This window comes from Gordionus sp. m RMFG-2023, chromosome 5, assembly GCF_954871325.1.
Source record: "Gordionus sp. m RMFG-2023 chromosome 5, tfGorSpeb1-WG-v2, whole genome shotgun sequence".
NCBI lineage: Eukaryota > Metazoa > Nematomorpha > Gordioida > Chordodea > Parachordodidae > Gordionus > Gordionus sp. m RMFG-2023.
Window position 1 is genome coordinate 23,393,753 of NC_088779.1, and position 54,748 is coordinate 23,448,500.

Consider the following 54,748-nt stretch of genomic DNA (forward strand, 5'->3'; position numbering starts at 1 on the left):
TAAAACTGATTGATTTGTTTCATAAATTTTGATTCGTTAAATTAATGAATGTAAGCACGTAAAGAGTCCTACATCCGCCCCAGAAATTTGTAGGAGTCGTTTCCAAAGAAAAAAAATATACTGAACCTCGAGATTTGGCTAATAGATGTCCAAACCTTTGTGTTTGATGTATGGAGATAAATCTTCAGGCTTGCGTAAATCTAGATAAAATATTGAGTTAAGCCGTTTTAAAAAAATCGGCTATCGAGCCGTTTTAACAACATTAGTTTATGGTAGTTTATAACAATATTTTAGATATTATATTATATCATCTCGGTATTTATATATTTTTTTTTATTCAAAAAATAGAATGGAAAATAAAGCTCACCCACCAAAAAAAATCGGACGCGTATTAAACAATACCCGTTAACAATTTTAAAAATATTTTGAAATTAAAACACTTTATTCACTTAAAATGGATGAGGTAAAATTTAGATGTTAATTAAAAATTACTAACATAAACGAATAATATGCGGAATTTGTTTTCCTTTGTAAATATTTAAATTTGAATATTATTTATATTATAATTTATTTTTATGTTATAAATTTATTGCCAGTTTTTTTTCCATCTTTTTTCTTTATTTTCTTTAAAATCTATTTTTTAAAAAACAAGTGATTTCGCCGAATGTTTTCCTTATTCATATAACTTACATTGTAAAATTTAAATGTGACAATATTGTGCTATAAATTTAATTTTTTTCAAAAAAAAGAAGTATTTTATATGTTGAGAAGGTCTCATTTATAATAAACGCGATATCTTTAAGCGTTGCGTTATTACAAAATTACGCCAATAGGTACGAACTTATTCATAAATATGGAGCTTTGTGATGATAACGCTATGATAAAATTTGGGAAAAAACATATGTTGCGATTGCCTTGATAAAAAGTATGAGACACAATAGTGAATTCGATAAAAAAAAGATATATGATTTTTCTTGAATATTATATAAAATAATTATCTCTGTTATAGCTTTATCTTAAATAGGTGTTTAAAACTGAATAAGCTGTAATAACGCAACGTTTGAACAAAACGTTTTTACTGTAAATGCGGCCTAAGGCCTAGTTGATAATACTTATCTCGTTTATAGTAAACGCGGATCATCGATGCAAAATTTTTAGTTACGTAACTTACATAACCAAGACAATAAATGACAGGCTTTTTATAAATACTCAGCGAAATGGTGACGTCGTGACAGTTGTTAACGTATATACCAAAAAAATATTATTGTCATGATGAATTAGCTGTGATTTGGTTAGCGATTAATTTCACACGGCTAGCGCAAATCACGCTTACTATAAATTCAGCGTAAGAGCTAATTTTTAAAAAAAGAAGAAATATTGTATAAAGTAATGTACCTAAGAAAATTCACTGAAGAAACTGAAGGGGAAACCGGAATGCGTTTTATTCGATAACGATGTCAAATTTGAAACAATGTTATTTAAATTATTAATAAATAAATAAAAAGGAATTTTTTTTCATTATAATGATAGCAATGGGGAGGGGGGGGGGTGCTAGTGTGTTGAGAGCTATAAAGTAAAACGAGGGGTTTGTGGTTCGATTTCCTAACGTAGCAAATTTTTTCGCGACCATTTCTGTACTACGAGGTTAAATTAATATGGCAGTTACCAGCCAGGTAATGAGTTGACCCTTAAAAAAGGGGGTTAAAAAAAATCTTGGTTAAATTTTTTTTTCTTTCTTAAGATTTGATGTAGTTATTCTATAAACGCAATCGGAATGGAGGAAGGGGATTTATTGTTGTTAAAAATTTTACGTTTATCTAGGCCAAGATTGTAAATAAATCATATGTTCCATCTAAAATATTGAATATGATTATATAAAAATTTAGCATTATATATCCGAGATCTTCAGACCTGGTCCGGGCCTTAAAATGTTACGATTTTTTAAATCGGGACAGAATATAAATTACACCATCCCGAATCGGAATTAAAAAAATAATATAATACAACCCGAGTCAACCCGATTTTTAAATAAAATATCTATCGCTCAGTTTAAAAAAATGGCGTCATGTTACATCTATCATTTCATTCACATCCCATATTTTCAATGTCCATTTTTAAATTATTTTCAAAATGATATTTAGAATGACCCAAAATTTAAAAATCCTGCCCAGGCCCTGATTAAAATTTCAAAAATATCGGGTTTAATTTAGAGATAAAACCTCGGCAAGGCAAAAAAATATATAAATAATTTGACAGGGAAATTTGAAGGAATTATTTAAATCTAGTTAAGGTTCTTTAAATTATACCATTCCCAGGTTTCTTGATATATTCTATGGTAGCTTTTAAAAATATCTTCTTTCTTTATGAACTTAATTGATCCTAAAACGTTCAGTAAGTTGCCTGATAAACCAAATGCGAAAACAAAACATAGACATCCTTTTAAAGCCTAAATTATATTTTTAAAAAAATTGATTATAAATGTGATACAAATAAAATTACAAATACTTTCTTTATTTCAGCTTGAATTTTTTAAAACCAAAAGAGAGACCTCTAAAGTTAAATTTCTTTGAGATTGTTATTACTTTAGCATAAACTTGAATCTTCATTTGCTAATGAAATATTAAAAGAAATGAGATCAAAATTTATAATTATGCTTTCCAAATCGAATGCATCGTTGTCTTAACAAACTGAATTCACATTATCACAAAACTGATAAAATATATTAATTAAAAACAAATTTAAAAACAAGGATTTATCTATAAGCTCTGTAATAGGGTTAGTTTTTAAAGCGAGCGCTCGCTCGGTCATCTCATTCGTTTTAAAAATATTTTCAACCCCACCCGTTCACCCGCTCAATGCTTTAAATATTTTAATCTGCCCACCCGTAGCATAGTCAGTCAGGGGCGGGAGGTTGGGTTAAGAACTCGCACTTTGAACACATCTTATAACATATAATTTAATGAAATCACGATTATAAAAAAAATATTTTTTTAAAAATATAACGCATAAAAGTAAACTATTAAAAAAAACGACAATATATGATTTTTCATTTTCTTAATTGTTTAAGTCAAGCATAAAATCTAGATTCAGGTTACATATTATGTTTTAAATAAAAATTTTAATCATTTTCAATTTAAAAACAATTTTTAATATAACAAAATATTAATGATTTGATGCTATATTTTTATTTTTTCTTAAGATTTGAGAAATCGTATTAAATGACGACCTTTCACCTCGATTATTATAAAACTAAATTTTAAAAGAATACTAAATGAAATATTTTTTTTTATTTCTTTCTTTAAAAGTTAACTAATTGTTAAAGAATAAAGATCAAATAGGAATATTATTTTATGTTTTTTTTGCCTCTTCTACTCTTTTTATTTTTCTTAAAATTTTTTTATTAATAAATATAAATAAAAGTAATGAATTTTTAGTGATGAAAAAATGATGAAAATTTCCTTTTTTAAAAATAAACGAAATATTTATTTAATTCAATAATAATAATAAATAATTATTTTGAAATAGGGAGTTATTCAGTGCACTCTATGCCCCCCCCCCACCTCCCGAACTAATGAAGCGAACTCCCTTATGGGGGTATCTCATTTCGTAACACCCCTCCCCCATTAATCATAATTTTTTTAAAACTAACTTTTAAATATTTTAAACGGTTCTGTTTCTTAGTCTAGTTTCGATTCAATTTCACACCATTTCGGCTGTCCATCAATAAAATGGTTAATGGATGGTGATAAATCGAATACTCTTCGTTCAATAATATCTAAAATATTATAATGAATATTAAACATAAATAAATATTGAATTTAATAAATAAAACCTATACTTAACTCTGAATTTGCTACCCTAAAAACGCATTCCGCCTCACCCATTTAGCGCGAATTAGTGACGAAGTATAGAAAAATGTATGTAAAATTATTATATTTTTATCATATTTTGTATATTTCGCTACTTATTTGAAGAAATTTGATAAAAATATTTAACGTTTTATCTTTAATTTTATTTTTTGATGTCATCAGTCCATATTTTCGGCTAATCAAAAAAAAACTGAATAAAAGTTCTCTGTTCTGAAGCTTTTACATTTTTTGGTTTTTTATACGAGTTTTTTCCAATATGTAGATCATTTTTAATTATTTAATTCTGCGAAAAGCATTATCAAAGGTCAGTTTAAATACCAGATGTATTATGGATGAAATAATATACTGATCTTTATATTAAATCTAAAAAAATTAAAATACATATATTGCTTTGATAATGATATGTTAATCATCTATTGACCCCCCCCCCCCTCTTTCCCATAAAAGATAAGTCAATATGTCGTTAATCAAGGTTTCTAGCATTAAATACCTTGTATTTTTCCGTTCAATTGTTATTTGAGTAAATATAGCTAATATAATATATTATAAAGGCATATAACTATATTTTTCTAAAATAAAGGCGATAAGTATAAAAATAGGATTTAGGAGAACAAAAGGATAAGAATTTTTAAAAAAAGATGTCATAAAAAAAATAATAAAGAGAAGCTAGGAAGGAGAAGGAAGAAAAGAAAGTATAAGGAGGAATGGACGAAATAAAACATAGAGCAAATGATCGTGGTAGCAAGTTTTTGCCGTAGGAAAAGAGATTCCTTAGTCTGATCAGTATTTTCGCCAATCCGTCTTTCCAACTCTTTCATTTAAAACATTAAATAGATTATTTATGTGGTTTTAGGATTTGATAAATACATCCTTCAGAAGGAAACCCGTAGTAAAAGTATGGATAAATTAGACAAGTGGATTATCAAATGTTTTTGTTTAGAATCAATGACGATACATTTGCATCGCATTTTTAATTATTCTTGCTAATAAATATCCTGTTTAGATAGTCATTTTATACAAACAATATTTAAAATATAGACCTGCTAAAATCCTTCTAATAAAGTTAATAAATTAAAGTCTAGGAAAAATAATATCAAATTCAAACAACATAAAAACCATAACCTGCATATTCAATATTAAAATTGAGTATTAATAGATATAAGCTTATGGGAGAACTGTACCAAACAATTTGTGGTATTATATTTACTATTCGCGAATAATTTTTATTCCAAATGCATTATAATACATTTCATTAAAATCCCAAAAATTTATATAATAACTCTTGTCTACTCAAATCTTTTTTTTTCACACTTTCTTCAAAAAATATTCGTGATAAAAAACTGATTATCATTTTAAACTAGACTTTTAAAAGTATATAAAAAATTAAATCGAGAATAAGTAGATCGATCACAACAGTTTTGAAATGACTTCAGAAAACCTAAATAAATAATAGCTAAAAGAATTTTAAATTTATTTTCTTAATAATAAAATTTTGTATTTTATAATTTTAAAATTATTCTACAAATTCGAATCTGAATGAATCGAATAATGATTATAAAATTAGGAATAAATTTTTTACAAATAATCAGAAATTATTTTAGGCGAATATAATTCGAATATTGGAGAAATATAAAGGTAACCTTATACTCACGAAACATATTTAATATGGGCCTTCTCAAAATCTTCAGGTTTATGCTCTGCTTTTGCTCCTAGTTGTTCGCGAGTTATATAAATCTACCATAATTTTAATATTATTATTCTTATCTTTATCTTTCATTTCATTTTATTATTTTATGTATCAATTAATTAAATAAAATCGGCATGTAACATAGTTACGAAGGGTAAACAGAAGCAATGAGAGCATTCTGCCACTTGCAATTTTTTTAAAAAAGATTATCACATAAAATTAAATAATTTTAAGTATTTTTATTAATATTATCTTCCCCAATTTTCTAGTAATTTCATTTTTATCAGTTAAAAGAAATAAATACTATTTTTACTATGTTAAAAAATATATGTTCGGTAGGCAAATTGAAACCATTTCATATTTTTTTTTAAAGAAAATCAAAAAATCATGCAAATTGGATAATTTGGTGCCATTTTTATAAATATATATACATAGGAGAACCAAATATAAAATTTCTTATTTATTGTTGTGTAGATTAGCAATTAAAAAAATGTGTGTTAGCCGTTGGGGGAAGATATAAAAAATGCGTATCTTTTAAATATGGAAATGGGGAAAAATTAAAAAAAACTTTATATAGTTATATTTTCTATATTTTAAATAATAGTTGGTTATGAAGATATTAATTATCAAAAAAGAAAGACTAATAACAACTTTACAAAATTTAAACAAGTAATGCTAACCTTAGTCCAACAATCGCAAATGCAGAGCAAATATTTTAACTTTTAAGATTACAAATTTATGTAAAGCCGGATGACTCAAATCAAAATTAATATATATCACTGATTTCAATTTAAAAAAAATTTAAAGTTCAACGAAGTATTTGTTGGACCAAATTTACAATTTGAACTCTTGAGCATTTCGCTAAAAAACAAATACGAACTACGTCACTTATATAAATCTTAATATTCTGTAATGACAAAATATACAAATTTAATAAATATGCTCAAATTATAATAAAATAAAAGTGTATACAGATTATACAAAAATGAAACTTTACAGTTATTAATGTTATCAAGAGAGGGGAAAATGAAAAAAATCCCTTCCATTCCAGGAAATTTGTCAAATCTATAAATATCATTTTAAGTCCCCCCCCCTCCCTCCCTCTCTTTCTCCCACCCTCCAAAAATAAAAATAAATACAATATGCTATAATAAACAAAATTGCAAAAAAATTTAAAAATGATATAAATATTACAAATTTTTGAGAAAAACTTTTATAGTTTTTATTTTTAGCCAATTTTGTTTTGCTAATTTTGACCTCTTATGGTAGGAGGAAGTAATATCTTTATTAGCTAAAAGAGTGTAAAAATACTTGCCCATGCCTAATGTTATCAAATAGCTCGTTTTGAGGCGATTTTTCAAAACGGCTAACTCAATATTTTAGACAGAAAAATATTGCATAAACCTTAAAATTTTGGTATAAACCTTTGTTCCTTCTATGAGCAGATTCTTCAGGCTTGCGTAATATTTTTCTGGATGAAATATTGAGTTAGCCGTTTTTAAAAATCGGCTTCTAACGACAACACTACCCACGTCTAATCCTTTTCAACAAAACAATGAATTTTTCTCCAAAAGTTTATCAAACATTAATTTCCTATGTGCCAGTATGATATAGAATCTCAGAGCCACACCGGTCTTTTTAATTATAAAATAATAATTTGTGGACATACTATATATAAAAATAAAACTTTTTAATACATTGCACGTCAGAATGATCATTTGAATACCGTTAATTATGGAAATCACTTTATTTTCGGGTAAATCAATTCAGTTTAAGAATAAAATTAAAAAACTATACTTAGACAAATTATGAAAGACCAACATTACGATATCCTCCTTTTACAGGAGACCCACCTTAAAGTAACTGAGGTAAGGAACCTATTAGATTACACCTTATATTGCAGCTCAAATGCAGAACACGTATGGGCTGGGGTGGCGATTATGATACATAATAAACTAATAAGACTCGTAAGCTTCAACCCAATTTCCAGCCGAATATGCTGCCTTACCCTAAACTTAGGATACAAAAAAGTCCATTTGTTTAATATATACGCGCCTCACAATGATAGCGTTTTCTATATGGAATTGGAGAATGTCTTAAAGGAACTACCGCATCGGGATGGCATCATTCTAGCAGGTGACTTCAATGCTTCGGTAGGTAAATCTAAGAACTCTTCCTGCCTTGGAAACGCCACATTAATACAAAGCACGAACCCTAAACGGTAAAAGGTTAATAGAAATCTGCGAGTTTTTCAACTTGAAAATTGGTAATACTTTCTTCAATCATCCAACTCATCACATCATGACTTACAAGAGCCCTTCCTTTGGCACTACCTCACAGATAGATTTCTTTATAATTTCCACTAAGATTTTCAAATGGGTGAAAGACATCAGGGTAATCAGTAAACTTAACCTTACACTTTTTACTGATCATTATCCACTGGGCTGTGAACTCAAAATTAACAGCAGTATCTTCCCAAACCACACTAGACAGAACAGTCTCACCACTGTGAAATACATAGCTAGAAAAGACTTGGCACAACTAAATGACTTAGAGGTGAAAGAAGAGTTCGTCTCTAAATTAATATCATGGAGAAACTCAGCAAATGGCATGATAAACCCAAATCTGACCTGGAAGGACATTAAGCAGAATGTATTAGGTAGTATAACATCATGCTTAAGACCACGCACCAAGCGCAGGAGAGTGGCTCACCCCTTCAACAATACAAATAATTAAGAATCTTACAACAAATATATCCCACCATTAATTCGCAAGACATCACAGGAGATACATTACCCACCGCATAAGAGCTGACAAAAGACTGTTTATTGCTAACTTATCGAATTCTATCCAATTCAATTTTGATAATAATAATATTTATAAGGCCTTCCAATCTCTAAAACTACTCACCACCTTTAAAACCAATCCTTTACCAAGACTACAATTAAACAACAACAAGATTATAACTGACCCTAAGGAACAATTAGACTTATGGATAGACCACTACATAAACCTCTACAAAACGAGATGGCCTAGACCTAGATGTGACTACCCCTTCCAATCACCCAATCGGAATTTGAACAAGTCTGATATAGTCGGTGCCATCAAACGTCTAAAAATGCATAAAGCTGCTGGAGCTGATGGAATTTTTGCAGAACTCTGGAAGATAGAGGTAGACCTAAGTGCCAGCTTACTACTTCCCCTCTTTAGGGAGATTTGGAATACGGGCAAGTTTTCTGACGAATGGATGACATCAATTATACTAAACTTCCCTAAAAATAAGTCCCCAAACTGCCTTAAAGATTACAGAGGTATTGCACTAATTCCAGTCACACTAAAAATGTTCACATACATCATATCAGTCAGAATTAAACCAATCATTAACAGATTCCTTTCTAATGGTATCACATCATACAGGAAGGGCAGAAATACTACGGAGTTGACCATGGCACTTAAGGTCATTCTGGAAAACAGCGTCTACATGGCAGAAAATTTGATGGAGGCAACCCCCTCCAAAATCTACCCATACCCACCTAAAAAAAATCCTGCGGCCTTCGGCCGCGAAATTTACAGACCTACGATGGTATAGTGATTTTATTTAAAAAATCTTATCTGCCACCATTTATAACCTTACAAGGGAAAAAAAATTTAAAAATTTGTAAGTGATAATGAACTTTTATTTAAATAATGCAATCTTTTCATAATTTGGTATTCACTTTATTTTCATAAAATATATATAAGTGAATTAAATGAGATAACATATTAATATTTCTATGAAAAAGATCTAAAATATTGTAAAAAATATAAGACGAATAAATTTAAAGAGGTATATTTAGCTTGATTCCACATAATTAAAAACATGTATTGTAAATAGAGCTATTATATAAAATATTAGAATAAAATGAATTATAGTATATTTTGCATTGAAATTATAAAATGTTAAATTAAATATACATTATTTAAAAGCCTATATATTCGCTGTGAAAAAGATACATTAATTATTTTATTAATAATTTGGATAACCTTATTGATGTTAAAGCAAATTGTGTTATAATATCATCAATTGTAAATTTTTCAAAAACATCAATTTCGCTGGATATTAACAGTAAATTTTCTAAAAATGGGTCCGAAATTTTATTCCGCATTCGAGTTTTGTTAATTTTTACTTTACTCATGGCTCCTTCGGCTGAACAGGAAGTTGTAGGAAGGGTTAATAAATATTTATATAATAAATTTAAATTTGAATAAGAATTTAATTGATTTAAAAGTCGGTATGGTAATATAAAAGAAAATTTTATCCATTTTTTTATTTTGGTCATGATTTCGCTGTTGATATTTTCTTTGGTAATTTGATCGTTTGCAATACCTTTAATTATATACAATTACAAATAAAATATCAATAAATTACTTTCATCAATATATAACGCGTCATTCTTTTTAACTTTTAAAAGATCTTCGCAAAAAATGATTGATTGAGACTCCAAATATAAAGAGCGAAAATCATTATATTCATCAACAATGTTTTGGACATCCAATTGATAAGTATTACAAATTTCGGATATTTGCCATCCTTCTATTTTTTCATTATCCATAATTCCAGCGGGAGTAAAAATGGATATCTGTGATAAAAAATTTAAACAATCATAATTAAATCGATCATTTAGGTGATTAATTATTGCATTTAGAACAGGGAAAAATATTTCAGTTCTATATATATAATAATAAATAATAATTTAAATTTTTTTAATTTATTCAACTTGTTTTTTTTTTGTTCAACATAATTATTGAATTCTGTTTGATCCAATTTGAATATTGATTTCATATTATACAAATCAGTTATTACATTATTCTTTTTCAAAAAACTATTAGATAAGGAATGTAATTTTAAAAATATATTGTCTCCATTAGCTATATTTTAAAATTATTTATAGAAATAGTAACTAATATTAACCTTTTAGTTTTTGTAATTTATTTTTTGTATGTTGTATTAATTTGGTTACCAAAGCCAAATCATTACCAACTGCCTGCATTTCAATACAAGCCTCATGTGTACATTTCAATATTTCTTTCAAAATAAAAAGACTTAATATAAAATTTTCATCTTTAATTCTTGATAATAACCCATCGGCAATGGAAGAGGTGCTTGGGTCATTAGAATCTTTTAATTCAACTAATGATGCTAAAATATGTTCATAAACATCTAAAAAGATTTCTACAGATTTGTAGGATGATGACCAATTTCTGAAAATATATAAGTTTCAAGTTTCATTAAAAATATTTTATTTACCTTGTTGTGTTTTTAATTCTTTTAAGAGATTTCTTGGACTTTCTCATTTGATATTTAACAAACACACCTTGACGTCTAACTCCATTCATAAAATTATATAACTCATCTAATATTCCCATTGCCTTTTTCATTTCAATTTTGCATCCACAAACATGAGCAACTACTAAATTTAGCCGATGTGCATGGCACCAAATATAGATGGCTTTTGGAGCCTCTTTCAATATTAAAGCCTGCATTCCTTTGTATACTCCTCTCATATTCCCTGCACCATCCATCTTTGTCCAACCAAATAATCAAGAGGAAGACCAAGATCATTAAACTTAGAAAAAACATGTTTCTTTATATTTTCCCCAGTGGTTTCTGATGTTGTAAAAACATGTATGATCCTTTCTACAGGATGTGGATGCAGATCATCTTCTATATACCGTACAAGCAAAGCTATGCATTCTTTTTTAGACACATCATATGTTCCATCTAATATGATGCTATAGGCACGATTCTCTTTAATTGTTTGAATAATGCTTTTTGTTATTTTTATCTTAATAATTTCAGTTATTTTTTTCACGTGGCCATATGACAGTAAATTTATATAAGGTCTCGAAATTTTATCTGATTTTTTTCTCCGCAATTTTTCGTTGTTATCCATGTATGCACGTAAAGTTGGAACCGTTTTTGCCATTAATTTTATGAGACACATAAAATTATCTTCATTCGAATTATAACCCCAAAAGGCTATATTACATTTTATAAGGTACATAATGGCATTGATAATATTATGAACTATATTACGATTTTCCATGATTATATCAAGCTTATTTGATAGCAAATGATCTTGAATGCGTTTATTTGCAAGCCAAGTCATGTTTGCATATTCACAATCTTTATGAAGAGAAGATGATTCGTGTCTCTCTAAGTCACGCTTTATGTTTTTCCAATTATTTACCCCATGTTGAGTCCAAAAAGTATTGGACTTAGGGCCACCAAACATAATACAATATAGACAAAAGACTTTGTCTAAAGTAGTGCTATAAGATAGCCAATTTCTGGGGTTGAGGGAACCATCTATATTAACCTTTCTATAATAGGTTATATTCATGCTCCTGTTTAAAAAGTAAAAAAAAATATATTGGTATAGAAATAATGGATGGGTAAAAATTAATGAAAATAAATATTATTTAAAACCTCTTGTTAGTAACAGGATATTGAAATTTATTTGTACATGGCTGACAAGGGCCTACAGCAATTATGAAATTTATCAAAATATTTGTCATCCTAAATAATATAAAGTGAAAAGGGTCATTTGGTTCCTTTTTTTTGTATAGCTGAATAAGACTTGGACTTTGAATATCCTCATAATTTATTCCCTTCAAAAGTCATTATATAAATTTTATTTAAATATAATGCCTCATGCAAAGTAAGTGCCTCACTAGAACCGGGGATTGGATGAGGAGATAATACAATTTGTGAATCTTCAATATTGGAGATTTGCTATAAATAAAGAGTATAATTTGTTTACTTATGAAAATCTATTTTTAATATAATTTCAGCCAAATGGTCATTTTATTCTTAGCTACATTATAATTAAGTTAATCAATAAATGTTGGAAATATTTAAATGTCCTAATTTATTTTCTTCAAAAGTTATCATATAATTCGTATTTAAATTAAATACCTCATCATGCAAAGTAAGCGCCTCACTGCTGGAAAAGGCCAGAATGCATAAATCCCCCATCTTTGCCCTGATGATTGATTTAAGTCAAACCTTTGACTCCATAATTCAGAATAAGATATGGCCCTTGCTGGAAAACATTGGAATAGATAAACATCTGATAGCGCTAATTAAGATAATTTACGACAATCATAGCGTAGTTCCTCAGCATTTAAATATGAAGTCGCAACCTTTTAAAGCAAATAGAGGCCTCAAACAAGGATGCATTTTTTCACCGATTATTTTTAATGTAATAACGAACGATATCCTAAATAAATCCTTTAAACAGGAATATGCACTCAACACACATTACAGTGAGCAACAACACCTCAATGATATGCACAACTCTTTAAACTTTCTATGTTATGCTGACGACGTATGTATTCTAGCCAACTCAGAATACAAATTAAGAAATATTTTATCATTATTTGTCAACAACTGTGATGGATTTGGTCTAAGAGTAAACTACACAAAAACCAAACTAATCACCTCAAATACTGATGCGAGTCACTTAAACCCCTTTAACTTTGAGGGTAATACGATAGAATTAGTGTCAGATTTTAAATACCTAGGAACCAGGATAACGTCATTAGGCCTCACCTTTTTAGATACGAAATCGAGAACGAATAATGCTAGACTCCGCTATCATCAACTGTCGAAATTATGGTCATCCAACCAAATATCAACTAATTTAAAAATAAGACTCTTCAAGTCCCTAATTGTACCCATTTTTACCTACGGCCTGGAGACTTGGCAAGACTCAAAAAGTAACATCAGCACAATTCAGACTTTTATAAACAAATGCCTTAGAAGAATCACCAAAACGTATTACCCATACAACACATCAAATACAACGCTCTGGAATAGATGCGACATCCTACCAATCAATCGTCTCATACCCATGAGGAGACTAGAATTACTAGGCCATAGCTTGAGACACTCGCAGGAAAATATGATATTCTCGTCCTTGAAATGGTGCCTTGACGGTAGGAGGAAAACCCCTAAATACTATTGGTTGGCGAAATGTCTGAAAGATATGGACCTGATTAACCTCTCGTTTGCAGATTTCATGGCACTTAGCAAAAACAAGAAACACATAAAGGAACATTTACAATACATGCTAAAATATGGCCTAAATTAATATCGCAACCGTTCTTCACCTGTACGATCTTGCAATAAATGGAATAAGTGTATTTGATAATGATAATAACCTGAACAACAACAACATAACTTAACTTCCTTCCTTCCTTTAATAACCCACGACCTTCCTTTCTGGACACACGATATCGGCGACGATAACGATAACAATTACGAAAATATTAGCTGTATAACAGGCAATGAGAAGATAAACTGGCTATAATAATAACGCAATAAATCGGACGAACCCAAATACCATTGGCACAGAACATACAAGATCTACAGGACATACAATATTTTTGGCACACCGAACAACAAACAAGGAAGAGACTCTTCATGCAAACTAAACATAAACTCTCAATACTTAACAAGATATAAGGGTTATTTGTTTGTTGCCTCACTAAATACCACTTAAGGACGCAGGTACATTTTTTATATGACATTATTTTTATTTTTTCCTTAACACTATTCTGCCGGAAACGGAACTAATACATCACCATTATTGTACTTCTTCCTTCTTCACTTTGCTAACAGGCTACATAGTGGTACCGTCCACTATAATAAAACGGGTAGACATCATGTATGGGATCTAATACTAGTGAAAATACATGATGCACGCTTCAACTCCTGGTGGGTGATTGGCGTGGTAATGAATGAATGAATTTAATTGATGTCTCTTGATCTTGCTCAATCTTTATATTCATCACATTTTATAGAAAATATATGGTCTGACAAACTCTCTTTAGACTCATATGAACCCACTAATTTGATATCCTTAAATAATATACAACGTTCTAATGGATATATAACCGAATATTATATAAAACCTCCAGTTAATTTATATATAAATTTTAAATATCCCATAGATCTTAATCAAATTGTCCTTGAACCTCAATCTGGTAAACAAAGAACCAAAGATTTTATAATATCTGCTTCACATATAGCATCTAAGAATGGGGGATTGGTACAAGGTGGCAATATGTCTAAAAACAATATAACTATAGATGAAAATAGTTTTTATTTTTTAGCTCAAACAAATATTAATCATTTTTCAAATATTACAGATAACTGTATAAAAAAATACATAGTATTTAAAAATAATAATTATGTTCCATTAGTTCAAACAAAAAACCTTGATAAACTAGATATATTATCTAATAGTGCAATCAGTTTAAATAATGAATCAATTGTTTTCCCTTTTAAAATTTACAATCAAAAAACATTAAATATATCTAGTTTAAAAATTTGTTTAAAGAGTGTTTATAATTCAAGCTCTGTTGTTTTGAAATCAATACAGATATATGGAAAGCCACATGATGTAAATACATTAAATTCTTTATTGGATAATTTTAAAATTTCAAAAATGGTTGCAAAAATTGATTATAAACCTAACCATGAAAAATTTGAATAATAATGATAATTATAAATCAAATACCTCTGTACATTCCAATTTTTTAGATTCTTTAACTTATGAGATTATGAAAGAACCTGTCATTTTACCATCAGGACATTATATTGATATCACTTCTTTAAATAAACTTATGAATGAACAAAAAAAATTTGGAAATTTTCCAATTGACCCTTTTACTGGAATACCATTTGACAATAATTATCTTCCATCTCTTAACAAAAAACTAAAAAGTGAAGTTGAGAAATATTGTTCAAAATTAAGTTCTACAAAAAAGATTACAAAATTTGATAATTTTATCAATAAATCATTACATCAAAGCAGTAACAATATAAACAGTATTGAAAATGATTTTTTAAATGTAAAAAATTTGGATCATGATAAACTAACTTATGCTCTGATACATAAAGATTTGTTTTTATGTAGTTTTTGTTACAATATTAATAAAAAAATATTGTATAATATAAATCCATGTGGGCATTTAATTTGCAAGGATTGTATCAAATCCAAATTTATCAACATTCATGACAAACATTTTCCAAAGAATAGAACTATAGAATCAACAGTCATAGATAATAACGTATATACATGTATTAGTGGATGCCTTACCAATTTATCTAAATTTAATATTAAACGTAAATTTAATCTGCCACAAATTTGAAAAAATGCATTTATATTTTTATTATATGAATGTTAAATTATTTATAAATGGAGATTATTTTAAATAAAAGAACACAATATAAAATTGACTGATTTTAAAAATTCATATGCCATTATCACCCATTTAATATTATATTATTATGATAATATCTGTCAAAGCAGCTCTTAAAGATAGCATGCTACAGTATAACATATTTTTTGAGTAAGAGTCAGTAATAGGCCTATTAAAAATAAATTAGAATTTACTATTTGATTATCTTATATTTCTGTGTTAATTTATCAAAATGGGTTTAAACTAATAAAGTAGTTTTTTTTTGAATAAGGTATGGCATATTCTAAGTCTACCAACTAAATAAATAATGAATAGCTTTGCATTACATTCTAGGTCTGAAAATCTAAAATAAAATATTCATTTTTATCTGAAATAAGCCTTCTCCACTCTTCCAGAGCTTTAAAAAGGTTTAAAATTTAACCAAAAAATAGATATGTAAGGTACTGCCTGATTTTTTTTATTTATAAATTGTCTGGCCATTATCTGTACAGATTTTCTGGCCCATTATAATTTATTGCCCAGGTTGGGGTTCTGGATAAGCCAGGTAGAAATTTATGGATATCTAATGGAGATTATAATATAGATAATATTTTAAAGAATATAATAGCACTTATAAACTGACACAGAAAGGTCAGTTTTTAAAATATTAGCCGGTTTTAATTTTTTCCCATCTTTATTTCAAGCTCGAATTTCTTAAATTTTGGTTATTTTAAAGTCCACCATGGGTTTTTAAAATTTGTTTCATAGAGAACTTTGACACTATTTTATAAGAGTCTTGAAAATTAAAATTGAAAATATAAGAAGCAAATGATTCATCCATACAACTTCTACACCCTCATAAGCAAATGGTGACATTAATCTCCCCTGCCCATACATCAAAAATATTTTCTCTTTTTTATACTAAAAGATTGGATTATTTTTTTTAAACTTAAATATGTATATATATATATATATATATATGTAAGTGTAGAAAAACAATAAAAGATATAAAATGATTTATCCCAGAGCTCTAAGAATGAATTTATTCATATACAATACGAATACATTGCCAGAAACGGTATATCAAAACACAAAACTACTTTCGAAAATTCCCAAAAAATGAGTTATTATAACTTCAATTCTAACGAAAATTTTTATTGAAAATAATCATTTATTACACCCTTAAAAAGTAACTAGTTTAAAAAGAATAATTAATTACAGTTACATCATGAATGAATGGTCATATTGAAAGTTATTTCATAAATTATTTATAAAACTTGGTATATTTTTTATTATACAAATTAATTTTGGCGATTTACAAATTTTTATTTAAAGGAATTTAAATGAAATAAAGAAATATTTGACGGCAAAACGGCTAACTCATATTTTAGCCAAAAAATATTAGACAAACCATGAAGCCCTTCTGCGATCTATGAGCAAAATCTCAAGACTAATATTTTTAAAATATTGGGTTATCCGTTTTTAAAAATCGACCCTTTAACAAAACTAATTGCAAATGAAAAAAAAATATTTATTAGCCCCGAAAAAAGAATACTAGATATAACACATAAAATTTAATTTCATAAAAGGCTTAATAAATTTCTATGTTGACTTTATTGATTAAAAAAAATATTATTTTCAAAGAGGAATAATCGTGTTTCTCCAAAAATAAGTTTCCTTTAGAATTAAACAAACTTTCTAAAGAAGTGCGATGTAAATGTGGCATTATATTTAATAAAAAACAATTTTAAATTTTAATCACATATAAAAATAATGACTGAGATATAAATACATATTTTAAAAAGTAACTTATCATATTTAAAAAAAATTACGAGTTGCGGCATTTAAAAAAGTGAACTAATTAAATTAAGAAATCAGTTACTTTTGTCACTATATTAAAATAAATGGTTTACTAGATATATTTTATTTTTCAAAAGTAACGAAATATTTTTTTTTAAAAATGTAACTGGAAAACATCACTACATATATTAAAATATTAGCAAAAATTCTTTTGAAAAAAAATTGTAAGCATACGTCATCGTTAAACATTTATTATTAAATTTTTTTAAATTGAAAGCGTATTAAAGTTATTGCAGTAAAAAAAGGCACATAAGGAAGAACGTCAATTGTAAAAGGTTAATCTTTTAAAAAAGAATAATTAAATAATCTATCTTTTAAAAAAGAATAATTAAATAATCTATTATAAATTTTAAAATAATTTATTTTAGAAAATAAAACATTATTCTTTGTAAATATATTAAATTTTTAAACTAGTGTTGTTAGCAATGACATATAAGAATTAAAGGATGGTTAGTTGGATATAACATAGGAAGAATTGGATATTGTGGTGATGAAATTTTAAAGATGATTTTGAAGAATTTTAGATTGATAACTTGATTCCTTTCGATCTCGATGATCAGGCAAATCTTTAATAAATTTTGCGCCAAACATAGGAAAAAATTGGCCTGAGTAACCAAAATAGCGCCCCCAGCTTATTTGCATTGATGTACACTTTTAATGAATGCATCATCAGTTTAGGTATTATTATATTTCATTGGTAGAAGACTCGATTTTTAACTGCTAAACCGATATTTTAACCAAAAATATTAAACAAGCCTGGAGATTTAACTCATCCCATAGTTTGCAGAATAGTTCGAAAATCTATTAAAGAAATCTCAAAACTTGCGTATAAATATTATTGGATTGGCCGTTTTTAATAATCGAGCCTTTAACAACACTTTTCAAACTATATACTCATGTCGTAATTTGGAAATCTCTCTATCTTAAAACGTTCATTGAGAGAGATTATTAAATTACAAAAATCTGATTTGATCCGGGAAATTTATTCCCATAACTGTAAAAACTAATTCTTAATTTACATTCATTATATTGGTTTTTCATAATTAATTGATTAGTACAACAAAATTTAATGGCAATAATTGTCTGAATCTCAGTTAAATCAGATTTTCCAAATTTATAAATCTCTCTCAATAAATGTTACAAAATTGGAAAATTCCAAATACCCATGGATTCCATATCCCAATAGGACATTTAAATCCCTCATGGGAGCTGAAGAGGGTAAAATTGAATTGTATTTTTTTTAAAACAAAAGGCTCTTCAAAAATAATTTTATAGTTGTTGAATTTTACGTCCTGGCGTATATTGGAAAAAATTTAATAAATCTAATTTGACATCGTTGAAAATACAAAGGAGATTCATAGATGCCATCAAGTATAAGTGTACATAAAGATCCCTTTGAAAAACAACTTGATGGCATCTATGAATGGCTGCACCAGTCCTATCACTAGAACTTTATTTAATCCTTTTCGAGTTTGTGCAGCAAATGATCCTTCGCTCTATCAAAAATGGAAAAAGTCCGATCAAAAAATAAAGGTTCAATCGAAAAGGGGAAAAATATCAAAGACTTATGAAAGTGTTCTATCGAAGAAAGTCAATAAAATAATTCGATCGGTAAAGGAAAAATCCAACACAAACATGAAAAAGGTTTTCAATCAAGAAAAGACCTGGAGGAAGAACTTTCAAGGTACATTTTCCAAAAATTGTATAAATTGTCCTACTTTCTTTTGGACTTGATTTCTGGGTAAAAAGAAAACCCTGATTGGCAGCTATTTTATTTGTTACTTATTTTTTATTCAAATGGCGTGAGGCTACGAATTGATAACATAATTTTTTTAAAAAATCAAAAATGTCCCACAATTCGATAAATTTTATTTAATCCAAAACCTTAATATCTCAAATTCGATCATATAATTGATTTCACTGTTCGGTAAATTTCTCAAAGAAATAAAAATAGATAAATCGTCTTGAAAATTGTAGTGTTCTATATGTATTTTTCAAAATTTCTCAGGAAGGCATTATAAAAATAAATTTTCATGCATTTTAGATAGGAGATCGCACCATAATAAGGCAAATAAAAGTTTACTCCAAATTATATTTTAACATTCGTATCGGATATATGGAAGAATGCATAATTGGAAGGATTGATTTATCTAAAAATATTTATTTTGTAAGAAAAAAGTGGACATAGAACTTTATAATACTCAGGTGGTGAAATTTCAAATTTGAATACTAAAAAAAAATATCTAGAAAAGTTAAGTCATCTTATCTTAAGTTATAATCTCCTTTCCAGGGAACTGTGTGTTCATTGAATTTATTTTCTTTTGATTTGATGATATTTAACTTAAATTTTTTTTAAAAAAAAAAATGTTTCATATGTTAAAAAAAATAAATATTTTATTTACAGTCAATAAACACAAAATATAAAAGCCCTACGATTGGTTAATTTTGAACAACACAATTAAAAAAATTTTTTCGGGTTCCTTAGAAGTTTAAGAGATAGATATATATATATTTCAGAGACCTGCAGACCTGGCCCTAAACCCGACCCGTGTTCAATTTTTTAATAATAAGTTTGAATCGAAGTCTAAATTTTTTTTAGATACTCGGGCCTGGCCTAAAATATTTTTTTAAAAAAATACTCGGGTCGGACCGTATATTTTAAATCACCATTATTAGAAATAAAAATTAAGAATAAATGTAATATATTTAAAAAATTCGGCCGACCCTGACAATATAAAACCTGGGCCGCGCCGAAAATTTTTTTAAAAAAAATAATCCTAGCCGGGCTGCGCCGTGAAAATAGTTCCTCGACAGGTCTCTGGATATATTTAAAGCAAGCGATAAAGAAAGAAGGAAGGAAGAAAAGAAAGAAATGGCCTACCTGGGTAAACCTAGAAAAATCACAAGTAAAAGGAGGAGAATTTGAAACCGGAAACCAGAATCTGAAACCCTCTTAAAATTTATAGGAACCTGAACCCATTTTAAAATCTCCAGGAACTAAATTGTTTTAAAATGTTGTATATCTAGAAAATGAATATGGGGAGATCGCGTACGATTGATCAGCTTGTTAATGTCATACCTTTTTTTATATAAAATTGCTGACGATTGATCAGCACTCTGGCGCTATTGCTTTATTTTTGCGTAGCGTAATATTTTATTTTACTATCCGTGATCGTGAATGCCCGGTAAAAAATATTAATCGACGTAGTAGTTTCTTATAAAAGCTATATTATTTATTATTACAATAAAATATGAAAAATATAAATATAATAAATGACTTATAAATACGCTAAAACATTATTTATACATTATACAAATTATTTCACATATCATTCCACAAGGAAAGCATCGTGAATTCCCAAATATCCGAAGAAAACCTCGGATTTTAAAATAATTTCTTATAATTTTGTAAATGACACGTTTTTGAGTATAATATCAATATTATTGTCCCCTTTGTTATCTAAAAAAGAGTTATCCGAGGTCTTGTATTTTATCGCCCGTTCTCTCAAATGATTAACGAAATCATGATCTGGTCTAATTGATTGATATAAAGCCTAAATTTTTAAAAATTATTGTATTAAGATATAATATTCAATATATAAAGTAGAGGTAGATGTGGGAGGGCAGGTGAATGTTTTTTGAAAGCCTCGTAAAATAATTTTCCATACAAGTTGTCCGACCGGGTCAGAATAATTTTTTAATGAATGAAAAATGAGATAAATAGAGCCAAATTCTAAGCTCAAAAAATTTGCAAAATTTCGGCCTCGGCCCTTAAAATTATTTTGAATTGTCAGACTCGCCTGACCTCTAATTAAAAAATAAATATTTAAGACTAAGATTCTGATAATAATCCATTATCGTTATTAAATAATTTTTAAAGAAAATGTGTAAAATAATTCAGATATTTGCAAAATAATTCTTAACCTTGAAGAAATTATATATAAGATTAGTTTTAATTTTTAACGTTGTTTTCATAATATTCTAAATAATAGAAAGAAAAAAGGAAAGAAATTATAATTTACTTTAAAAAATGGCTTCTTTTGTTTGAATATGACATACACAGCAAACAACGGTATTTGAATAAGCGTGAATATGGAAATGAATGCTCCTAACCAATTTCCCCATCTAGGATATACATAGTCTAGATATACCAAACCTGTCCATTGCGTCATGGAGTATATAAATATCGTCTTTAAGAATTATTAGTATTATAAGGTTAAATTTATGAAATTGTGTTTACCCATAAGAGAAGGGGACATAAAATACTCCAACTAATAATCCAAAACCATCTAAATGGTAATCTCCTTTGAAACATGGATTCAATGTCTCTTAAAAAATTTTTAATGCCTATATAAATGGGAAAAAAATCATGCAATATGTAGAAATTATATTAAAACCATAAATCCACATAATTCCGACAATTTCAAATGCTCCAATCAATACCAGAGAAATTTCAGAGGAAAAGAAATCCATTAATGTGATAACATATTGACCTCCCTAAAAGAGTATTCGTAAATTAAAAATATGAATGGTATTCTATATTTACTCGTGTCACACATGGTAAGCCCAATAAGAAACATATCACGCAAAATAAGAGTCTATTGAAAACTCTTCGCCTTGCTGGAAAAATTCGAGGCAACGCGTCTTGTAAGCCCGATATAAAAGCTTCCATTAGCGCGAATTCACTATTCAGCCCCAAATCATACAACATGACAAAAAATAAAACATTCCAAAGCTGGGGAACAGGAAGTTGTGATATGGCTTCAGGATACACTATGAAAGCGAGCCCTTGCCCTATTTAATGTAATAATGAATATAACATTTAAATTTGAAAATATACCGGAAGTAGTCACCTCTGACACAGGAACACCTAGTTTCTTGGACATGAATCCTAATACAGAAAATATGACAAGGCCCGAAAAGATGCTGGTAAAGGTGTCCAACAAGGAAATGAAAAGAGCATCCTTGTAGCATCTATTCCTGTAATTACCAAAGCTGGCAAAAGAAATCAAACAACCCCAGCCTATACCAGCTGAAAAGAAGGCCTGTCCAGCTGCGGCGCTCCATACCTTTATAATTGTATTTTAAAAATGGAACACAAAATAATATAAATATCGATATTTAGGGTAAAATTGCGTGGATTACCTTTATTTCCAATAACTTATCCCATCGAGGTGTCAAAAAATATAATATTCCCTCTTTGGCCCCGTCTAATGTCACGCCTCTCACGAAAAGGATAAAGAGTACAACATAGGGGAGAGACGTCGTTACGTAAGCGACCTTTTTTTAAAATATAAATAAATTTTTGTTTTAATTATAATATATATATTTTATGGAATAATATAACTTTTCCAAGGCTTTTTATCCCTTTAAAGATGCACGCGAAAATCAAGAGCCACGAAAAAAATAATAATCCCACTAAAGGCCACCTCAGACCCGCCATATCATGTAAGCCGGCTGATTCACCTATATCTAATACATAGTGGCTAAAGTATTTTTGAATCAATAAAAAAATATGTGTGTATAGATTATTACTGCCAAAATTCATCAGTTGGGCTTATTTTCGTAGCTGAAATTATTTGTCAATAAGCTATCTTGGTGCATTAATGTACCATTGCTGTAGGTAGAGTTTAACCATGATAAATTGTTATTCATGCTCACCATGGTAGCATTTCCCGAGCGGAAGCGTAAGGAAGCACAATTTGGGGTATTAAAAGACTTTTGTAAAAATAATAAATATATTTTTTTAAATAAAATGAAATATATGTATACATTGTCACAAGTCGTCCACAAAAGCGTTGTCCGAAAACTTGAGACGATATAAAATAATGCGTAAGCCATGATGATATTATAAAATATTGATATAACGAATAAGATAGCTATTTGGGCCCATCCTATACCTATATTTTTCAAAAATAAAGAAGCAATATTATAGTTTTTTTTTAAAAAAAAGGGAAGTTAAATTAGTTATACCTGTGAGCAGTGGACAGATGTTAAAACTAAGGGGCGGTCCGAAGCCAGTGAATTGACCTATCGACAACTCCATGAAATACATGGGAAGGCCGCACAATATCAACATCATAAAATAGGGGATTAAGAAAGCCCCTAATAAATCATAAATAAAATACAATTTATTCAAATATATACTCTAAAGGTCAATCTTTTCGTTTTAACAGTCATTTATTAGAAATCTAAAATAATATTTATTGTACAATTTTTTTTTAAATAAAGTTTCTCTCATTATCCTAAATATTTTAAAAACAATTATAACACACCAGCAAAATAAAAAAAATTATAAATTAAAGTGTATTAACTTGCTTAAAATTTTATCATATAAATCATCTAACCCCCGCCATTAGCGTAACATATGTAAGGAAATCTCCATATGTTTCCCAGGCCTACTGAGAATCCTATACATGACAACAAAAACTCGGCATGACTGGACCAACTGTCACGACTTGCACTGAGATCAGCTAACCCATCACCCTTGACAATACATTTTTCATCGCCGCGTTCTAATTCATAATCATTTTGGTTGGTTTCTTGGAATGTACCATCAAGGCTTGCTTCGCTAGCATCATTTGGATTAAACGGATATAAATCTTGGCTCACATGATTTTCTACCATAGTTATTATCGAAATCCAGCTGAAAAATGATACGTTTTACCTTTATAAGGGTTTAATATTAAAATTTTGATAATTTTTAACGGTATCAAACTTTAAATATCAAATAAAAAATAACATTTATATTTATGATTTGATTTAATTAATAAGAATCAGGATTATATAATCTTACTTTAAGTTTAATAAAAAAAAAAATTAGAAATAAAAATAAAGTAGTAGCTGTTGTAGTTTCCCTAATAAAATATTGAGTTAGCCGTTTTTAAAAATCGGCTCAAGCCGTTTAACAAAACTAGTTGTAGGTATAAGACAAAAAATAAATAAGTAGTGTAAACATTGTAAACTTAGCGTGAAAGAAGTTTTCTATGGAAGGCCCTCTACTTATTATCAATATATTAAATTAATCTAAAACTATGGTATAGGTTGATGATTTGTTTACAAAATTTTATATTGTCATGCCCCCCAACCAATGATATATATAACTAATGTTGACGATTTAAACAAAATATTATATTGACACACCTTCAAACCAAACAAAAACATTTAATTTTTTTGAAAAAATTCTATTTTTAGAGTTGTTGTTGACATTGTGTTTTATTGAAATTTTTAAGAGGGTTTGTCAACCCTATTATGCTAGGAACATATCAAAACGTTCCAGCGATAATGCCTAAAAGATAAGGCAGAAATTTAGTGTTTCGAAATAAATTTCTATAAAAAAAATTGTAGACATTTTAAACGTTTGCAAACTTTTAAAAAAAATTTATCGTTTGCTTACTGAAAGTTACATTAATTCCAAATTATTTCATATTTTAAAATAATAGATGATTAGTTAAATGTTTATTTTCTCAATCTTTCTGGTATGTTCTTAGGTCTTAAAGATTCATATAAAAATAAGCCAATCACAAAATAAAATTCTCAAATATAGTACTTTTGTGTTCCTTGATTGAATTCGTTTCTGAATTTATAAGGATTCAATGATCGATTATAAATAAAATTGTGATTTTATCAAAAAAAAATTTAGAATAAAAAATGGTAAATTCACACCTATTAAAATTAAATTCACGCATACTTAATTTTTTGGAATTTTTATTTATTTTTTTTGAATTATTGCCAAAATTAAAATAGCTCGTAGCTATAAGGTTAAAAAAATATTTGTTTATATAAAAATAAAACCTTTTTTTTAAACTGTATTATGAAATGTTACATCATTAGTCCCTCCATTTTACATAATTATTTTATTTTCCAACAGGATAGATAAATCGGTTAATATTATGCTTAATTTTGTATGTTAAATCTTGAGGCTTAAAATTCATATGAATTATTTAGACCTATTATAATGATCGTTGTTAAGATTTTCAGGGTAATTATATTTTGACACTTGTGTGTTAAACAACATACCCCATTCCCGTATCCTTCAATTCTACCATCTCCCTAATTCTTAGCTATCTGCTCGAGTAAGTTGGTTTCAGAAAATAAAGGGTCCTTAAAAACTGGTCTCACCGGAAATAGAAATTCGCTTCATTTGACACTATTCATATATCTCAAATTGATACGTCTCCATTTCTATAAATTATTTTAATTTTGACATACCATAAAGTAAACCTAAACAATCCTTCATTTTAATTTATTATGTTGGTAATATGTTGAAGATAATTATAATAAATTATGCCCAATATGTTCTTAACTTTAAATATAACTTAGTCGACATTAAAAACTGGCGTCATTAAGTTATTGTTTATTAGTCAAAATAAAATGTAAATTTGAAAATAAAAATTCTTTCCCTTAACTAAGCCTTTTAAAATTATTCACGGAAGTACTCAGCAAGGTTGACAGACCCCCGTCCATCTCTAACGGCTCGTATATTTTTAAAAATATTATGAACCAAAATTGATGAAATGTTGGATATTCATTCTAAGATAAATTTAACGAAGCTACTGAAAGATTTGAGATCATAATAAATAACCATTTTCAAGTAAAAATCATTTTAACACGCATTAAGCAATATAGACCTCAGTGAATATATCGAAGGGCTAGTAAATTACCCAAATTATCGATCAAATAGATGAGGTAGGTAAATTTATATTGCAAAAAATAAGAGTTACATAAAAAAAAAGCTTCCAGTAGATATTTTTATTAAATATTTTACAGGTAAAAATATTTAGAAAACCATGATCAATAGGACAATTTCATTTTAATGAATTTATGAGTCAAAAAAAAATCAAGTTTGATGGCATAGAATCAAATAATTCAATCACCTTTGCATTCATTGAATTCAATATTATTAGGTCTACGGCGTAATTGAGTAGCTCCATTTAAAGTTGCTTAAAAAGTTACTCTTTTAAATTTAGTGTTCCTCGAAAAAAATTAAAAATAAATTTAGGTGCTCAATTATAAAAAAACACCATGCAATTTTTTTTTTAAATTTAGGGATGCTCGAATGAAAAGTTAGAGCAAATTCAAGCTATTTGCTCCCTCCCTTTTTCTGACAACATGGTATTAGATTATACAAAATTTTTTTATAAAGAAAGAGAGAAATTTTATTTTTGTGAAAAAATATAATTATTTGTAAATGATTTTGCTATTTTAGATTATTAGATAAAGTATTATTAATTTACCCCCAAAGAAAAAAGAATATAATATTATAGAATTAGAAATGAAAAGTCATAATAGGGAAATATTTTTTTTTTCAAAAAAAATATATGAAATAAAACGATTCTTATGGTGGCAAGTAAGGATGTGAATTTCTCGGGAAACTATAATTGGGGGAAATTTCCCGGGAAATTTGGAAAAATACGGGAAAATAAGGAAACAACGGGAAATTTCCTTTAAAAAATTATTTTACAGGTCAATATTGATTTTTTTTTTCATGTTTTATTAAAAATATATAGACTAACAATATATTATTTAAAGAAGTATGATATAATTTTAATTATTTAATTTGTAATCTTCGTTTGAAGATGAAAACGATTCCAAATCTCTAAATCGAGCAATATGTCATATTTGTCTGGCAACATCTAAATCTGGGTACCAAGAAATTTTTACGGTCTATTTTATAAATTGTTCTATATAATTTCGTTGTAAGAGACCACCCTTTAATAAATAAATGCTTGAAGATCGTCGGATAAATTTTATTTGCCCGCTTCCACTCTTCTATTTGTGTAGATATGATTTTATAAAATGGTATAGCCATGCAATTTAAAAAACTTCATTATCAATAAGATTAAATCTCTTAACTCTATAAAAATATGAAGTTTTGCTACAAAATATTTTTATTTCTTAATAAACTTATAATTATTATAAATAAACTGCGCAAAGAGTTGGGTGAGATAGGCAATTTTAAGGTAACATTCCTATTTTTATCTATAAGTAGTTGTTTTTCCTCAAGTGTGTAAAAGAATGTTGAATTTTACATATTTGATGATAATTTGGGCCTTTGCTAATAAAATCTAAATTAGCAATATTTTATATGCTAGATCCCTTAAAAACCTTTAAGCCCACAAGATTCCGACCCAATGCATTCTATAATTGGATATTTAATTCTCACAAGTGTCCATGCTTCCTTCATTACTTTCATTATTTATTATACTGTTAATTTTTTTATTTCCTATTTCTACAATTACTTTAATTTACCAGATACATTCTCCCGTATGCATATTGGTCCCTGCTTCTTTCAATTAATTTATAAATGGGACTTGGGGTTGCCAATAAAATATAATACATTCCACTCTTATTTGTCTATCCATCATTAATAAAGGGTCAAATTTTTATTTTTATTTTCATTTTATCTTTTGGTTATTTTTATAATCCTTTCATATTCACTGTTTAGCAAATTTTTACTGAATAAATATCTTGAGAGCATTTTAAATGCTGTTTTTAAAGGTTAAAAAAATTTCTTCCAAATACCCGTTGCATTATGGGAAATGGACAATTTAACATTAAAATGGCTGATGTAAAATTATCGATATATTTCATTAAATTATTTTTTTCAGAAATTTATAGAAGAGAAAATAGGCATACCCTATCCTATATCTATTTAACCTTTAATCCTACTCTTTATCCTTATTTCAGTCATTATTAAATATTTTAAATATATTTCAGTTAATAAAAAAAAAATACCTTAGGATCACATTACTAGAGTTGAGCTATTGCTATTACTATAATATAAATGAACGTACATACAAAGAACAAAAACACAATTATGATAATGAACCAATAGGAAATAATATTTTTAAAATTTAATAAAAATCCTTATTTTGATCAAAAAACATAAAATAAAAATTGAAGAAGCTATGTGGGAAATTTTGAAGTTTCCCGGGATAAGTTTATCTTATTAGTAGCAAAAACGTAATTGTTAAAAAAAATGTAAATGCTTTTCATGTTTAAAAAATCAGCTTAATAAATACCACCCCCCCCCCCTTTCCTCAAAATAAAGGGTTCTAGTTGTTTCAGTGTAAAATCTCTGAACCAGATTCGGGTTCGGTATTCAGAAAAAATTTAATTTACATAAAATGGATACTAATATAAAAAACGATTCGAAAAAATGATTTTCACAAAAAATGTTTTTAATATTTAAATATGTTTTTTTATATATATTTTACTAGTTATTTTTTTTAATCGTGTTCAAATTTTTTCATAATTTAAAATAAAGGCTATGAAATAAATTTTTATGTGAAGATGTGGTGGAAGCTAAAATAAAAAATTACAAAATAAAGAAGCGTTCTAATAAGGAATTCAAAGGGAGAGAAAGCAATGCAAAAAAGGAGTGAGCCTACCATTTATGAGCAGAAAAGTATGAAACAAAATGATTTGGCTCTGAGGAAAGTATATTAACGTAACTGATTGACGATAAATATTCTGCGAGTCTTTAAAAGGGAGATGATTTGCAAAGGATATTTTGGAAAAATGAGAGAAATATTAATTTTTTTTTTACATTTGTTTTAGAATAAAACGAAGGAATAAAAGAGTTAAATTGGTTTATTGAAGAAATAATTTTTAATTAGTGAATGAAAATAAATTAATTTGGAACGTATTTTAAGTTAATTGAAGAGTGTGGTGGATAATAAAAAAAAAATATAAAATAATTAATGAATTCAAGGTTAAATATTTTTCTTGGTTTTTAAAAGAAAGAAAGAAAGAAAGAAAGAAAGAAAGAAAGAAAGAAAGAAAGAAAGAAAGGGAAACAGAAAAAGATGATTGTTTTAATTTGTAATGAGTAGAAATTTATAAGAAGGTGATTTTTTTTAAAACAAAAAATGAGTTAACAAATGTGCAGAAGTTGTGAATATTGGTGAATTGGTGGACAATTTAGCAGTGAAGTAAAAAATAAACCGAAAAAAAATGAGTTGATGGAACCAAATATATTTATGAGATGAAGATCGACTATCATATGCAATGAGTTTCTTTATAATCAAATAAAGGGCTAAAAAATGTTGGAATGCAAATAAACACTGATTGTGGTAATGGATAGATTAATTACTCGCGTGAAAGAAATTGCGGGAAGTAGAAAACTCAATGAAGATTACGGAGGTAAATCATTCACCTTGAGCCTGATAAAGAATATTCGATCATGATCGATGCAGCAATTTCCCATTCATCAGCGAAACTATTGAGAATTTGGGAAGGATTGACAACGACCATACGATCAGAGATATTTGAAGGAAGATAAATTGATGTATTTCTTGTTGAAATATTATGGAATTCTATATTATTTGGGAAAAAAATCGAATGGGATAACAAAATAAGTGGGAATTAATAATAAATTAGTGATAAAAACTTAAAATTTATGGAAGACGGAATATTTGACATGATTGAGAATAGCCACAATGAATTTGATGTCTGTATTTATATTTCGAAGTTACAAGTAGGGAAAATTCGCGATATTTTGCTATAAAATTTTATTAGGAGGTAATTTTCTAGCCCAAAGACGCATAGGGAATTCATAACAAGAACGAATCCAACGGTGTCCTCTTATGGAGCGACACATTGATTGACTCTTATGGGGGCGTTTAAGTAATATCTTCGGCATAAAACATATAGACGGCTATGGATATAGTTATACCAAACACTTTGCAAATATAAAAATGAGGCAACTCACTGAAGCTACTGAGTGCAAACCTTAGAACCTTGGATTAAGGAACGATAATTATGGAAGTCCGAAGAAGCAGGTTACCGTATCAGGAGATTTAAGCGCAGACAAAGCTACCGAAGGGTGGAAAAACATAACGGATATTTGGAGGAACGTATAGAAAAATAAGTGATACTTTCATATTATAGGTGGAGATATTTTAGTTACTTGAAGTGGGGGGGGGGGTGTTATAGGATTATCTTAAGGATTAATCTTGCTTTGTATTTGCATAAAATATATAATTTTTTAAAAATTATTTTGTTTAATATTTATAAAGTCGCCATCGCGTGATTTCTTTGCCCCCAAAAAAAATATAAAAAGGAATGAAATTATATAATTTTGCTTTTAAATAGTTTTGTTTTATTTTTTTATATAGATATATATTTTATTGGCCAATAAAATTAGCAATTTATATAAGAAAATTTTATATTAGTCGTAGAGTTGTGTGAAGAAATTGTATGAGTTATGATATAGCTTTGGGGATTTATTTTATCCATATTTTCACAAAAATGAGTAAAGTTTCACTCTTTTTTGAATTTTGTTCAGTGGCTTCGAGGGAAAACGTCGGAAATTTTATTTTAGCCCTCCCAACTAGTGTTGTTAAATGACCCGTTTTAAGTCAGATTTTTAAAAACGGCTAACTCAATATTTCATCCAAAATAATATTACGCAAGCCTGAAGATTTTATTTGTAGAAGGAACAACAAAGGTTTGGACATCTATTAGCGAAATCTTGAGGCTTAGGCAATATTTTTCTGGCTAAAATATTGAGTTAGACGTTTTTAAAAATCGGCTCAAAACGAGCCGTTTAACAACACTACTCCCCGACCCGAAGTTTTTAATTGAAAAATAGAAAATTGTATAAAATAAAATAAAAATTCTTAAATTGCTTTATTCTATTTTAAATCATCATTTCATTCTCCGAGCTCAAATTTTTAAAATGATTTAAGCTTAAAGAGAAATTAAAGCACGATCACAATCTAATTTAAAAAAAATATTCTTAGGCAGGGATCAATTAATAATAATACCTAGACTGACTATGCATTCATTAAAGTGTACATCAATAAAAACAGCTGGGGAGGCCATTTTGGTTGCCCATATTATTATTAAAAATTTTAAACGAGAGGAATTACCTCGATTCATCCAGCGAGATAATAAAGTTATGAATTTAATAGTCGTTTTTAGCATGAAAATAATTACTATATGGGTTACCAAAATGGAGGGTCCAGCTGACTTGCATTTACCGACACTTTCAAATGCATTATTATGAATGCATCGTCAATCTAGGTATTATTATATATCATTGGCCAGGATACGCTGTAGGGTGAAAATTCTATCTTATTCCCGATTGAAAGATGGGTTGAGAATGGTAGCTATTATATGTTATGGACGTAACCATATAAATTAATTTTTTTTTATTGATTTATCGAAATTCATTATTCGTTAAAAAAATTAAGGTTACGTTTAATCACAGGTAATCCAAAAGAAGGCTTCTACCTTCGACAGAGAATATCAACTGAAATCTGTCGTTCTAACTGCATATCCATACATGGCTCATTAAGCCCCGTCGATCATATGTAATTAAATGTTTAATTACTATTTTATTTAATATTGTTTTTATATAAATTTTATTTTACAAATAGTTAAAAATATAGTGTACGGATATCATTTTTATTACTCATTAATATAAGTCATAACAATAAATTTATTTGCTAATATTTCAACCAATATTTATGGATATTACATAATAATTTTTTTTATGATGAATTATAGTTCGATTATTACAATTTGTGAAATTTGGGGAAATCTAAAAATCTAAGTTTAAATTTTCTCCTAATTATTTTTCGAGATTGAGATAGAAATGATTTATTAATTTGATTCGATCAGTTTCTGGGTATTTGAGGAAAAAGTTAAGCCCGGTCAAAAGCTCGATGTCTTTGATTTTGGCGTAGTTTTTCTTTATATACAATTCAACGGTCTAAATAAATTTTTTTATTTAAATAATAAAAAAACAATTATGATGGTGTAAAGCATTATCTATAATTTTTATGCCATTTATACCTCACAATTTTCTGTTTCTTTGGTATGTGGTATTACGAAGCTATTAATTACTACGTTTCTGGCTTGGCATTGACCAACTGACCCATCTTTACAATATAGAGTCATGACGAAAAAGTGTGATGGGATCAATATGCGTTTTCCATCGACATAACTATTATATTTGGTTATGTTATATTCATTTAAAGCGATATGGCTTCTATTCCCCCCCCCCTTTTTCTTATATAATCAATTCTCAATTAATTATCATATAAAATACGAAATTCAAAAGATTTCCAGAAAACCCATATAAAGATATATTATATGATGTATATTATCGTTTTTACCTAGGTACGCTAGCTATATTATCTCTCAAACTATCACCGTTGTGATCAAAAATGGGCCCGACTATAACGATAGCGTTTCTTTTGATGGCAACATCGGTCATCGCGCTCATAACGCCACTCCAAATATTGTTGTAAAAATCTTCATACACGTATACTACATTACTCATGATATTCGATGAGTCGCCACCTTAATATTGTCATATTTTTCGAAAATGAGGTTATATGGATGGGAAATATTAGGGGTGGGCGCGGTCCGAAAAATGGAAATTCTTGAAAAGGCCAAGAAGAAGTTGCCATGTCCTGAAATGTTTTTCATGAAGGAAAAACGATATAAATTTGTATAATTTTAAGTTTTTTAAAAAAGTCGGATGAGGCCAACCTCTAAATATACTATATATGAATCAAATAATTATTCTACAATATAAAAATTGTTCATTTAATTTAAATATGTATATAAATTGAAGTTTCTCGAGTTTCGATTCGTGATCAAAAAATGTATTAAAGCTTTGTCCTAAATATTTTGAAAAAAACCCCAAAATTTATAAATTTTCGCAAATTCATAAAATTATGAAACATGCCCGAAATCTTCAATTATTTTTTTCACAAAAAACACAAAAAAAAACGAGAATAAAATAAGAAAAATAACAAACTTTAATATTACTTGCTAGTTTTTTCATAAAAATTACTCAAAATAAATAAATTATTGAAATTTTTTATTTGAATTTATTTAATTTCTATTGTTTTTGTTAAGAAAAATAAATTTTTGTAAATGACGAATTTATTTTTACATAAATAATAGCTTATGTTATATAAATTTATTTATTTATATTTTTTATTTAGGACACACACAGCATAAGGAAAGAATAATAAAATGACTTAATTTGGTAATTAAATTTGCATTATCAATACCATTATAAAGCTTCAGAGGAATCAAATTTGAATTTGATCTATCCTTTAAGTTTGATTGAAGACTGCACGACGAAGACTGAAGATCAGAAGATAATCTATTATCCATGCTGATGCATTTTCCAGATGTCTAAGTAAATTAGATATATAATATAATTATATGTTATAGTCAATTCGCGTATTTTATAAAAAGGACTCAAAAATTCATTATCAAATTGTATCGAAATGTATAAGATAAATATTCTTAGGGATGTAAATCATAACGGTTCGTTCCGATTTCGTGGTTAAAAAATTATGAATTATAGTTGCTATTTTAAAAAATTATTAACTTATTAATTTTTCCTTCAAATTCTTCCCTATAGTGATATATTGTATACATTTTAAGAAAAGAGAAGGGAGTAGGGGTATGTGGGGGGGGGGTTTTTATTAGCTTAAGACGATATTTATGAGAACAGGAAATTTACGATGGAGAGAGTACCCCCTTCTCTGGTTATGCGCCTGAATGACAAATGATTAAATTTTATTCAAAAAATGATCCCAATAATTCAAAAATTCGATCGAATAATTCAAATATTCGATCAAATTATTCAAATATTTAATAAAATTATTTGAAAATTAGAATTCGAATACAACTAATTAGTCGAATAAATGAATAATTCGAATAATTCGTCGAATAGACAAATTCGAATTATTTGTTTTATTCGAAATGAATAGAATATTTGATTCGTTTTTGAATAGGCTTAATGTAAAGTAATGAAAAATATGGCAAAAATTTATCCACTTTATCGCGTAAATTTAGCGTGTTTTGTAAATTTTAACAAAAATATAATTTTGATTCTCTAAAATCATACAATTCTATAAGACATCACACATACTAAACCAATAAACCTCCCTCCTCCCCTTCAAAATTTTTACTCTTTACACCTTTTATATTTTACCCCCTTTCCCCCATTTATCATCCTCCTAACAAATCAAAATTAAAACATCCCCTTCCCCCATTTTATTCAAGACAACAAAGTGGTCACAACTACCACACCACCCCTCAAATTTTCACGACGACTTTACGCCAAACCTCCCCCCCCCCCCCCACCCCGAGAAAAACGGTTAATAATGATTATTGAAAAAATAATATTAAAACCTGTTTATTTCCATCTATATAAATGATATGGAGATACATAAATTGATATATTTTTTATTTTTGAGATATATTTTTTATTTTTGAGATACATTCAATGACATGTAATAATACCTAGAGCTAGACTGATGATGCATTCATTATAAAAGTTTACATCAATGTAAACGGCTGGGGATGCCATTTTGATTACCCATAACATTATTAAAAATTTGTCTGACGCAAACTTTATTAGAGAACTGACTGATCATCGAGATAATAAGGAAGCATCAATTTAATAGTAGTTTTTAACATGAGAATAATTACTATATGGGTTACCAAAATGGCGTGTCCAGCTGATTTGCATTCAATGACGCTTTCAAATGTATTATTGTGAATGCATCGTCAGTCTAGATGATATAATATGTAATTGGATATATTTCGATAACTTCAATTTTTCTTTTTTCTTTTGTCAATCATTTTATTTTATGACAAACTTTTTCAAAAATATAGAGAAATAAAAAGGAAGTATAACCCTGCATTAACTGTTAGCGCGTATTCGCGGCATAATATACAAAATATGATATAACAATCTTTAATATACTTTGAGAAAAAAAATATCAAAACCTGTTTATTGTATTTTTGTTTGGGCAAATAAGAGGCGAATAAGGGGTAGTTATTATCTTGATCGTACCCTATGATGTAATCATTTTCGGGTAAAATGGACACCGTGGCTAAATTTGATTTCGGAATTTCAAAAGCGGCATTGGTCTTGAGCGATTGTATATTACTGGGAGGGGAAGAATCTGCCCTCGTATTGCCTCCGTACGATGCCTTTATAATTTTATGCGTGAACGATAAATATAAACTTTCATTTATAGGATTTAAATTGTATAGTGGAGTTCGAGTCTCGAGTATACTACAAGAAATTTCTTTTAAATTGTTTATATCGATCTTAAAATTTTTTTGCTATAATATAAAATGATATAATGCATTGGTTGGTATGAGATTTGTTTGACTCCCTAGAAAATAATAAATCAATAAAATTATTTCTTTTAAAAATAAGGTGAGAAAACCTTGTAAACATAAATAATCGAGCTAACAATAAGAGAGTTTAAAAAACAAACAGAAAATATTCTAATAAAGTTCCTTGAAATCCCGATGTCATAATTTATATTTAAACCTGACAACATTTACTGTCCCCTTTGAAAGCTGTTTTAAATCCACTGGGAGCCATAGTTCCGGCAACGCCAGACAAACTGTCATCGTCTTCGGATCCAAGCGCATCTTTCAAGCCTTCAGTTGGTTTTTTCTGTTAAAATTAGAATTGAATACGTTTTTGTATTATTACGCACTCTATGCCTATATTATACTTGCAATAACTTTGGATTTGAATAAAGGCGACATTATTATGAACAAATTATCATTAAATTGTATACCTTGTGATAAGTTTAAATTTGAGTGTGAAATATTTCTTATTCAATATTTTATTGGCTGTTTTTAAATATACAAGGGCTGTGCCGGTACTAAAATTTTTTTTAAAAAATAATACCCGAGCCTGGCGGTGCAAATGGTATTTCTACACAGGTCTCCTGATATATATTATATCAGGGATAAGGGATAGTATATCACAATTTATTTTATTTAAAAAAAAAACCTTTTCCCGTTCTTTTTCAGCCTTTTTATCGGCTTCCACGTCGATCAATTTCGTGTCGGCGGTTCCGTAATAATCATCCTCCGCTGGGTATTTGCTACCAACATCATCATCTTCAGTGGCCCTCTTCTTATAATAAATAGATCTTTTAATCTTTTTACTGTAATCATCGGAATCCGTTTCATAACCCTCGTCCTTGTAATTGTTTTCTCCATCGCCCTCCTTCACGCCAGATCGTAATCCGTAGTATTTAACGGGCTGCAAATTGGGCGGTATAGGATTGTGAGGAATGGTTAAGGCGTCTGCTAATAATCCATAAGTTCCGTTATTGGGGGCTGGAGTGATACCAAGTAAGGCTAGAAAAAAAGAAAAAAGAAGTATATATTGAAAATCTAAGCATATTTTTAAAAATTCACATTAATTTTATATTATTTAGCTAATATGTTTTTTTTTAAAAAAAATTTCTTTTAAAATTAGAGTCATTACATTTCGAAAAAATATACCTGTCATCAAATTATATAGCTCGATGCTTTGAAACGGCAATATTTTGGATTTCTTTTTAAAGTGTGCTCCATAAGCCATAAATAAGCCCTATAAATATCAGTGATTTAACAAATAAATAGATTTAAATTATTAACATAATATCACGAATACATAATGTATAACTAAAAAAATATTATTTCCAATAAAGACCTTGTAAAAAGTCAAAAAAATTTATAAATTAATTAAAATGTCACGTAAAAACTTAAACCTTTATATAATAGATTTACTCAATTCAATCTATCTTATAGGTCGGCAAAAGGATTTTACCAGTTAAGTTAGGCCCAAAACTTTAAAATGATATTGATTTTTCTGGCCCATTGCCCATTTAATCATTTTTTTCGTCTATTTTACCAGACGTATAGCCATAAATCATGGAGAAGAAAGAGGGGGGGGGGAATAATTTTTATTAAAAAAATTGCCCATTTAATCATTTTTTTCGTCTATTTTACCAGACGTATAGCCATAAATCATGGAGAAGAGAGAGGGGGGGGAATAATTTTTATTAAAAAAATTCTAAAATTTGTTTTTAATTATTGAACATCTAAAATTTCGTAAATTTGTGACTATAAAATATTGACAAATTGCTAATATCTAAACAATAGATTCTAAATATATGTACAAAAATACTATTATAAAATATTAAAGGTGTACAACCGGCATATAACTTCGAATATGTAGTTTCGGCTAAAACCCAGCTTAGCCATTTTTAGGGCTAAAAATGGAGTCCTTACCCAAACCACTAATCACTTATAAAATAAATGCTTGCTAAAAAATTTGTACAAAAATATCAATCATTAAATTATAAGAATCACTTAGAACTTTATTTAAAAATTAATATATATATATATATTAAAAATTTACATATAAATCAATATCAAAAAAGAACTTGAAAAATATTTAAAAAAAAGAACAAATATTGGAAACTCAAGGCGGCTTGCCCAAATGAGCAGGATGATGTAGCTATGATGGGGACAAAGTGGTTATCACCCATCAGGTAAGAATATTTTTGATATTTTAATGACTCAGCCTGGAGAAAAGGGTCATTATTGTATATTAATAGAAGGTCCAAGGTGGTCTATGCAAGTAAAATTACAGACCAAGAGTTTGCCAGCCAGATACGGGGAATATAGTTTTGCCGTCAGAACATTTTTTATCTCTACTGAAGGTGGGTTAAAGAATGCACAGAGATTTGCATTATTGAGAAATAGTGGCAATAAGTGTTAATTTGTTGTGTCAATCAATTTTCGATAATATTATATATAGATTAATTACGCTAAAATATTTTTAACAAATATTGCACATAAACCGACAACATATTAACAAAAAAAATATGTGAAATATTCTTCGTGACTGAGCTAATTTTTTTTGATAATTTTATCAATATTTGGGTGTCAATCTATTTTCGGAGATATCGTTACCTATGTAAGTTTTCATTCTTAAAGAATAAAATTTCTTTCTTTTGTACAAGTGATAAGGAATATAATGGTCAAAATATATAATAATTATAATATATTTATTAGGAAAATATTCTTAGATAATTGGACTGTTTGATGAATCAATAAGATTTATATGATTTCAACCAAATCAATATATTTTTTGAAAGAGATTGCATAAAACACTAGTATAATTAAATAATTTACTGATACTAATGCAAAGAAAATATCTCAACTATCGATTCCATTAAGACGTCTTCTTCTGAAAATAAGTCTTTTTCAGGTCCATCTGACAATTCATTAAGAGCACTTATAAATGTTTCTCTAACCTCAAAAAATCAGGTTGATAACGAAAACTTTAAAATAAATATTTTAATTATCTGCATTTTTTGGCTCCGGTGACCCGCTGGCTACGCGCTTGCATCACACACTGTATAATTTTTCAACTTAAATAAAAACCATATTTATGACTTTTAAGTTTTAAATTATACATTATTATGTATAAACATATTTTACAATTAGGTGTAGTAAATATATTTTACAATTAGATATAATAAATTAGGGAAAAAATGGAGGACGCGTAAGGCATCTATTTGAGATAAAGGATATCAATAGTTATCCTAAAGGTTAATCATGCGTGCCTCATCAACCCCAATCTCTGCAGATGATTACATTTTTGTCTTATTAAATTTACTAATATTTCGTTATTAATAAGTTGACGCTTACTTAATCATTTATAACTTGGAATATCTGAAATAATAGATATGGAATTATTATAACAAGTATATAAATATTAAATAGTAATAATAAAAAAATCAATTTTAAAATCTAACCTTTCAAATAAATCATGATGAGATTAATGTTCAAGCTTAGCTCTGAATCCTAACTTACAAATCAATAAATCCAAAAAAAAATTATTATTAAAATTTATTCAGGAGGAAAAATAATAATTATAAAAAAAGTCATATATATATATAACTAAACTTGCATGGTTTTTAAACCATCATCGTATCCGTGGCTACCTTTAAATTCTTCGCATGGAGGTGGCCTATTGCTGTATCTATTTTGTGATAGTTTAAAAAAAATGGTATAATATAATATTGAAACCTTAATAAAATCATGATTGAAGGTCACTCTTTTTGGGCATGTTAAGGGAGAGAGTTTTATAGGAGAAAAAGATACCAGCACGGACACACCTGATTCCAAATCAGTGATGAGTCTGAATACAATCTTAGCCCATAGAATTCGGGTCGGCTGGACATTCTCTCAGACTTGGGCGGATCGGGCCTGAAATTTAAATTTTATATCGGACCCCATATCAATATTTTAAATTATTTTGTTTTACTTGATGTTTTTATATAAATATTATTTCAAGAATAAATACAAATTATATATTTTTTTAAAATTTTCCTTCGTTGTTTAAATTTTTTTTTTCCGCTTTCGTTTCTTTTTCAACAGACCAATAAAAAAAAATGTCGGATCAAAAAAATAAAATAAAAAAATACTTTAATTTGGATCAGTCAGACTAAAAATTTTTAAATTTTTCCATAGAAGGTCAGATAGAGAGCGCTAGTAAAAAGCAATAAATATTGGCTAAAATCCACCTTATCTAAATTCTCAATTACCCTAAACTTGTAGCAATTTGAAAAGACCTGTAAGTGATGAATTTCTTCAGTGATTTTGAAAACAAACAAAAATAAACAACTCTAAAATCAAAATGTCTAAATTCTTATGTCCAGACGTGGAAAAATTAACTAAAACGGCCTCCATATTTTATCTTTTAGTTATTTAATTTAAATAATGAAAATCCATTTCATTTTTAAAATAAAATTTGCGTAAAAGTGCCAATTGATAAGGAGAATGAATTTTTTTCCAGAGAGATTGAATGGCTGGGAATCGGCTCATATTCACTTTAAATAAGTAGATCGGAGAGGAGATAGTTTTTATTGAAAGTTTCAAGTTATCTTAAAATGTAGGTCTATATATTATTAATATTCGGAAATATTTTACAATTCATTCCTACAAAATATATTACCTAAACATATTACGCCCTTCCTTCATTTTGATGACTAAATCACCGATCCGATCATTATTACTGTAATGATGGCGTCTTGGAAAATCTTTTTTTTTAAAAACATCGTAAGATTTTGCTTGAGATTTAGGGCATCTTACCTTTTCGAACAATTGTTCCGGCGTATCTATTTATTTTTTTTGGAGATGATAAATTACTTTTGTGTTTTACTATTGATTTACCCGTAATGTTTTAATTCATTCGAGATTTAAAAATGTGAATTTCCGGTACTTTCCGATTTTAATATTCGAAATATTCCGTGAAGCTGGAAAGTTTTTAAAACCACGTTTTAGTATAATACTAATATAAAATTAGATAACCAGAACGAAATCGAGTTTCTGTTTAGTTCTTGTTAGAACCTTAGCCCGAAATTCTGATTTACAGCGTTTTCCATTCCAAAGAAAAGTTGTTTTTATATAAATTGTCGAGAAAATTTTAAAGTTTATAAATATTTTTTTTACAATTCCATAAAAAAAAAATCTCTTTTAAATCATTGAATTGACTTCTTGCAATCGTTTAAATTTTTTAAAATTATACTTATAAAATATTAATAAATATACATTTTGATTTGAATTTTTCGATCATCACACTGGGCCCGGCCAAAAATGACACGTGCCCAAGATCGGCAATTTTATCAAGATACACCAATCCACTGCAAGGACTTGAAGTTCCACCTTGTAATGCAAAAAAAAAGAAAGAAATAAGATATCATTAAGATAAGTAAATGAATAAAATGTTGTTAAACGAACCGATTTTTAAAAACGGCTAACTCAATATTTTATTAATTAATAAAATATTGCCTCGAGATTTTCCTAATAGAAGTCCAAACCTTTGCATTATCTATGAGTAAAATCTCTAGGCTTACGTAATATTATTCTGAGAGTATTGAATTACCCGTTTTTAAAAGATTGGCTCCAATCGAGCAGTTTAACAATATAATGCATAATTTCTTTTAAAAGTGTATAAAACGAAAATGATATAATCAGAAATCTTTAATTGCATAAGCAAAAAATCTTCGAAAGATCAAAATATTTTTCTTAAAAAATTCGTAATTACGCTAAATCACAAAAAAGATTTAAAATTTAAAAAAAAAATAGTTTGCGTTTGAGTATACTCAAAAATAAAATCTAAAAACAATCTTCAGAAATCAAAAATCATTAAATTTTAGAGCATTTCAAACTCTGAATGCAATACACTATATAAAATAGTTTACCATGATCTGACACTATAATAATATTAACGCATTCAATCAGGTTAGCTTTGCTTAAGGTATTGAACAAATAACGTATACTAGTTCCAACTTTGCTTATAGCCGTATCAACCTAAAAATTTTTTTTGCCCCCCATTAAAACAATAATTAAGGAGAATAAAGTTTCATAATTTGTCGGCTGAGTATCATAGTGTTCTATATAGTTGTTAAGGGTCGTTTTTTTTCAAAATGGTCCGATTAAGATTTTAGCTAAAATAATATTATGTAAGCATAGAGATTTGGTGAATAGATGTCCAAGCATTTCTCCAACTATGAACAAAATTCTTAGGTTTACAAAATGTTATCTTGGTTATAATCTTAATCTGGCCTTTTAATAACACTAGTTCTATACTTAACAGAAAAAGGATGATTCTAAATTATATTTTAAAACTTTTATCGTGAATAATATAATGTGTCGAAGGATTAATTTATCAAAATAAACGCAGCTTTGCAATAAAAGTGGATATAATATTCAGCTGACGAATAATATCATGATTAACTTCGTTTGAATTCGGTCCGAATTTGTGAATAGAATGATCGGGCTCGTTAAAATAGAGACTCATAAATCCGGGTCTTTTACCCTCTGGGAGTTTTAACCATTTAAATATTTGCTCGATGTTATTTTTATAATTTGTCCTATTTTTCAATTTAAAAATAAATAAATAAAATGGATTAAATCGAATAATGATATAAGATAGAAAAGCGATAAATAACCTTCCAGGTCTGGAAAACTCACTAGGCCCAATACCTAAAAAACGAAAAATAAAATAAATGTCATTTAGGAGAAATAGAAATTTATCTGGGGAAAAATATATTGGTTAAGAAATAATTATGAAATTTTTTAGAGAGGATGAAAATGGTAATCATTTCTCACAAACTTTCCGTTTATCGTGAAATTTATTTTTTAAAAAAAATAATGATACTAAGAACAAATTTAGCGTTTTGGTGTAATAGAGACCTAAGATGTAGTAAAATTAATTTATTTCGGCCAGAGTGGGTCCGAAGTCCGGCGTTTATATTTTCTAGGTCTAGGGGAGTCGTTCATTGCCCTACTAATATAAATCATATTAAGAAATATATTTTAAATTATTAATTTTATTCTCTATTTTAATGTTATGCATCAAATTTAAATAGTCAGCAAATTGTAATATTCAATCCAAAGACATTAACTACTTACCTAGAATGACCATTCATTTATTAAAGTGTATATACATTGAAAGTTGCAGTCAATTTCATTGGCGGCAATAGACTTCATTGAAAGGCATTTTGTTCTATGCCTTTTAAATTTCGTCTAAATTCAATGGCGGATATATGTTACACTTTTTTATGCATTTTAAATTTAAATTTATTAAAGGAATACATTGTCAGTCAAGTCATGTAATTGGATTTAATTAGGCAAAAATGATAGGAAATATAACATAAATATTTTCCGGGTTAAATGGCGAGGCTTATATTATTTTATTGATGATAATTTTAACGCATGCCCAGGTCATGGGCCGGCCCGGTAGGAATTTGATGTATGTAAAATATATGTACAGCACGGCATCAGACTAGTTTTCGTTTAACCAACCGAATTCGGCCAAGATATTTTAAAAATGGTATGTAATTACAAAAAAAATAATATATATATATATTTATAAACCATCAAAATTTATTTGCGATCCAGGCCAGTGTTTAACAGCAAAATCGATGCCATTCTTTTTGGCGGTTATCCATATCTTAATAAAAAAATGTTTATTAATATTATTATTATCATTATACATGCTATCAATTTTATATGAATAATTAAGTTTAATTAAAATTCAAATGATCGTCATCCGAATAATTATATGATCAAAAAAAAACTCACTGGTTCTCCACCCCATTTAATTCGATTATGCGTTTCGTTCTTACTGTGATAAAACTCGGTGCCCGACGATGGATCTTTAAAATGATTTTCGACAATTCCATGGCTTTCCGGGTATAATCCCTTTCATTTTATGTTAATTTTTATGTAGATGAAATTAGTATCTAATTAATTAACTTTGTTATTATACTATGTTAACGGCAAAGTATGTCTTAGGTAGAAATTTATGAAAGTGGTAAAATACGCAAGATGGAATATATTTCCGGCGAAAGATTATTCAAATCTTATTTTAAAAAACGCGCGAAAAATAGCACTATCATTATATAAGGGCGTTTTTTTTTCTTTCAAATTTTAAAAAAAATCTAATTTTGCCTAAAATATATTTTTGTTCCATTACCGGTGTATAAATACCTATCTAAAAAATATCGACAATTTAATCATAAAATTTCGAGTGATTTTTCATTAATACAATAATTGTTTGATTAAGCAAATTACTAAGAGACAAAACAAAACATGTATTATACTTACCGTTACTATCGTATAAAGATTTGGAAAGGTCTTGGTTGGATAGACTGGTCTCATATATTCACTCATGACTCCCTTGGAACCTATATAGGCTAAATCTTTGGCAGCAGCCTTTTTGAGGTAAATGGGATGAAATCCATCCAAATTTATTAAGATCAAAGGCGCTTTCGTAAAACTTAATTTAAAAATAAGTTCGATTAATTACAAATAATATTATATCCATATGTATAGTGTAATAATACCCTTTTTTCTGACAAACAGGTGAGAGTCCAGGGGGTGAGGCTTTCGAGACAATGGCAATAATTGAAAATAAGCACAGGTTGTAGAGAAACATCACATTGAGGTTTCTTATATAGAGAGATAAAAAAAAACTTTGGTACTAACAGCTCTAATGTGAACCCGATATGAATTTTAAGTCAATAAAATTATTGTGTTTTTAAATTGGTTAGAGATTTAAATAAACAGTTAAAGCAAATTGTTAGAACTCTATCTTTAATAGGCGCATCCAGGATTTAAGGCGGAAGCTTCTGGATGGCTTCCGTCTCATATAATTTTCATCAGAAGTCTCTAGGCCCGCCATCAAATTTTTTTCTTGAGAAGATAAGAAATGTCAAATTTTTTAAAAATATTATCAATTAAAAAAGAATTGAGGGGAGGGGGTCATTGAATCATTATTATTTTTTAAAACCAAATTTTTATCAACTGTTTTTTTTAAAATTATAAATATTAATATAATAATATAGTACTGCGGATCTTAACTTGATACAAACAAGTTGCAACAATTTTCAATAAGTTACGGGCGAAATCTATTTTAATTTTTTTTAAGCATAAAACTGAAATGTTTCTCTAGCGATAAAATCAGATTTGATTGTAATTTATTCTGAATTCTCTGGGATATGTCAAAAAAAACATTTGGGCTGGAGATATACATGAGCCGTTACATCATCCAGCCCCTTTAGCGCAAAATTTTCAATTTTCTCAAGACTGAAATGTCCTTATAGAGATAAGAATTCAGGGTTGATTGTACTTTATTTTGAATCTGCATGCTGGGCTATGAGAACCAGAGTAAAATAGACTTTAGTTTAACTCTTGAAATAGAAAAATAAAAATCCGGCCAGAAAAACGGCAGATGGCCGGCTGTAAAAATTATCAAAAACAGTCCAATTGTTATTGTTCAGACCAGAAAATGTAAGGAAAGAATGCTTTTCAACTTAGAGATCGGCATGGCCCAGCCTTGATCGACGCCATAAAATATCTATTGAACAAGATGCCCGGATCTGCGATATTTGTTTTCGCCTACCTCTAAGCTCTATATTGTGAAATTAGCACCGGCCTTTAAATAATAAATATTATTGCAACAAGTTGACCTGGCAAAATAAAATAACACGATAATTCATTAACAGTTATTTTCCACTTTCATTATAAGGCAATCGTTGGATGTGATAGCTTTACATAATTAATTCTATTTCGTTAAATTATTGATTATTAGAAACTAAAGGGGACTGACCTTCATCTATTAATAAATTTCCTTTTATATGTTAATCATTAACACTAACATAAAAATCTTCCGTTTTTGATCTTTTGTAACTTTCTTACCAAAAATTGACATTGTAATTAATATTTATAAGGTTTATGTATAAAAAAATATAGGTTGTTATAATGATTTCAAGGTTATAACGAAAATATTATTTGTTATTTTTTTTTTGATAAATTATGTATCAGAAGGTTTGAAGTATTATAGTTTTATTTGATCAACTTTTGATCTATAACTTTTGTTTTGTTTCACATATTTTCTTTTCCTATGATATTCATTTCTAGTTCTATGTATGCTTTCCTTATAAGGAACAGTATGCATCGAACTAGAAATTTCATATTCAAAGTTTTTTTTTGCATAGAAAATGTGTTACATAATAAAATTTGAACCGATCAAACTTTACTTGATTTTTTTAAATATAATTTGTCTACAACATTCTGTCATAATTTTTTAATAGATACTTTCACATTAATTTAATACAATAAGAGTTTTCGTGCATTACAAATAAAAACATTATAAATGACTTATGCCTTTTTTTTCTACATACACTCTTGTAAATATTAATTACAAGTATTTAGGGTTTGTTGATAGGCAATTTGAAATATATTTTTTTATAATCGTATTTTTGCATATAATTAATATTTTTTTGTCAAGATGAATATTATAAAAGTGATATTTATAAACAAGTAATTGTACAAAAAATAACCCTTCCCTAGTTTCTAATAATGGTGATTAGAACAAGATTTAATGTTATATAAATGATTAGCACATGCCTTATAATGAAAGATGAAAGAATAACTTACAAATAAACAAATCAAAATCAACGAAAAGAGTAGGGGTTGAACATTACATGCCAAATGATTGTATCTAAAGAATTGTTTAATTGCACGTTTAGAACTTATCGGTTACGCTATGTTATAGAAATATCGTTAGATCCGGTGCATCTTATCACTTAAGACCTCTAACATGTTGATCATAGTTTATATCATAGCAAATCTAATAAAAATCAAACAGGCTTTGAATACAAATACTGCGTCAGAACGATAAAATTCGATTGCTTTTGAAAATTGAAACAGCATGATGTATGATGGGTATCTAGCCAGATCTTCGTATTGTGCAAGGTCAAGATTTGGTAATAATAAGGCCACTTTACTACTGCATTCTCATGGCCCAGAGATTCAACATAAAGTATAATCAACCTTGATTTAATATTTGAACGTGGATGTTATCAGATTGAAAAGCTGTGAATTCTTGATCTGAATTATTCATTCTGGATGCTTTAACGGCTTGAGGCATATGAACAGATATGGCAACGTAGAGCTGAAAAATGAATAAAGTGATCGATTCATGTTATAAAATCGTTTAAAGATATGCCCAATAGGTTCTAAATCTCCTTTATAATTTATAAATGAATGTTTATTGATTATCTGAAGGACAAAATAAGAAAATAGCGGAAACAGAAGATATCAACGGAAATCAATTCATTACTGACTTAATGGGCATATGCAAAATAGGTTAATGAATTCTAATTCCATTCTCTCTATACAGATTCATAAAAGATTCATATATTCTCTCTAAGCATAAAAGATTCTCTCTAAGAGAAAAGATGTTATAATGAAATAAATTAAATTCATGTTAAAATTAGTATTAAAATTAAGTTAACGTTTTAATTTGAAAAAACTCTTTTTGCATTATATTTTAATATTAAATTTGAATTGTGTTTTATCTTTTATTGTACATACGCTTTATAATTTGAATAGTTATTTTAGTTTGATATATTATATACATATAAAAGCAGATAAAATTTAAAAACAGTATTTCAATTCTAATTCTATGTAGTTTAATTTCAAATAAAAATTCAATTTCTTGTTCAATTGGTAATAAATATAACAGAGATCATCACGCTTTGTTAAAATTTAACAAGAAGTCAGGACCAGCCTATCAAATCAAAAGGTTCGCCACGGCCGGTTAAAAATTTTTTTCCGAATTTTTCGGTCATCACATACTTATCTCCCAATCAGCCTAAAATGTTATTGAGGAGTAAAAAAATTGCAAAGGGGAGATTATTTTTTAATATTTTAATGTTTCTAAAGTCAAACTTAAATAAAAGATTATAATGGAATTTAGACGATGAACTCTTTGGAATTTTTTTTCGGGGGGGGGGCATGCCGGAATAGAAATGGGTTATGAATAATCATGAAATTGCGTTTGTTCCGAATCTTATTAAATTCCTGATTGGTTGATGGCACGCACTATAATATATGTAATCTTCTGCCCGCTCTATTTTTGTGCTGCCTAGGGAAAGCGCCTATAGGGACGGTCCTGACTCGAAAACAACACATTTATAATCAAAGGGGTAGCCAACAATATTTATAAAAACTTGCAAATTAATTTTTAAATATTCTTTTTGCGAGGCAATCATACTTATTTTATATTAATATATTTTGTTCAATGAAAATTATAAAGATAAGATAAGATGACATTTAGAAAAGATTTGCCCTAAGTGATTCATTATATAATTAATCCTCTCTTCTTTTAAAATTCGTTTAAAAATGTTTTTAAAAACTTACAAATTAATTTTTTTAAATATTCTTTGGCGAGGCAATCATAATTTTATATTAATATATTTTGTTCAATGAAAACCATAAATGAGATAAGATTATGGTATTTAAAAAAGATTTGACCTAAAGCACAATTCTTCTCTTATTCACATAATTTTTACCTCTCAGATATTTAAATATTCTGATAGCATTTTACTTAGGTTGTTAGAACTTTTTTTAAAAACAAATTTCAATTAAAATTTGTGGTAAATTAAATTGAAGGATGACCTTCTCTAAAGTGAAAAATCAGAAAAAAATATATGTATATAAAATAAAATGTATTTCATACTTATTTTATATTAATATTTTGTTCAATGTAAACCATAATTATTATGGTATTTAAAAAAGATTTGCACTGAGGCACATTTCTTCTGTTATTTCTCTCAAATATTTAAATATTCTGATAGCTTTTTACTTAGGTTGTTTTTTTGATATTCATTTAAAATTTGTGGTAAATTAAATTGAAGGATGGCAAATTCTAAAGTGAAAACTTATTTGTGTTGTTTTAAAGAAAAACTCATCTGAACAAATATTTTACAAAAACGAATTCTTTGTGTTAAAAAAATATTTTTAAAATTATTTACCTTTTACAATATGAATATAATATATATTTTTAAAAAAAATATAAAAAATCGTTGAAATTTTATTTTTTAAATAAATAAAGAAACAAACAAAAATATTTATTTATTTTAGCGGAAAAACATATGCTTTTACTAAAAAAAATTTTTTTATCATTTATTATTTATGTATTAAGTGGAATGATTTTATAGAGTTTTAAGCCAAAGTTTATTGGTATATTAAAAAAATCCTATTCATACAAAATTAACCTTACCATGCGGGTTTAATTAGAGACCCACAAACGTACTAATCGCTTGTTTTGGGCCGGGATTCTCAAACTTTTGGCCCGCTTCTGTTATTTTAAAAAATTCGACTCGGCCCGTGTTTAAAAATCTTTGATCAGGGTTTAAAATATAATTGCCGATTCGGCATTTATTGACGGTTCTTTTTTCAGCTAATATGAAATCATTTAACAGAGACCTTCATGGGCTTTAATTTTTCGACCAAGCCCTGCCCAGCAGTAAAATTTCTTTTAGACCGGCTCATATCTAATATTTATAAAAATTTCCAAGTACATAATAAGTTTCAAAAATTATTTAAGCCCGGCCCTAACTCATATCCAAAAATTTAATTTATTGTTTTAATAAAAATAAGAGAAATTTAATATCATTAGAAGAAAAAATAGCAATATTTCTCTAGGTTATGTTTTAAATAAACCAATTTTAAATTTAATATTTAGACCCAAGCCCATTAATAAAATTCAAAAACTCAAGCTCGGCGCACCGTATATGGGCTTGCGAGCCGCAGACCGGCCCGACCCATGAAGGTTTCAGCATTTAATAAAAGAAAATTTAAAATAATATTCTTTATTCTAAAGTGAAGATTATTTTTATATTTGCTGCTTATTTTGGCAAAATATATATTATTTTGTTTGTAAATGTGATGGAGATGGACTAAAAATAATATTAATCTCAAAAACTAATTTATTTACCTATAATATACAGTAGCAATGGCGCAGCCAAGCTATATTGAGGGTGAGGAGGTGGGTGGGAGGGGTTTATGAAATTTTTTAGGGCCTTAACCCACATTTGCTCAGCCTTGGCCGGGTCTATGAATGATGATTATAGAATGGTTGAAAAATTGGAAGCTTTCATTCTAAAATCTATGATGTCAATGTTTCATGCTTTACCAACGCCTATGAGTGCTTTAACAAGCATAATAGCTAGTATAAAGGTACACATTATTAGTAACACATTTTTGGCCACTCTTATGATTACAGAGAGAATGAAAGCATTTATTCTAAAATTTTATCACTGATCAATACCTAGTTGTCTATATTATTTTAATCCGTTTGGTATACAATTATATCATGTTTATAAAGTTTAATTTATTTTCGTGTTTTAGTATTAAATATTTATTTTACATATATTAAGTTACGTAATCTTTTAAATAAACAGGTTTTTGATTTATACGTATTGGTCTAGAATTTGGTATTACTTTATCTTTATTTATGGTGTTTTTATTTAAGTCCACTCTTCCCTACTTAAAAGTTTAAAGTTAGTATCCTCTTTTTCTTAACTGGTCTAAATGTTTTCTTATAATACCTTTTACCTTCATCTGTTTTAACTTGCTCACTTTCTTTGTGCATGACCATGCCTTTCTACTTTTGTCATCACCTTGTATTTTATACCAAACAAAATTTTCATTAAAGGTTCTATTACGTGATAGTTATGTTATCTCGATCTTATTTTTCCTCTAACGGTTTTAAGTCTCATTTAATTCTAATGTCGCGATTAAACATTCTTTTGGAAGGTGTAACTCCTGTTATATCATTTCGTGTGATTCTATAATTGAATAAAAATTTGTCAAGTGAAACATCTCAATCTTTATATTTCTTTTCATGTGCATTTTAAACGTTCTCACCATACGTTCCACCTGGCCATTAAACTGCTGGTGGTATGCGGGCGTAAGTACATGCTTGATACCATAATCGTTGCTAAATTTCTCAAAATCATTACTTGTGTTGTTATCATTATCAGTAACTATAGTTTCAGGCATTACGAATAGCTAAATGGCTTTAAAAATATTTTTAATGTAATATTTCGGTTGTAATAATTTTGATAATTGGAAATTATTCCAGATATATGACTGAATTCGTCAAGCTGGATTTCCTTAAATTTAGCAGCGGTGAAATTGCAGAATTTCTTTGACACCAGCAAGATCTCCAATGGAGAAAAGGCCGCGTTGTTTCTCCGAAGTCTTCCAGATGACGAATTCAATAACATTGGAGCAATTTGCACTGAGGCAGACTTCCAGGACCCAATCGCTCTGCTTGGCAAATTCAAGCTACAACATCCGCCAAAGACTGAGAACGCCAAACTCTCATTATTTTATGCTGCCACTCATAGCAAGGACGAGACGTTCTCGGCTTGGGTCACACGCGTAGCAAGACTCAATAAAGGATGCAAATTCAATGGCATTCAGCGCATTATTGAGAAAGTGAGAGTTGCTTCGATTTCCAAAGATGTCAGGAAAGCGGTCAGAAGCTCTATGACTATAGAAGAAATTTACATAGGTCTAGAGGAAGACATCACGGAGCCAAATGACATCAAGGGCGTGATGAAAGTTGAAGCCACTATAGACTGAATCACCTGGAATACAAGAGGTTAATCATATTGTCAGAGTAAAAAATAGCTACGTAACCACAAAACCCATTCAGTACTCTCATGCACATGGTAAATCTCTTATCAAGCAACTCCAATTCATCAATGACAATCGCCACGGACAACATTTCGATGAACGTTACGATGTACGTTGCGACTACTGCAGCGACAAACGATTGGATGAACATTACAGGATACGCTACGATAATGGCCGCGACAAACGATTCGAGGGATGGCACGGCAACTTCCACGACAATCGTTTAGATCAAAGCGACGATAATTGTCACTATAACCGCAACCGTTTTGACAATCGCAACGATAACTACTATGACGATCGATACAACAATAGCGGGTACAACGTCAATGGCAATCGCCACGACTATCATTGTGACCATCATCAAAGCCCTGATCGACGGGATGACTGCTATAGAGGTGATAACCGAACCAACTATTCCCGTCGTGGTCAGCACAGACACAACCCTCAAAATATTAATGGTTTTCCGAAATATTCTTCGAGGCCCAACCAGTACAAAAATGACAATAATACTTACAACAGATCTTCTGATTACAAAGATCGTGATTGTCAATTGAATACGAACCATGCTATGAACATCGAAGTAAACGATGATGACGACGACCTAAACACAGACCTTAAAGAATATAATCTTCAGAATCTTGAAGTGCACAATCTGGTGGCCTACGACACCTATGATGCGTACAACGTGATGGTGAGCATCAACAACATACCCACGTTGATGCAAGTTGACACCGGCACGATGTACACGAAACATACTGTAGGCATAACCATGATACGTTAGACGGATATGAAACTCACTGGTTATGAAGGCAGCGCCATCAAGATATTAAGTCTTGCCAATGTGAACGTTACGTATGAAGGAAACTCACATACACTGGAGGCCATGTAGTGGATTGTGATAAGGTTCCCCTGCTAGGACGGATGTGGCTCCACGCCTTCAACAACATATTAAAAACGTTCTTAGCGTAGAGAATGATCTCGAGAAGGTAATTTTGACAACAAAAAAAGACCTCGAATCAACTTACTCCTACAAACCCAAAATAGTCAGACAAGAGAAAGTTCACTTGAAGCCCGATGCTGTGCCTAAGATCATACCTTCAAGGAGAATTCCGTGTGCCATGATCAATGCAACGACTTAGAAATTGGTTGGCTGGCTGAAGGACAACATAAACCTTGCTCGAAAGAACTCTAGATGTCCGATACCATGCAAAAGCGACCGATTTGGAAATTAGCTAAGGGCTGCTTTTACCTTACCAAGCCATCGTTCGGTTTGAAAAGAAGACTGCACCATGAACATGGGTGGCGTATTGCTTGGCGATCATGAATTATACCTTTCGGTGAAAATTTTATATTAACATTTTTTTTATATCATTTTAATGTTAAATTTTTTTATATCAATTTGTATTTCACATAATTGGAAGATATAAAAAGAAAAATTGTTTTTGGTTAATAAAAAAATGTAATTTAAAATAAAAATAAAATGATAATAAAATTCTGTCTTATTCTGTTTAATTATTCTGTCTAAATACATTATGGTAATAATAAATAAACGAGGATCTTATTCTTTCTTACAGCTTAGTTGCCGAAACCTATGGTTTTTACATCTTTTTAGGATTGTCATGATATATTACAGTCGTCACAACTTTTTACTTCCATTTCATACCAGACCACCACATGTGAACTTTGTCTAAGGATTTGATTTATCCTGCTTCCAAATGACCTTCGTGTAATTCCTGGATTTTAATCGTTCTAGACTTCAAACATTACTTCAAAAAGGATAGGTTTATATACTTTCATTGATAATATTTTATTTTAGCTATAAAATCAGTTAATGCTGCACTATGCGATTTAATGAAAGATTCAATAACGAATAGATGAAATTTTATCAAACATCATTTGCTACCACAAAGGAAATGACGGAAAAGATATTCGTTAATTATAATATTAAGGATATCTGTGAATTTTACCATAGGAAAGTTTTTGGAAAAAAAGTGTTTCGAAATATTTATATTATGACTAAAACAAATGATCTATAGGTTGAATAATATAAAGATTTGTCAGATTCTGAGAATTGTAGATTTATTTTATTAAAATATTTATATTATTAATACCTTATTTAGTTTCTTCTTATGATTATTATGATTCTGAGACTTATGATTAAGACTAGAAAAATTATTCGTTTATTATACTTTATCGTTTGCTCTTAAAATTTTCTGATTTCCCTATTTATCAATTTTATTAAATATTTATTAACCATTCCTTATGTTCTAAAATAATTAACTGTTTTTTTGGAGTGGGGGGGGGGGTATTTTTTGGGGGTGGGGGTATTCTGCTTCCATCGCTCATAAATTTTTGGGGCCACTGCTGGTATTTAAAAAAAATTTTTTTTAGACCATACCTAGGTAGTTAAGAAAATTAAATTCTATGCCCGGGTATATTTTAAAAATAATATGGCCCATGGTGTCCAGGTCTCTGATATGTATATTTTTTAAATCAAGATTATTAAAATATGCTTAATAATATTAATATAATTTAGGCAAAAAATTATAATGGAATATGATGTTAGCTGCAGTAGTTAGGAGTGTTTTTTACGCCTTTGATTGCCTGTTTTGGTGATATTCTTTTATAATACATACCGATTGGTGGCCATTATATAATATTTACAAAAATATATCTGAAGGATTGCTCTGATAATACTTTTTGAATTATTGAATAATTTTCATTGAATATTGAATAAGGGATACTTACTTTTTTATAATTTCACATTATGAATGATTAAAAAAAAATTGTTTTTTTGATTTATCTTGATTTAGTGTGACCCGACTCATTTGCCAAAAACATATTTAACTAATATATTAAAAATTATTAAGACGAAAAAAGTTAGTATAGTGACACAATTTTTTAAGAAATATTATATATTATTGTTAATTAAAAATACTAAGCATAAATTTATTAGGACTAATAACTAATACACAATTTTAAATTAATGTGAATTATAAAAAAATTATAATATATAAACTGGCATTGAAAAACTATAAAATAAATGTGAATTATAAAGTATAAAGTGAATATAACCACGATATGAATCACTTAAATGACCCAAAATTAAAATTTGAATTTTTTGAGCCTTTAAAATATATAAAGTATTAAAAATATAAATGTTGGAAATATAAATTAACACACTAAAAGTTTCTTAGGAATAATTGTATTTTGTATGTTTTGAACTAATTTTTAATTATCTATC

At 28.3% G+C, this 54,748-nt stretch overlaps 3 protein-coding genes and 1 long non-coding RNA gene across 5 annotated transcripts; all 4 read right to left on the minus strand.

The window, feature by feature from the left end:
- Window positions 1-9,397: 9,397 nt before the first annotated feature.
- On the minus strand, window positions 9,398-11,526 carry LOC135929808 (zinc finger MYM-type protein 1-like). Of its 2 annotated transcripts, XR_010572641.1 has the most exons (5): window positions 10,844-11,526; window positions 10,508-10,797; window positions 10,314-10,464; window positions 9,965-10,175; window positions 9,398-9,922 (listed from the first exon to the last, which is right to left on the minus strand). XR_010572641.1 is itself a non-coding variant. In XM_065466530.1 (4 exons), the coding sequence occupies exons 1-4, from the start codon at window positions 11,116-11,118 to the stop codon at window positions 10,130-10,132; spliced, it is 762 nt and encodes a 253-aa protein (XP_065322602.1). In that variant the 5' UTR covers window positions 11,119-11,526; the 3' UTR covers window positions 9,398-10,129. The 2 variants fall into 2 exon arrangements, 1 of the variants encoding a protein (XP_065322602.1); XM_065466530.1 differs by having other exon boundaries at window positions 9,398-10,175.
- Window positions 11,527-11,649: 123 nt separating this feature from the next.
- On the minus strand, window positions 11,650-12,541 carry LOC135929913 (uncharacterized). Its single transcript, XR_010572665.1, has 3 exons — window positions 12,515-12,541; window positions 12,026-12,331; window positions 11,650-11,943 (listed from the first exon to the last, which is right to left on the minus strand). It is a non-coding gene; the product is annotated as an uncharacterized LOC135929913 (long non-coding RNA).
- An 8,387-nt stretch (window positions 12,542-20,928) lies between these two features.
- On the minus strand, window positions 20,929-25,332 carry LOC135930261 (sodium- and chloride-dependent GABA transporter 1-like). Its single transcript, XM_065467041.1, has 13 exons — window positions 25,196-25,332; window positions 23,994-24,313; window positions 23,620-23,751; window positions 23,419-23,546; window positions 23,204-23,364; window positions 22,994-23,132; window positions 22,792-22,926; window positions 22,487-22,715; window positions 22,193-22,440; window positions 22,044-22,143; window positions 21,887-21,993; window positions 21,669-21,836; window positions 20,929-21,200 (listed from the first exon to the last, which is right to left on the minus strand). Exons 2-13 carry the CDS (start codon window positions 24,271-24,273, stop codon window positions 21,045-21,047), a joined length of 1,983 nt encoding a protein of 660 aa, XP_065323113.1. The 5' UTR covers window positions 24,274-24,313; window positions 25,196-25,332; the 3' UTR covers window positions 20,929-21,044.
- A 6,745-nt stretch (window positions 25,333-32,077) lies between these two features.
- Window positions 32,078-48,922, minus strand: LOC135930460 (venom phosphodiesterase-like). Its single transcript, XM_065467257.1, has 19 exons — window positions 48,831-48,922; window positions 44,355-44,459; window positions 44,116-44,287; window positions 43,591-43,710; window positions 43,384-43,459; window positions 42,456-42,489; window positions 42,242-42,377; window positions 41,706-41,814; window positions 41,053-41,166; window positions 40,457-40,619; window positions 39,406-39,481; window positions 36,949-37,036; window positions 36,449-36,801; window positions 35,975-36,103; window positions 35,419-35,625; window positions 33,684-33,810; window positions 32,775-32,961; window positions 32,452-32,602; window positions 32,078-32,368 (listed from the first exon to the last, which is right to left on the minus strand). Exons 2-19 carry the CDS (start codon window positions 44,444-44,446, stop codon window positions 32,228-32,230), a joined length of 2,475 nt encoding a protein of 824 aa, XP_065323329.1. The 5' UTR covers window positions 44,447-44,459; window positions 48,831-48,922; the 3' UTR covers window positions 32,078-32,227.
- Window positions 48,923-54,748: the final 5,826 nt, after the last annotated feature.

Excerpts from the sequence above, each read along its gene's own strand:
- LOC135929808 (XM_065466530.1), bottom strand. The coding sequence starts at position 11,118 with ATGGATGGTGCAGGGAATATGAGAGGAGTATACAAAGGAATGCAGGCT. Across the intron at positions 10,798-10,843 it reads AGAATTAAAAACACAACAAG|AAATTGGTCATCATCCTACA; the intron begins GTAAATAAAATA and ends ATATATTTTCAG. Across the intron at positions 10,176-10,313 it reads GTTGAACAAAAAAAAAACAA|ATATCCATTTTTACTCCCGC; the intron begins GTTGAATAAATT and ends TTTTTATCACAG.
- LOC135930261 (XM_065467041.1), bottom strand. The coding sequence starts at position 24,273 with ATGGTAGAAAATCATGTGAGCCAAGATTTATATCCGTTTAATCCAAAT. Across the intron at positions 22,144-22,192 it reads GCTTACCATGTGTGACACGA|GGAGGTCAATATGTTATCAC; the intron begins GTAAATATAGAA and ends ATACTCTTTTAG. Across the intron at positions 21,994-22,043 it reads CGGAATTATGTGGATTTATG|GCATTAAAAATTTTTTAAGA; the intron begins GTTTTAATATAA and ends CCATTTATATAG.
- LOC135930460 (XM_065467257.1), bottom strand. The coding sequence starts at position 44,446 with ATGTTTCTCTACAACCTGTGCTTATTTTCAATTATTGCCATTGTCTCG. Across the intron at positions 42,378-42,455 it reads GAGTTTTCCAGACCTGGAAG|GACAAATTATAAAAATAACA; the intron begins GTTATTTATCGC and ends ATTGAAAAATAG. Across the intron at positions 41,815-42,241 it reads TCGGACCGAATTCAAACGAA|GTTGATACGGCTATAAGCAA; the intron begins GTTAATCATGAT and ends AAAAATTTTTAG.